This window comes from Dermacentor variabilis, chromosome 1 (genome assembly GCF_050947875.1).
Source record: "Dermacentor variabilis isolate Ectoservices chromosome 1, ASM5094787v1, whole genome shotgun sequence".
NCBI lineage: Eukaryota > Metazoa > Arthropoda > Arachnida > Ixodida > Ixodidae > Dermacentor > Dermacentor variabilis.
Window position 1 is genome coordinate 125,016,527 of NC_134568.1, and position 71,800 is coordinate 125,088,326.

General features: G+C 42.4%; 4 protein-coding genes across 10 annotated transcripts; 3 read left to right on the top strand and 1 right to left on the bottom strand.

Annotated features, from left to right (window-relative positions):
- The first annotated feature begins 12,590 nt into the window (after nt 1-12,590).
- On the top strand, nt 12,591-16,011 carry LOC142584263 (uncharacterized). Its single transcript, XM_075694408.1, has 3 exons — nt 12,591-12,683; nt 13,252-13,311; nt 13,369-16,011. The coding sequence occupies exon 3, from the start codon at nt 13,590-13,592 to the stop codon at nt 14,349-14,351; it is 762 nt and encodes a 253-aa protein (XP_075550523.1). The 5' UTR covers nt 12,591-12,683; nt 13,252-13,311; nt 13,369-13,589; the 3' UTR covers nt 14,352-16,011.
- On the bottom strand, nt 15,734-19,421 carry LOC142584252 (uncharacterized). The gene is made up of 3 exons (XM_075694401.1): nt 19,113-19,421; nt 18,499-18,572; nt 15,734-17,889 (listed from the first exon to the last, which is right to left on the bottom strand). Exons 1-3 carry the CDS (start codon nt 19,404-19,406, stop codon nt 16,794-16,796), a joined length of 1,464 nt encoding a protein of 487 aa, XP_075550516.1. The 5' UTR covers nt 19,407-19,421; the 3' UTR covers nt 15,734-16,793.
- Nucleotides 19,422-25,206: 5,785 nt separating this feature from the next.
- Nucleotides 25,207-47,868, top strand: LOC142584290 (uncharacterized). 6 transcript variants are annotated; one of them, XM_075694442.1, is made up of 4 exons: nt 25,207-25,474; nt 43,814-44,164; nt 46,880-46,920; nt 47,824-47,868. In XM_075694442.1, exons 1-3 carry the CDS (start codon nt 25,310-25,312, stop codon nt 46,880-46,882), a joined length of 519 nt encoding a protein of 172 aa, XP_075550557.1. In that variant the 5' UTR covers nt 25,207-25,309; the 3' UTR covers nt 46,883-46,920; nt 47,824-47,868. The 6 variants fall into 6 exon arrangements, 4 of the variants coding, with proteins under 4 accessions (XP_075550557.1, XP_075550549.1, XP_075550564.1 ...); XM_075694434.1 differs by lacking the exon at nt 47,824-47,868 and having other exon boundaries at nt 46,880-47,577; XM_075694456.1 differs by lacking the exons at nt 25,207-25,474; nt 47,824-47,868 and adding an exon at nt 39,742-39,858 and having other exon boundaries at nt 46,880-47,577.
- Nucleotides 47,869-59,606: 11,738 nt separating this feature from the next.
- LOC142584319 (uncharacterized) lies at nt 59,607-69,383 on the top strand. 2 transcript variants are annotated; one of them, XM_075694472.1, is made up of 3 exons: nt 59,607-59,659; nt 63,614-65,435; nt 69,046-69,383. In XM_075694472.1, the coding sequence occupies exons 2-3, from the start codon at nt 64,986-64,988 to the stop codon at nt 69,319-69,321; spliced, it is 726 nt and encodes a 241-aa protein (XP_075550587.1). In that variant the 5' UTR covers nt 59,607-59,659; nt 63,614-64,985; the 3' UTR covers nt 69,322-69,383. The 2 variants fall into 2 exon arrangements, with proteins under 2 accessions (XP_075550587.1, XP_075550594.1); XM_075694479.1 differs by lacking the exon at nt 59,607-59,659 and having other exon boundaries at nt 61,805-65,435.
- The last annotated feature ends 2,417 nt before the right edge of the window (nt 69,384-71,800 follow it).

Here is a 71,800-nt window from a genome sequence, read left to right on the forward strand (position 1 = left end):
CCTCATCCATCTTACGTGCATTTCCTCTTGTCAAACACTGTGCTCACTATCCTTTCAAGCATACTATCACTTGTTAGTAGGCATTGACATTCGTGACCTGAAAGTAGAAGGCACACAACATTAAAAAAAAAAAAGCCAAGCAAGGTAGATTGCGTTTATTTGTTTCGGACAAGACAAGCCCCAAGGAGTGCTAACCTCCAGTGTTGAGTTACTGGTCCACATTCTTTTCATAATCAGAATCCTTGGTAAATTCGTTATGAAGATACAAGGTTCTATATAGTATAGTGACATACAGACAGTGTAGGATTGATTGTGAATAATACGAATGACGCGATTTTGGATATCCTCGTGAGATCCCTTGTAGTTTGAAATGCACATTGTCTCTTATACTCCTCAAAATTCTTGTAAGAGATTATGTAGAATATTCTTCCAGGATATAATGTCTGGTGCTTGTGAAACTATGTGGAAGTGGTTTAAGCTCATTTCTGCTGCCCGCTTTCCTAAAGATTGGCACTAACTTGATCTAGACCATTGCGTAGGCACAGATGACAAAAAGCAGCCTTGCAGAATGTTTTGAATACCTCGAGTTGACAAGAGAAGAAGCCATGATGTTAAGTGTTCATCATTCCTTAAGAGAGCAAAGCTGCTTTATGCGTCAAGAACATGAATTGACAGTTACTTTCTCCGTCTTCATGGAGATTCTGCCATCAGCGTCGTAACTGGAGTAGTCAAACTTAAATATGGGTTTTTCACATTGGTAATATAGCAGTCGGTAATAAGAACTGAACTTGTAAAGCAGTTAAACAGCTCAGTTGCCTTTTGGTCTGAGGAGGATATGATGTCCACGCAAAGAAGCGTACCTCTTTGCCTGTACTCATGCAGTTGCTAATATTTTTTTATGTTGTATTTCAGTAACTGGCTCATCATTACCCACGGGTCCTGCCACCTGCAATGTAAGTGATATAGGACAGGTAATTGGCGTAACCTGGGCGTGGGCAAGAAACAGTTTAGGGAGTCAACCCCCCTCCTCCGAATATTTCTGACGAACCCCTCAGCTTTCCCACGGAACAGAAAGATTCAGGAGGTGGACTCCAAAAGGAGGACATGGATGAAAGGGAAAGCTTGAATGTGAAAACCAGAGGAGGGGCTAGTGGCGGTCTGGAGGGGTTTGTCATGTCACCGTACCTAGAACTTAAGCTTATCTAGTTTCCTCCCAACCGCTATCGTTTCCTCCCAACCGCTCCAAAACGCTAACTGAAATATAGGAATGTTAGTGGCACCGCGTCACATCCTGCTGTGCCAATGGATCGGCAGAACAGTGAACCTCGGTAGCACAGCATGCCAGCATAGCAGACGCAAGGCGGGCTGGTGGGACCGCATAAAGGAGCGTTACAGAGGAAAGGTGAATACATGTTCAGCTTGAAAGAATATTTTCCGATCCAATCCAATGTTTGAACCTAAATGTCACAAAGCTTGTTTGAGTTGGCGAAGTAGCTGTAGTGAAGGACACGCACACAGCCTCAATGCCTGTCAAATGCCTCTTTATGTCAAAGTGTGTGTTGGTGAGGATTTTATGCACGGAGGAATATGATAGATATGTAAATACATTAAGGCTTCTGTGCCCCATGCGTCTCAGTGGCGTATGTCCATTCTGGGGGATTGGCAAAGAATGGGCAACATACCCCATGGCATATATTTAGTGACCCAAGTTGTCTACCTGGCAAAGAAAGCATCTGCAGCAAGGAAGAAAGCGGCAAAGAAAGCTGTCATTTAAAACTGATTGTTTTTCTTAATGGTTAATATCGTTTTACAGTTCCTGCTCCATGTACGCCAAAATCCAAACACATGTTTTGCAGGCTACCATGAGCGGGAAATCCACTGCTGATGGACCCACCCTGGAGCCTACAGTCTATCTCTTCTCGGGCAGGAAGGGCACAGTGATGCAAGTCTTTGTCTCTTCCGCCATGGTGGAAGCCAGAGAGGGGCAGACTATCCGGGAAGTGACGGTCACTGTGGACTGCTTCTACAGGGACGGCAGGACGGTCCTGAGCAAACTCAGCCAAGTTCTCCAGAAGAAGGACATCGTCAACATCGACTACAGTCGAAGCTCGATACATGAAACAGCTGGATGATCGCGAAATAGTTTATTATAGGCAGAATTCGATATATAAATACATGTCAAAAATGCGTAAAGAACTTGTACAAATCAATTAATGAACTAACTTACATGAATAGAGGTAGGGGATTTTCAGCTGGAAATAGCATTTCAGTCGGAACCTTTCGATGGACAGCTAGAAATCAAATTTTCCAGATGGAAATTGACTTTGCTCCTGCCCAAAACAATATTTTCAAATTGTGTTTCTGGGTGGTAATAGCACTTTCTCTACTGGGGCTCCCCATAACTGGCTGGAAATAATTTTCCAGCTGGAAACAGAACCTACTGCAGCTATGTGACCAGACATTCCAAGGTGAAAATGCCAGGTATGGCTGGCATATTTAATATAACCGTTTCGTCTGTCTTTACGAATGAACCTAACCGTAGTGAAACAGCAGTTTTCTGTTGGTTTAGTTGAAATGCCACCTATAATTAAGCATTAGTTTCTCAGGTATCCTGTCCTTAATTGAAAAAATGAAGTTGTCATCTTCTACTGGTACGGAAAAAATAAATTCCAAGCTCTTAAAAAACACTAGGCACATATCTGCCGAATTTTTACTATTGCTGTTTTCCCAGTAACTCTCCTCAGGAATTCTCACTTACGATTGTAAGTGTGGGAAGGTCATTCCAGTTCACAAAGCAGGCAACAGAGACTGTCCGCTAAATTACCGCCCCGTATCTCTAACCAGTGTGTGCTGCAAACTCGTGGAGCATATCATGCATATCATATACTCTCAGATCATGCAGTTCCTTGATCTTAACAGCTTTTTTAATCCCTCTCAACATGGATTTCGAGAAGGCGCCTCATGCGAATCCCAACCAGCCCTTTTTCTTCACGACTTGCATGCTAACCCCAACACTAACCTACAAACAGATGCTATTTTTCTTGACTTCGCCAAGGCTTTTGACAAAATACTACACAAGCGTCTACTAATGAAGCTCTCCCAACTAAACCTGCCACCCGACATTCTAAACTAGATTGCCGAATTTCTGACTAACCACTCTGTTTGTTTCCCTTAACAATGTCAAGTCTTAACTCACTCCTTGTAATGTCCGGTGTGCTGCAGAGATCTGTCCTCGGCTGCTTTTATTTCTAATATATATCAACGACTTGCCTAACAATTCATTATGTAAGATCCGCATGTTCACTGACGACTGCAAAATAACTAACACATCTCACCAGATAGCCCTACAGAATGATCTTAATAATGTGTTCGAATGGTGCAACCGCTGGCTAATGACGCTTAATCCTAACAAATGTAAATTAGTTTCCTTCCACCGTCCCAAAAACCCGCTTCGATTTACTTTTGAAATTGCTAACATACCAGTTGAAACGAGTGAATCCTATACATACCTTGGTGTAACACTAACCCCTGATCTTTCCTGGCACACCCATGTCACGAATATCATTTCATCGGCTAACCGATCATTAGGATTTCTAAAACGTCATCTGCGTCACTCACCCTACCACGTAAGACTTTTGGCTTACCAATCGCTAATTCAGCCCAAACTTGAGTACGCATCACCAATCTGGAGCCCTCACCAAATTTATTTGATCAATGCTATCGAAGCAGTGCAAAATCGTGCTGCTCGCTTCATTAATTCTTCTTATTCATACAATATCAGCGTGTCATCCCTTAAATATGAATCTGGTCTGCCCACTCTTTGGTTTCTCCGCAGGATCGCCACACTATCACTTTACCACAAGTTTTATCACAGTTCTTTCAGCCATCAACCTCACATCGCTCCTGCCACGCGCACTTCCCCCCACACGAGCCATCCGCTTCAAGTCACCCGATCCCGTTCTGGCACCACAACTTTTACTGCATCATTTTTTTGCCGTGCAGCTTCAGAATGGAATGGCCTTCCCCACGACATTGTTTCAATCACCTGTGCATCACGATTTATTCAAAGTGTATCCATGTACCTGTCTTGTTAATAAGCTGTGGAATTAGTAACATCTCTGTACAACCCACCCCTTATGTAACACCCCCTTGTTGGGTCTTTAAGGAAATAAAGTGCAGTGAAGTGAAGGCCTTCTGAGCTAAATGGGGAACATATGAAAGTCAGTTGAGAAAAGTTGTTTCCATTTGCAAGAACTGATACAGCAACTTGGAAATGTCCCATCACATTGAATGTTAGCTTTAGCATGGGAACTATATCGTGCCATCAGATTGTCCTACCGTCAAGATTCCCGCCTGCACACCGAGAACACCTCTGCGGGTCCTGCATAAACCTTTGTTTATACATTGCAGATGCCTAGAATTATAATAAAGTCATCTGTTCCTTCCATTGGCCTCAAGAAACTTACCCTGACTGTGCCCGTGTATAATGATGGGTCTGCCAAACCATATTCATCCTACGTATTGTAACGGATGGGATGAGTTTATTTACAAGGTGATAGATGGTTAACGTAGAGCAAGGGACAAAATAGTCATCCATGGCCAACAAACAGTGGCCAGCTCCTCGCGCGCCCCTCTACTTTCTCTTCCTTCGGCTGTGCCGCGCAGCGTGACAATATGATCATTCCTCGGCATTTTCAACTAGACCATAGGTCAACGTCAATTACCGGAGAAGTTGTTGACATCCAGGAGGGACTTAGATTTTTCTCCAAGGGTCCTCCTCGTGCATCGATGATGATGCTCTGCCATTCTAAGCAGGCTCTTCAAACCATTGGCTGCATCCTCACACGGGGCCCATATTATTCATTAGCTCTTTAAATAGCAGAACATCTCGATCATGCAAATATAAATGGCCACAATATCACCTTTCAGAGGAGACACGCACACAGAGCTGTGATTAGGAATGAATAAGCAGCAACTGAAGCGAAAACTGCTTTAACCCTTTCAGGGTCAATGACGTAAAGATACGCCGCCATGAAGAAGTTCAAAATGGTGAAGAGGCAGACAAAACCGTCTTCTTTTCTTTCAAGCTTTACTTTGGTTGGCGTAGTGGCCCGGGCTTTCTCTACCTTTTCACCATGAACCATCTGGACCAGACGGATGTACATAAATATCATTGTAAGAGCAAGAACATTAGAGACATCAAATTTTTAATTCTTATAAGTTTATTTATTTATTTATTTATTTATAGTACCCTCAGAATGAGTATACATTAATTATAGAGGGGAGAGGCTACATAAAGGAGGTAAAAAAATGATACACAGAAAAGGCACAGTATGTGTAACAATAAAAAATTATGCTAGCTCACTAATTTACACAACAAATAATAGTGGTAGTTCACCATAGAAATCTCATGATACACTTCAATATACAAGGTGGGAATACATAGGTCAATAGGTCAATACATAGTTAATTTGCAAAAATAGTACTTATACAATTACAAGCCACATGATATATTGAAAGCAAGTTTCATGATTTACATGTAGTTAACTAAAGCATTTCTAAATTGAACAGGATTACTTATAGAAACCATAGATGCTGGCAGACCGTTCTATTCGTTGCATGTCTTGGGTAAAAATGATTGCGAATGTGTTAGAGTCAGGCACATGTACCTTATGCGTATGATCTCTACGGGAGGAGATGAATGGTGCTGTATTAATCCATGCCGACCGAAGCGCAACATTCTAGTAGTAAATCTTATGGAATAAGCGTAGGCGTGATTGTTGCCTACAGGTTAATAGCGAAGGTAGGTTCAGAGTAGTCTTCATTTGTGTTACACTTGTCGTTTGATGGTAATTAGGAAGTATAAACCGAGCGGAGCGATTCTGGACACATTCAAGGCAGGTAATTGAGATGGCATGATGTGGGTCCCACACTGATGATGCATATACCAACTGTGGACGGAAATATGTCGTGTATAACAAATGTTTGAGTGATAATGTACGAACAAGAAGTTTCTGTGAAGATATCCATGTGTGCGATTAGCTTTGCTCGTTATAAAGACTATATGGTACTTCCAGGATAAGTTCTAGGTTATATGGACGTCCAAATATTTGTAATTTCTTACGCTCTCCAAAGGGATGTTATCAACTATATAGGCAGGACAAGCTTCATTAGTACGGGATATTCGCATTGATTTACATTTCTTGACATTGGGCTGCATGTGCCATATTATAGTCCAGTTATGCAGTGTGTTTAGATTGTCCTGAAGAGATGAAATATTAGTGTCATTAGTAATTTTACTATATATTACGCAGTCACCTGCAAAAAGAGAAATTTTAGACTAAATGTTTTCAGGTAGATCGTTAACGCAGATTGAAAACAACAGCGGCTCAAGCACAGACTGTTGTGGAACACCAAATTTCACGGGTGTCAGGGTTGAATTAACTTCATTAGCGCTTACAAATTGCATGCAAATTGCATGCAAAGTCGACAACGGTCGGAAAGTGAGCAGCATCACAGAGAATGGCCCTGTGTACATATCGCCTGATTAAAAGATTAGTTGTCCATGAATGTGTTGACAGAGGTGGGCAGGCCTGTTCTATTTGCTGCTAGCTTCCGGTATAAAATATTTCAGAACAAATTGGAGTGACCAAAGAAAATGTGTTCTTTGTGCATGGTTATGTAGGCAAGATGATGTGCTTACTGGATCAGAAAGTAGGCATTCTTTTTAACGAACTTTTTAAGCCATAAATTTAGTGCAAAGGCAGTCAAGGTATTTTTCAGCTATAGCAAAAAAAAGAAATATATGGAAGTGATCATCAAGAAAAGTGAAAAGGGTATCTAGCACAAATCAGTTATTTTATACTCGCATGTCGCACTGAAAAAATTCAAGCGTAATTGAAGTGAACGGTCTCGCATATTATGGTGGTTTGTAAAACAGTCGGACTTCAATATATGCGATCACGTTTGGATTGTTTAGCTCAGGCTGGGTATGTCGCGAAATTGTGGCAACAGGCTACAAGCGGTAATGAGAAAATCATGACTGGGGTGCCGCACCAAAGAGGTACATTCCAACTACAAACAAACAAGGGTTCTGGAAAGGGGTAATTTAAGACGAAGATGCCCTTGACAAATTTCGCCATAAATGTTTAAGTATACAGTTAGCATTAGTGACAATGTTATCAACATGCATCTCACAGGAGAGGTTATTAGTTATGTGGACTGAAAAACATTTATATGGTTCAACTTGTTACAGAAGACGGCTTTCATTACAGTAGTGACAATCATTAGTTTGCCTAGCATTTCTCGATACCCACATTTGTTAATTTACGTTCTTTAGTGCACAGTTTCATTTGCTGTATGTTGTACCGGCTTATTTCTGTAGCAAGTTCATTTAGAAGCTGCTTTTTTCAGCACTAGAAGAAACCGTACTGCAAGTTACACAGTCATCAGCAAACAGTCTAATAGATGATGGGATGACGTGAGGCAAGTAATTTGTATATAGATATGAAATAGTCGAGGACCGACTACAGGCCATTGTGGGACACCAGATACAAATGTAATGAGCAAAGAATGACAGTTATTGGTTGATGCATAGTGTCTTGTGTTAGACAAAATGTTTTCTGTCGAGGCAATAATATGTTACTGTTTATGTATAATTTTTGTAATTCCAAGCAAAGATGTGGTTGCACAATGAAATAAAATGCTTTATGGAGTTCTAGAAATGTGGAATTGGTGTAAAGTCCATTGTTAACACGAGAAAAGAGATTGCGAGGTAAAGAAGTAGTTACTTAAGTTGTGCGTCACATGAGAATGTGTTGCAGTAACCATGTTGATGAAGCCTGAAAAAAAGATTGCTTTCCAAAAATTTTGCCAATTGTGAGTAGATATTAAACATATTCAAACTGCTTTCAAGGGATAAATTGGTCAGAGATATGTGCGTGTAATTGTGTGGGACTGTGGATTTTGGTTTTAAACAATGGCACATACCACCTTGCCCAGCTTCCAATCTGCTGGTATGCAGCCAGAAGCAGATGATTGAGAAAGAAGTTCAGTTGGGAAAGCGCTGAATACATTTCCAATTTTACCATAATTAAGTGCTTCACGATGAAGGTTACCTTCACGTACCCACTAAGATTCATCATGCCAAGGGGATTAATTAATACAGGATCCATAGAGATTCATGGGATATTGATGTAGAAGCAGTCTGCACAATGGACTTGGAAAATACATCATTAAATGCATACAACATTATTAGCTGGGAAAGGTGTTCTTGTTGTCATAGTTCAGTACATGATATGGACATTGCTTTGTCAGCGCCAAGGACACTACAAAATATTTTATGGTCAGTTACCACTAGGAGGATTGTTTGCTATATATGTCAAGAAAGACATGCTTTGCTTTCTTTGTTGCACTTCCAAACAGAAAGGCAGCATGCCACTAGGCTGACCCAACATTCAAGTTGTTGCCAGCCTTGACATCTAGAGAACAAATGCTTCTATTTACTAAAAAGTTGGTTTAACATTGTTTTAAAGCAAGTTAATCAGTGTGGGCAACAAATTGGGATGTATTATTTGTTAATGAGATTAGTCACATCGTCTTTGAAAAGAGCCCAACTAGCCTACATAGAGCGTGAGAAAAAAGTTGGCATGTGGTTTTCACAGAAGCAACTTGAGTTTGCAATCGATGGAGGCAAATTGTGCCTTTCTGTAGTCCCTAATGATTAATTTCTGGTGAAGGGTTCAGCGAGAAGTGCTTCCTGTAAGAGTAAAATTTATGATGGTAGCTCATTTTTAGACGTGGAAGCAAGCTTAGCAGTATAACTAGATCCAGAGCAGGGGGTCAAAACAAGGTCAAGCACGGTGGCTTTTGACAGAGTGCATCAGTGTGGCTGTGTATTGATTTGCACTAGATTGAAGCCAGAACATGCATACAAGAAGGAAGTGCATTCACATGAAGAAAAGGCTTCAATGAGAAAACCTGGAATATACTGCATCTTTGTTACTAAACCCAACATTGCGCAGGATGCAGAGGTGTAGAATTGTGTAAAGGGCTGTGATCGTAAGTAGGTATACGGTTGTCCCCGATTTGTAGAAAGAAGGGAAAAATTTGAAAACAGGCCAACGTGGTAGGAGCTAAGAAAACAAGAAAATTCTGTCCAGTGCCCGTGAAACAGATATGAGGCTTAACGAAAATAATTTCAGAGGCTGCTGTTGAAGTTGGGGGTAAGGCACCGAGTCAAGGAACGGGCAAGTTCTCCCAAGCAACAGGAGCTCAGAAATGACAGTACGAATCTCAGACACCAGTAATCACACTAAGCTGACTGAAGTAATATCAAAACTAGTAAAATGGAAAAGAATTAGTTACATACAATTAAGTTTATAATATTTTACAAATTGAGAAAGCACTAAAAGAAAATCAGAAGCATGGCTAATGTTTTTTTTTTGTGCTTTCTGGAAACCTTTATATTGCTTCTCAAAACCACAGTCGGCACAATCCTTTGGGTGCGCTTTTCAAAGGCTGGTTGTCTGGCTCTAGAATAGCTGTCTCTTCTAATGCCTACTAACGTATGTTGAGCCATGATTAAGGTTAATGGCCTTCAAGATTGGTGCACATGCCTGATGTAGACCTCCGAAGCCACGCGAGGTAATGCCCAGTGGTTTTGCCAGCCGCATGTGGCACTCACGAGCAACACTACTGAAGAGGAGAAAAGGGAAAGGGTTTAGCAGCTGGTTTTCTGCTCGCGCGGCACCCACATCTAGTAAAGGAAGGAATGGATCTAGATGTTTAAGGTTAAACGTGAAAAAATAAGGCGTTTCAGGACTCAGAAGAATATAGTGAAAAATATAGTGAGATAGTGAAAAAGCATTTGGTTCGCTAGAGAAAACTGCAGCCATCAAGGCAGTGGGTCAAGAAGTAGAAGCACACTTGAGTAAATTAGGTGAGAGAGAACCTCTTTGTTGGAAGGCAGAGGTTTACGCCAGCATGCCTTTGACCATTCAGCATATAAAGTAATATCTGCACATTCCACAGCCACCAGAAGTCTTCCCAAGAAATACAGAAAAGATGGTTTTAATAAGGGTGTAAGGGAATCCCTCTCTTATTTGTTACTCTCACTGCATGCTTGCAGGAGTATTCATAATGCTTAGGTTTGGAGGAATAGGTGTAAGGAGCAATCAGCCCTATAATTTTAAACCTACAGCTTACAAATGATATGTCTTGTTCACTAACACTGGAGATAATTAATCTACAACAAATTATTGAAATTTCAACCAGGAAAGTCTAAGGGCAGGTTTTAAAATCTATAGTCGCCAGGCTGAAATACTGTTCACTAGCCTGGCAAGCAAAAACAAGTTTAATTGTCATTAGCAATCATCTTTGTGACACTGTGCATGAGTATGTTTATATCTCTTGGCCGAATGGTTACAGGGGACCATGAAATTCGGATGGAAAAAAAATGGGTGGACTTTATATACAGAATTATTGATAAAGCTTTCTGTACTTAACAGTAATATCTATATCAGAAGTATGTTTAATTATCATTTACTAAGGTGGTACATATGGAGCTGAAAATACACTGAGCACAATAATGCATAGGAATACGGTTCTCGTGGTATGGTTTCGTGGCAGGGTAATATTTAACACTTATCTCAAGGCTCAAGTGTGCAGCTTTTGCCAAAGGACTGAAGCCTAATTGTGTCTGACATGACTGTGCATTGGGGCGCTTTAATATGGGAGTGCATGCACCTTTTACTCCAGTGTAGCCACATATAGACTGGGTGAGAAGAAGCATTGTTATAGCATTAAATTTGTGTTAATGGTCATTTAAATGTTTAAATTCCTTGGAATCCCTTGAACAGATGGCAGCAGCATATTTTAGTGATGCGCTGAAACAGCCATAGCATCTAGTGTAGCCACTTCACACTTGCTCCCCATGACAGACACCGTCAAGTCATGATGAACACCAGCCTCTACTTTTACCTTTGAAAATGGGTAACCGCTGTGTCGTGCGAATGCTATAGCTTATCGGGGTGAAACGTTCAAAAGGATGAAGTCGTGTCTGACAGGTCGAATAATACGAAAAGCAGATAACTGACGGTCTGCTAGAATAACAGATTGATTACCAATGGAGAAAGGACAACAAAGTTAAGCACGACTGATTTGAGCTGAAGGGGACGGAGTGTAAGGCATTCCACTGCAGCTCAAAGGAGCTGGTGACTGCTGAACAGGTTCAAGAGGATTAGAGCTGCAAATACATAAAATTTTGGGCTTGTTGCAAAGCAGATTCAAGATCATTACCCAGAGGTTAATTTATTCGTCAAACCAATGAAGGTTTTGTGAAGCAACCCTGAAGCACGTTATGCAAGTGCAAACAATTAAGTTCCAGACGGGGATGCAGCCTCGGACCGAACGCGCTGGAAGCAAGGCTACGTTGCTCAGTACTGCTCTCAAAGACCAACCCTGGGCCGTCCAGCGGGCCATGGAAGCAGCCAGAGCTCCCATGGTCCTAGAATCCCATGGCCAGAGAGAATCCAAATTGAAGCTCATTCCAGATACATGGCTCTCCTCGACAGAATAGTAGCGAGCGCAGTATTTTCACGAAAGAAAACGCAAGCAACACAGATGAGAATTATCGCTGTGGGACAGACTTTCTTTAAAAGTGTAGGCACGTGTAAGTGTCTACGTATGTGTCTGTAGTTTCCGCCGGAGGACATCGCCTCCTATTCGCGCTTTCCAGAAACGCTAGCGCCGCCGCGCGGATCTTTTCGGAAGCCGGGAGGGGGTGATGGATTTCTCGCTCACGCGGTTTCTGCAGCTGCGTTGGCGTACTTGTGCTCTTCGTTATGGAAGAAAACAGTCGACGAGCGAAGAGCAACCGCATGTGCAGTGTGCCGCAATGCACAAATCGTGCAATTTCCGGAAAAGTGAGCCTGCACCACTTTCCAAAAGATAAAAAACGGAGGAAGTTGTGGGCGATCAAGCTCCGCATCGGGAAGCAAGTGAGCGAAGAAATGGTCGTATGTAGCGATCATTTTAACAAAGACGACTTCTTTTGGGGCCACCTTGGTGAGTAATTGACTGTTGCGATGCTCTCAATGATTTCATTTTATTCTTGTGGTGAGCTGATTGTGAAATTTTGCCTTAAAGACGGGTTGAAGCCCTTACGAAAGCGGCTGAAAAGAAACGCCGTGCCTTCGCAAAAGATCCCTATGCGCTCCCACGAAGCAAGTGTGAGGCCTAGGGTTCCCCGAAGAAAGCCCCCCACAGATTCTCAAGGGAAGTTTAAGTACGCAAGTGTCACCGTTTATTAAATGTTCTGCCTGCACTCGCGCTGTTTCGGTAAATATTCCTCGACGGTGCCTGACGCTGCGTAGTGAGCATTTCACACTAGCGAACGTATTCTGCATCTGTTCTTAGTCGTTCTGTGTGAAAATCAAACAGGCGGTCAATGTGCAAGGCGTTCGCTACTTTTTTTGGCTGTAGTGAAAGTTGTGTACCGATCGGAGGTACTGCGCAAGCGTTTGTGATCTTGTATTTGTTTTGCTTGGTCTTAAAGCATCTCTTCTATTGACCTAACAATGTTGCAGGAAACGAGGGCCAACAGGACGACGTATCTGAAGTCGTCATTAATGAAGATTGCGCATGCGAGCTTCCTGATAATTTGGAAGAAAGTGAATACAATGGTGAGAATTTTTTTTCCGACCTTCGCACCCAAGTTTTGATGATGCATAGGCGTTACCGCATGTTTAAGTTTGCCGTTTCACCAAACAAGGCGAGTCCGGTTGTGCAACTGCAAAGGGCAATATATCGAGAGTGGTATCGCCGAAAGATTTTGGGCACCTAGATAAATACACGTTCTACTATTAAGAGACTAAGGCTTTTCTAATGTCACCTTAGGCAAGTAACCTACTGGAGTGACTCTGATGCAATAGTGTTCTGTGTGTGTGAATGTGTTTTTTTCTATGATCTTTCTCACTTTTTGTGCTTTTCTTTGTAATATTTCGGCACCCCCCTTACCCTTTCACCTGTGCACCAGGTTAGCAAAGTGGATGTTTACCTTCCAGGTAACCTCCCTGCCAACCTCCCCGCCTTTCGCATCTGATACTTTCTCTCTCTGCTCTTGAATTTTAGAGCAAAGGCAAGCCAGTGCAATGCATCTTGTTTTATTTTGCCGTAGGACTGAATACACCGTGTTGTAGGACACTTCACATGGTTTTATGAAGGATTTAGTTCACCATCATTGTATTGCAGACCCACCTGTGCAGGATTGGCTTCCCCCCCTTTCAAGCTCTTGCTCACGAACAACAGCAGGTAACTTTTTGCTTAAAACTGTACCAATTTCGCTCTAAATTTTTTCTTGCGTTACAGAACGAGACGCTGCAAGGGCACTTGTTGAACTTCAAGAGCTGGGCCACACACCTGAGCTAAACAAATCCGTTCAAGTGAACTCACTGGACTTCACACAAAAATTTAGGATTTCGGACGTGCTTCTTTCTGATGCTCACCTAAACACTTTGACTGGCGTACCTTCTCATGCACTTCTAAACAAGATTGTTTCACTCGTAGAGAAGTATGAGGCGGCAAATAGGATGGAAGCTTCTGTGAGGGACAGAGTTATTTTGGTGTTCATAGTTCTGAAACAGGCTATGTCATTTTCCTGTCTCAGTGTACTTTTTCAATGCAGCATTTCGTCCATACACAGATATTTTGTGCACACACTGCCTCTTGCTGCTGCAGTGCTGAAAGCTGCCATTGAGTGGCCTTCAAAGGAGGAAATTTTAAACAATATGCCTTCGCACTTTAAACAGTATCCGAGAGTGCGAGGTGTTGTAGATTGCACAGAAATCCCAGTTGAAAGATCTCGCTGTGTGAAATGTCAGCTACTGACATATTCACAATACAAGTCGACTTACACTGTAAAATTTCTCATATGTGTAAGTCCAGCTGGCACAATAACATTCATCAGTGAAGCATTTGGTGGACGAGCCTCAGACAAAGCCATTACAGCTGAGTGTGCAATACTGGAGAAGTTCGAGTCATTCACAGATGACATTATGGTCGATAGGGGTTTTTTCATTGATGACTTGTGCACTGCCCGTGCAATTGGCGTAATTCGGCCACCTTTTGCTAAAAAGGACTGCCAGTTTGACCGCAATGATGCCCTTAGGACAGCTGATATTGCTAGGGCACGGGTTCATGTAGAACGAGCAATACAACGAGTTAAAATATTTAAGCTCTTCAACTCAACTCTGTCCTGGGAAATGCTGCCTTATATCAATGAGCTGTTCACAGTTGCGTGTGGGCTAACTAACTTGTGCGCACCAATACTGGCTGATGATAAATTTCAGTAAGCACGCTTGCAAAGCTGACACAATTCATCCTCATCATTGCAATCCTATTTTATGTCCACTGCAGGACGAAGGTCTATCCCTGCGACTTTTCAATTATCCCTGTCCTGTGCCAGCCGATTTCAACTAGTGCCTGCGAATTTCTTAATTTCATCACCCCAGCTATACTTCTCCCGTACTCGACTGAGCTTCCTTTCTCTTCGCACCCATTCTGCAACCCTAATGGTCTACCGGTTTTCTAACCTACGCATTACATGATGTGCCCAGCTCAAATTTTTCTAATAATGTCAATAAGTATATTCGGTATCTTTGTTTGCTCTCTGATCCACACCACTATCTTCCTGTCTCTTAACTATATGCCTAACATTCTTCGTTCCATCGCTCTTTGCGCGTTCCTCAACTTGTTCGCAAGCTTCTTTGTCAGTCTTCACGTTTCTGCCCATATGTTAGCACCGGTAGAATGCGCTGATTGTATACCTTTCTTTTTAATGATAATGGTAAGCTTCCAGCCAGGATCTGGCATGTGCTCCAACCCATTTGTATTCTTTTGCTGCTTTTACTATAACTTCGAGATTGCTGGTGCCATTACCCTGCTTATCTTTTAGTGCATACATCTTGGTTTGACCTACGCCAAGCTTCCTTCACCGATTTCATGCTGCGTCCATCTTTTACGGCTTTTTTCAGTCTTTATCGCGTTATAATTTCGAATCAATTATTTTCGCCTTGTTGATCAGTTTTGACAGTTTCGCAAATTCTATCTTATCTCTTGAGTTGGACACTTTCATTCTTTGTCGCTTCTTTATTAGGTCCTTTGTTACTTGGGAGAGCTTGCCTACTGGTTGCCTTGGTGCCTTGCCTCCCACTTCAATTGCTGCCTCTGAAGCCATCCTCGTAACGGTTTCATTCATTAGCTCTATGTCATCTTCATCTCTGTTCTAAGGCTGCATATTTGTTTGCAACTACCAGCCTGAATTGGTCTGCTTTTACCCTTACTGCATCTAGATTGGCTTGTTTCTTCTTGACCAATTTTAATCTTTCCCTGTTCAAATTGAGGTGAATCCTAGCCCTCACTAACCTATCAGTGTTGATCAGACACATATTGCTATGGTTAACGGAACACAAACTGGCGAATGTTAATGTTACTTTAACAGAACAATCTCTTTTGGTGTATTTTCCACTTAATTTGTGCGACATCATCAGCTGTTCAATTATACATACTGTCTATAGTATGCGCTGTTGGGTCAAATAGGCGTGATGGTTATTTTTTTTTTATTTTTTCATCACTTTGTCGTGTACATTGCAATGTGTGACTAAGTACAGCTGTGAACTTGTGGGCATTGCAACCACAAAGACGTGAAGAATGTGAACCGAGAGCAGGTGGCAAATATACGAGCATGCGAGAGCCTCGCATGTGGCATACATTTATTTGCAGACAACCTATACAAATGGAAGTGATGTGTACACATTCAGTTAAGAGACATATGAAAGTTGAGAGGAGGGCGAATATCAACATTTTCTAACAAATAGTAAATATTGAATATCACATAGCAAAACGCAGACACACATTTACAGGAGGAATGTTTATTGTGGTATGTTTATAGGTGTGATACGTGTACTGACAAGTAAAAAAAAAAAGCAGCCAAGTATATCAGGTACAAAGGACCAGTTATAAACACAGAAGCACTAATTTTCAAGTAAAAAACTACTTGTATTCGCTCAAGTACTTTAGAGTGACTGCAAACAAGCTCTTCAGGAATTATGAGCTGCTGTGTGACTAGCTTTTCGAAGAATGCAAAATAAATAGTTGCTTAAAAAAAGGATCAACAGCTTTCTTCTCTTTTTTGCAACATGTGCACTGTAGACACTTGTAAAGGTGTCATTTGCAGAGAAAACATCACAGGTTGTAGAGTAAAAAATGAAACTCCATGACTAGACATCCAAAAGCACTAAATGACAGAATACAAGCAAAATTTGCAGCTGGCCATTTATGCATATGCTGCAAAACCTAGAACCAAACTTGAACTCCTCATTTTGCTTCTTCGATGCTTCAAAAACTCTTGCCATTTCAGTTCTCACAATTTGCTATACTTTCCTTAGCAGACATTGAACAGTAAATATAATTAACAATTGCTTAATTGCTGCTACATATATTGCAATTCACGGCGGCCGCATTTCGATGGAAGCGAAATGCGAAAGCACCCGTGTACTTAGATTTTCGTGCACGTTAAAGAACCCCAGGTGGTTGAAATTTCCGGAGTCCTCCACTACGGCGTGCCTCGTAATCAGAAAGTGGTTTTGACACGTAAAACCCCATAATTTAATTTTTTAATATATTGCAATTCGTAAATATTACAAAGTACTGAATAGCTTTTCTTCTAAGTATCCCCCCTCCCACTGAATGGAAGTGATCAACAACGAAAAAAACCTATGAACACCAACATACTTTCAAGCCTTGCTAATCTGCACAAGCTTAGGTAGTACCCTTTTGAAGTAGACATACTGCAGCCTGTCTACAAGTGCCTGAATATGCTCGGTGTCTCTCGGCACATGAATGACAAGGCTCTCAACTTTCGAATATACTATAAAATGACACAGATTCATGTTAAGGAGGAGCATGCCCAGTTGAACCTGGGAATAATACTTGTGAGCACGTCTCAATGCATAATTTTCTCCATCACACACAATAAATGCCAGCTTCTTAGCATTTACAAGGTCTTGTATGCTAGAGTGCTTGCCTAGAACAGGACACTTCACTTCCAGCAAGATGTTCGTTCCCCTCTGCTCACTTATTCCATCCGGGCTGTAGCCAAGCCAAGGAACATCTGGAATGACGACGAGTCCCAGCTTGCTCACGCTTTCGTTATGAGTCTTCTCGTACTCTTCAAGTGCAAGAGGCTCGTTGTCTTTTCCATACATTGTGGCTTCATTTCCCTTGAAAGGCTCCCTGCAGTACAGCCTGTCCAGCTTTGCTTCCCAACTGCGTGTACCTCTTTCTTCAAACGTGTAGAGTTCTCTGCAGATGCTTCCAGTAATTCTTTTTTTTCTTTCGCTGTGCCACAGAGTGGATGACTGATCAGTTGTCTCGCGGCATATTTCCCTAGCTTTGGCATAGGAGAGGCACACATTTTGAAGATAGAAACTCTTTTCATTTTCATTGAGATGTTCAAGAGTAAACCTTTTCAGTACTGTTTTTTCACCATCTAGCACCGATTCAAAAAATGAAAATTTTGTGTGCTCTCTCAAGTAGCAACCTTGTGTGAAAATTGTGTCGATGGCGCGGACTATGTTCAAATTGCTAGTGAAAGGGATTGACTTTCTTGCACGAGTTTTGTGTTTTGCCAGTGCAGAATTTGGTACTGCATCGATAAGTTCTTTCCTAATCAGGGCTTGAACATCTTCAGGGACACTTATTGGTTGAAGCTGCTCGACGTGGCAAAACAAACTAATTGGCCTTGGTTTGTAGATGCTGGCGGCACTGGCACGTCCCCACTGTTGTTGCACATCCGTGCATGACAATGCATCCAGGGAAGTGGCACTTGTCCTGTACATCAAAATAAACATACCTTGCTGAAATACTCTGTGTATTGGCTTTTTTCTGCATCTTTCATATGATTCAAGAAAATGTTTCCTAACAGTGTCGCGATGGGGCTAGTTGGAATTCTATGATGCAACTTGGTAGTGCGGAAAAAAAAATGAGACAGACGGGAACCATTTCAGTTTTGAGTTAGCGCTTGTGTACATTGGTTCCATTTTGTTTCATCCTTTGTTTCCGTGTTAGTAAGTTACATCAACAATATTTTACAGCAGATTCAGAATCAAAATCCTACAGTAAACAAATAAAAAAGCCCAGAACGTTTAAAACATTTCTGGGCATTCTGTGGTTATTAATACAGCCTGTGCCCACCTGAAGTGACTGAAGCAACACATACTCAATTGATTGCTGTGTGCATGTTCTTGAAACTCTGTTCCTAGTGCAACAACAAGCCCCAGATGGCATTGAAAAGGCATCATTGCCACTGACTTCTATGTTCGCCTTTTACAATGTGGCTCTTAGTTCGACATAAGGTAAACATATTCACTGTCACTTGATGCACATTACAGGCAAGCCAACTAATGAAAATAAATAAACACATGATGTATAAAGTTTTACCTGTTCAAATATATCAAAGTGGCAAACAAATGTTTGCATTGACCAGAGAGACCGGCCTTGCACGTGCATTCTCCCTGAAAACAATCAAACCAATGTTAAGCACGCAAACGACCTTAAAACCGCGCTAATTATTTACAGGGCAAATGCGTAGGCTCCCACATGCACATTGAATTCTGGAAGCCGAAAACAACACATTGGTGCTTTTATGACACTAGAACGACGAAATTGCGCGTTTAAGCCCGAGAAGTAAGTAAAAAAATAATTGCATTTAACGCGTTGCACTTTGGCGAAATCGCCGTACAGCACGCGAAAACGCTAATCATGCTGGAAACGGGGCGCGCTGGCACACCTCATTGTCTCGCTCATAGCTTCTAAATCGGCACTACTGAAATGTTTCCGTGTTACCTGGCATTTTTAACAAGCATTCCACAAATAAGCCATTGCAGGGAGCCATGAATGCACATAACGTCATCAATGCACACAACGTTTATATTATGCAGCGGCATGAGGGGTACTGCGCTTTGTTTACATCCGAGCGCCACCAATTAACTGCTTGGTGTCAATTCTCGTACATCACGTATATCTTTAAAAAAAACGTAAGGTGAAATACTGACCTTTACGGCGCCGGTTTCATTGCAGACTTGAACTTTTATAGTATGCGGGGGGCCTCTCACGGCGCTTGTCTGCAGGCATAGTGACTCGACCTCGACAGCCGCGCTTGTCGTCGCTCGTATACCGCAGCATATTATATGGCCAGCGTTAAACGCAGCCTCTCCTTCTACAACACATCTCTGCGTTTCCTTTGCAAGATCAAGGATCGCGCTTAGAGATACTAGAGGCCCGTGAGCCGCCTGCACCTGTAGACGCGCACGCTTTCGTGTCGGCTCCATCACCTCTATCCCCGCCATATTGAAACGTTCTCCGCGCCCCCTATAGTCGCTGGAAAGTGCGAATTGGAAAACCGACTCCTCTTGGTAAAACGAAAAGGCTTAGGCTTTGAAACCGAACCTGTACGCGCAGTAAAGAACCAATCAGCATCGTCGCTTTGCCATATCAATGCCTCATGCACGCGCACGCACGCACGCGCTACGGTCAGAGCCAGGGCTCACGCATTCCTTGCTGTAGTCGGCGTAGTGTTCGAACAGTGTTTCAGGGCTGTGTGCGCCGCGATGAGCTGTCATTTCTTGGTAAGCTGATCTTTTATTTCACTCGACTCTTGTACTTAGAGTGGTGCAGCTCTCAGCGTTAAAAATTCATCTAGTAAGTTCTAGCTGCTATTACCGCAAAACTAGAAGCAGTGACAGTTTTCATTGTGTTCCTTCCGTGATCGATCGCCGTTGCCACGCTGAAGTAGGCTGTGGGTGATCGCCGTTGGATGGGATTTTCGTCGCACCGGAAGTGCGATTTCCGTCGTTTGCGACGAAAATCGCAATCGCAGCGCCGACCCTCCAATTTTCGGCTTCGACAAACCGGTTGGTCGCACAGTGGTAACAGTGGTGTCAAGGCGTAAAATGTCGGCGAAACGTTTTACTCGCTCTTGGACGTGGCATGAATGCTCCGAAGGGTTTTGGAAGGCATTCCAAGACGCCTAGCTACTGGCGCTAAATCGTCACCGCGTTGGGGCCTGCGCGATAACAAATGCTTCCGAAAGCGAGGGTGACGTGGCGTCGCGGCAATGTCTTCTCTCACGCAACACCTGGTGCGCTGATGCAGCAGCAGATGTCCCCTGCCCGTTCTGCTCTGCCGAGGCGCACTCGTGATGTGGTGTCTTGGCCAATGGAAATTTAGGTACTGTTTGAACACAATGTCGCGTTAAAGGCCCCTTATTGCAAAAATTCCGGGGTCGGCATCGCATATTGTTTCGCAAAAAAATCATTCCGAAGCACAACCACGCGGGCCTTCCACGTGGCACAGAGGACTGTTACTGAACTGAGTGAATTCCTCAAAGTAAGATGCGTCAGAAAAATCGTAAAGTACGACCGAACCACAACTACAGATATGATAGCATTGGATTGTAATTTGAATATGCCAGAAAATATATTTATGTTGCATGGTAACTCAACCACAAACCCCTATTCCAGCGTTTCTACCATTCATATAGCGTGGTGTGGCCCGCTTGGTTCCTTGCAACAACATCCAGATGGCACTCACCTCGATGCACCCACAAGAAATCTGTGGTTGCCGAGAGGTGTGACAAGCAGTTAAGACTCTTTGAATGCTATCGCATTCCACCCTTAAAGGCGAAGCTTAAGTGCCCTCTGCTTGCCCACATGACAGACGAAGGGGTTTTTCAGTATGTAGGTCATTTGCTGCTTTCGAATCGGAAAGAAAAAGAAAAGAAAAAAAAAACGCATGTATGCATGCATTATATCGTAGGGAAACTCTAATTGGAACTTGAATTGCTTCTATGAAATTATCTTACCTAATCCCCATTGGATTCTTTTAGGATCATAGCAAGTGCCTGGTTCAAATGTATTTGTTTGTGAAGTTATGTAGATATAGTTTCCCCGTGTGAAAGCTTCCAACTCCCTGCATTCGGCCTTTGGTACTCTTTCTTGAGACGTACCCCAATTTATAGCAGAAGGTTACGAGCGTCATCTCGTCTAATATCCCATCGGGTTCTTCCCTGCATGATCATTTCATGTCTCCTCTCCGCGACTCCCCTATGTGTGTAATGTGGCTGTGTGTTCAATGGATGTATTTTTCTGAGTAAAGTGTGCTTTAGAATGGAGCAAATAGGGTACATTATGCAGATAGAATTCTTGTAATTGTTTTATGCTGTACATTGACTTCCCGGTACAGACTACCGGGTACAAGCTTTTTTTATGTTCTAGAGAATTTTTACTAATCAACTGTGGTAGATAACATACATGGTTACATTGCACTCAGTTTTACACAGACAATATTAAGTGAAGGACAGGACGTGGACAGACGTAGCGCAAGTTGCGCTACGTCCGTCCATGTTCCGTCCTTCACTTAATATCGTCTGTGTAAAACTGAGCGCAATATAACCATGAACGTTCACCAACTAGCCCCCTCCATTGCTTTACTAAGTGGATAACATAATTTCTAGTCCTTGAGCTGGACTGCTCAGAGAAATTACTTGCATGAGTAATCAAAATGTATAATCAGTGAAGAAAAGTTCACTAATTAGGTTTTTATCTCATTACTTCAAGACACCCGTATTTCAATTTACGAATTGTAGCTAGAGAGCTTGAAAAGCGTATCCACCTGAAATGAAACATATGGGCGTCCCATTTATTTTTGTGCTTCAGTGCATGAATGGCATTTTCTTTGAAAGGTTATACAACAGTGCATTTTTTACTGCAAGTGTGATGGCACATAAACCAGTGCCATCCTCGGAATTATGATCTAGCGGATATGCCTTGCAAGCTGGCTACGATTCGGCAATTGCAATAAACTGTAATGTAATTAGTTGAAAGCTTAAATTAAGGATGGTGTTTAATTGGTCACTTATGCATATCAACGTTTCGTGCAAGTAATGTACACCTCGAGTAATCCAGTTCAGCTTGAGTAATCGAACTGGAATTATGCAATTGCCACAGGTGTCGTTGCCACAGCGAAAAGTACCATATGCATAACATTTTTCTGCCTTCTTCATTTCAAGCAGGCAACAAGTCATACTTTTCTGGCATTTTCATTTCTTATTACTTTATTAGTTTTTGTACCGTCTCAGTAGTGATTTCCCGCCATTTTTACAATATTCCACCTATCTTAACTTGCCTTTCTCTCTATTTCTTAGCGCTGCAGGGTTTTTTTTTTTTTTCGGTCACGAGACACTTGAGGTGTCCATAGAAAAGTGAGGAAGTTGGAATGTCTGCGGCGTTTTTATTTCGCCTTTGGTCCTCCTCTGTCAATACAATAAATCGAGACTACTACGGTCTGCATTTTGCTTTCAATTGTTTTTAATCTTTCAATGACAAAAAGAAATGAATGAAAAAGCTGTTTGGAGCACTATAATTTCCCTGTCTAAATTTTATAGCGATGCTATTTTATTGCTTTATTTGATAATTGCTGGCCACGTGGCAACTGTATGGTGCTAGATTTCCTTCAACATGCTACAAATCATTATTTACCATGTACTTTTTTGATGCAACCAGTTCATACATTGCCGCAAGGATTAAAGCCCTCCTTTATGTAGTGCGTCCAGGCCTTTAACGTGAAAATAAACGAAATGAAATGAAAACATGCGTCAAATGCAGCAGAAAAAAAACTAGAGTGTAGGAACAATGAGACATCAAGAAGATCAATCAGTCAGTCCATCAAGTTTATTTGACACGAGATTGTCATCATCCATCCTGTCTAACTATCCATCCTAGCTGTCACGAAATGTAGCTTGACTTCCTGGCATACGTAGGTTCCTTTACATGGTCACGAAAATAAGGGAGGAAGGGGGTCACAAACTTCCGACCCATTTTTCAGTTAGCCTCGTATGTACAATTGTTGCGAGTCATACAGTGACCGTGTTCCCAAAAGCTGGATGAGCAGCGCATGTGTCATTCTTTCTGCTTTACTCTGCACTTCTCCACATTTGACACTGGGAGCTAGGTCCGGCTTCTGCTGTTGCTCGTCTCAAAACATACTGCGACCTTAACTCCTCTATTAGCTCCTCTTTTAGCCCCTCTGTTATCACATGAAGCTTTTGATGAGATTATCAATTGCTGCTTTGATCTCCACACCCACCTGTGAACCAGTGAGATCACCTGACCATACCCCCTCAATTTCGTATGGGAAGGAACCCTTGTAACCACACTCTACGCCGAGAAGCAGTGTTTCGTTTGGCTTGCAGTTTAGATTAATTGCATTAAACCTTTGTATACATTATGATTCCTTGTGAATCCGAGAAATATGGGCCTCATATACTGCGATTGTGAACACTAACTACTAATAAAGCAAATAATAAATAAATAAGTAAATCTAAACAAATGCGAGACAAGATCTTGCAGTGCCCCTTTAAGGCTCACCAACCACTCAATAAATTCTTCTGACTGTGATAACTATAGCTGCAGGATATGAAACTTTTAAAGAATTTACTACCTATTGGATAATCTGGATGCATAACCTTTATTATTGGCATTGGTTGCATGATTGTAAAAAATTCTTCCTGCTGCAGTGCACACCTGAAAGCTCCTGCCAGCTGCGGAAGAAACGGAGAAGGCAAGAGATGGAAGAGCAAGGCGACGAGAACATGGTAAAAGCGGGAGCCAAATTTTCAGCGAGACAAGTGGACAAGTCCACTTGTCGAAACGTTGGCTCCCGCTTTTACATTGTTCTCGTTTTGCTTCTGCCAGCTGCTATGTCCTCGCAAGATGATGACCCTGCAGGGCACTATCTTGGAGCACCGCAAAGTCGTGAGAGTGGACAAAGGTGTGCCTCTCCCATGGCTCCAAGGCATCCTTTCACAACTTCCAGCATCAGTCCGGAGCCTGTTCGGTGCAATAACTGAAACCATACGGTTGGTCGCAAGACTTTTTGCTGCGCGATAGTTGTAGGCTCGCACAACTGAGTTTACATGTCCACACAACCTCGGGCATCTACCAAGAACAGTGCAGCAAAGAGCCACAATCCGGCTGACATGAAACACCTTAAGACGACTGATGCACCCATTGAGCTCTGCGATGTCACGGGCACCGTCTCGAAATTGTTAATGCTTTATGGATTTGTTGATTTGGTACACCCACTTCGAGCTAGTGTCTTTATTTTTTTTTTTGACGAGAGGTTCTTCGAAAACATTGGCACCATGATGTATCAAAATTGGGGCTCAAGCTAGGCGATGCAGTCATATTAGATTCCGTAAAAAGTCAGCTAGGCCACAGTGCCAAGTATCAGGCCACTCATATGGAACTGGTAAGAAAAATGGCTCATACGAGCAACCCCGCACCGAAGCAGGCAGCGTACCAACAAGGTAGCGACGGCATCGAAAATCGACTTCCTGGATACAATCCAAGCCACACATATCTAATATTTGGTGAAGACATTAAAGAGTGTGCCTACTTGTCTATTGATAACGTTGACATCTCCCTGCTTCAGCCGAAAAAGAGCCTGAATGACCTGTTTAGCGTTTGGGACAAGGTGACAAGGTTCACTTTGATGCCCAGTGAAATCCAAAGCCGACCAGCTACGCCAAGTGGTGGGCCACCGTCAACAAATTGCAAAGTGTCGAACTTTCCCATGCCAACGACAGCAGAGACAAGGCTTTTGTATTCAACAACAACATCGCCAAGCTTCTGCTTGACCCAAAGGTCTGGGTCTGGTATCCGCTGTTGAACCCAACGTCATGGTCCTTGTGCCAGACACAGTGGCATATTGCAACGGAAGGAAGATCAGGTCATTCAGTGAGTTGTTGAAGGACAGTGCTGTACTAGAAGATTTAGATTTGGTTGTAGACGACGTCGAAGTGGAACACGACATGTGGGTAGCGACACTAATGTAGACTGCTGAACGACCCGAGCACCCGCCAGTCGAGCAGAGCGAAAGCGCGTTTCACAACGCCCTCGCTCTCCCCATGAGCGAAATGATAACTGGCACTCATGACCTAGAAGCGGGAGACCTCGACATCCTCAACATGCCTACCATGTTCTGCTCCGCAGCTGACATTGACCATTCGGTCATGGTTTACCTGCAGAGCAAGAGAATACTCAAGGCCGTGAACGACAACAGCACACTGTGCGAAGTGCAAGAGCCGGAGGGATGCAGGAACGTGCAGTTCATATTCTGCAGAAACCATGTGCCCCACATAGGTCATTTAAAGAATATCCTCCGAGAAAACTACATCATTCGTATTGACTACATGGTCGGTACGGTTGGCGGCGGGAGGAGGTGTGCTACCGCCTCATGTGGCAGGAAGGGCTTCAAACGTGCACCAAACAAGTCTCGCAGAGTTTGGCCTGCTGCTGAAGGCCAGTACGGCACAGCAAGACATCCCTGCAGCGCCGAGCAAACTTGGCGAACTAGCGTAAGTTGTGGAACGGTTTAATGGTTTATTCAAACTGCATTTCTGTCTCCATTTTGAGTAATCCAAAGTGAATCTAGTCAAGTTGCACAAACCACGACTGAATGCCAAGCGCAAGAGAGCATATGTCACACATAGCAGGCGAACACTATGAAGGCTGCAGTGACTTTACTGCTCTAATTGGGAGTATGAAATAGTTCCTAACATACGAAAGAGAATGTACAGTATCTCTTAATTCAATGTAACATCAGGCGTCATAATTTTATGTTGCAATATATGATGTCACTATGTGACATGGGAGGCATCAAAAACCGGAACCTCTTTAGCACCGGACATACGAAGTGGCACGTTTCTGCGACCAGTGGCCACAGCCCACAATTTGTGCTTACGCTTGCAACCAAACATAGTATGAGACATGTTAGAAGCACAAGGGTGCACTGATAACCTTATGGCCACATCTTGCAGTTGTGATGTGAAGTAGGTTATTTCATAGAAAGTATCACAAATGAATATGTTACTCGAAAAAAACACTGAGTGAAATTCTTATAGCTGCACTACTTGCATGGCAGCCACAGTGTTGCCTGCTAAGTGTGAATGCAGCATAGCGAACAAACACATTTCGTTTCTGTCATTAGCATCTGACATGAAAATGCCTAGACTTGCCTCCACAGGTTGTAACTGTGTCCTTCACACCATGTATATACAGGTGACGTGTCTGGATGAACTCTAGTCATCAGACATCTTTAGCTGTGTTGTATGAGGCCTGTGGGGTAGCTCCTCTGGTGGTGGGTGCATTAATACAACCCTAACGTTTTGTTGTCTTTTCTCCTGTATTTAAACATCTTTCACCGAAATCTGTGTGGTTAATCTGGAGGTCAGCTGTGAATCTGAGAGACAGAATTTATTTGAGTGAAACAATTGGGAAGAGAGAAATATCTCCATACCAGTTTGAAAATGAGAGTCCTTATGTTGTGATGACAATTCAGCTTCTTTCTCGGAAGCCAAATCGACCTCGAGATATCATGACTCAGATTTTTGAAACATGGATAGAGGCTTTTCTTGTGTGGTATTACTTTTTGGCAGAGCCCCTTTCCCTTTTTTGTATTAAAGTGTCCAATTGATCAGCACAGCATGCCCACAGGCATAGAATGAATTAAATGGAATGAATAAAGTTGCATCTTTACATATAACTGACTGCACACAACCAAAAACAGCTAGCTGCAACGCATATTTTTTTTATTCGGGGCATGGCTGTGCACGGTGAACCACAGTCTCGCGGCAATGGACAAGAAGGGCCAAGCAGTGTTCCAAACTGCAACCTTGACGACGTCCAGAAATAGGGAAGTAGCAGTCTGCCTCCAGGACCCAGTTGCTCCAAATGGCCGTTGGCAAATTCGCTTGGAAAGGGACAGGCTGACAAGGAAGATGGTGAACATGGCTTACATTTTCACGTGTGACATATTGTAGCAGTGCATAAAAAGAATGTATGCTCTCTGGGGCTTTTATTGAGAGCGTTTTTGAGAGCGTTATTGAGAGCTTTTATTGAGAGCTTATTATAAGTGTTTTATTGAGGTACCAAGCTTCTTCTCGCACATGCTCACCATAATGACACGCCATCATGCCACCATCTAACAAAACACACCTGCATCAATATAAAATGCTTGTTCCAATGAAGAAATGTCCCTTGATATTCAGTACACAGTCCTGTTACTTCGTGTCTCCCCTTCATCTTCGTATATTACACTTTAATAACTGTGAATCAATACAAATCATTCCATTCACTATCCTCTGGTACTTATCTTGTCCGCAAGCAATAATCCTCATCCATCTTACATGCATTTCCTCTTGTCAAACACTGTGCTCACTATCCTTTCAAGCATACTATCACTTGTTAGTAGGCATTGACATTCGTGACCTGAAAGTAGAAGGCACACAACATTAAAAAAAAAAAAGCCAAGCAAGGTAGATTGCGTTTATTTGTTTCGGACAAGACAAGCCCCAAGGAGTGCTAACCTCCAGTGTTGAGTGACTGGTCCACATTCTTTTCATAATCAGAATCCTTGGTAAATTCGTTATGAAGATACAAGGTTCTATATAGTATAGTGACATACAGACAGTGTAGGATTGATTGTGAATAATACAAATGACGCGATTTTGGATATCCTCGTGAGATCCCTTGTAGTTTGAAATGCACATTGTCTCTTATACTCCTCAAAATTCTTGTAAGAGATTATGTAGAATATTCTTCCAGGATATAATGTCTGGTGCTTGTGGAACTATGTGGAAGTGGTTTAAGCTCATTTCTGCTGCCCGCTTTCGTAAAGATTGGCACTAACTTGATCTAGACCGTTGCGTAGGCACAGATGACAAAAAGCAGCCTTGCAGAATGTTTTGAATACCTCGAGTTGACAAGAGAAGAAGCCATCATTCCTTAAGAGAGCAAAGCTGCTTTATGCGACAAGAACATGAATTGACAGTTACTTTCTCCGTCTTCATGGAGATTCTGCCATCAGCGTCGTAACTGGAGTATGGGTTTTTCACATTGGTAACATAGCAGTCGGTAATAAGAACTGAACTTGTAAAGCAGTTAAACAGCTCAGTTGCCTTTTGGTCTGAGGAGGATATGGTGTCCACGCAAAGAAGCGTACCTCTTTGCCTGTACTCATGCAGTTGCTAATATTTTTTTATGTTGTATTTCAGTAACTGGCTCATCATTACCCACGGGTCCTGCCACCTGCAATGTAAGTGATATAGGACAGGTAATTGGCGTAACCTGGGCGTGGGCAAGAAACAGTTTAGGGAGTCAACCCCCCTCCTCCGAATATTTCTGACGAACCCCTCAGCTTTCCCACGGAACAGAAAGATTCAGGAGGTGGGCTCCAAAAGAAGGACATGGATGAAAGGGAAAGCTTGAATGTGAAAGCCAGAGGAGGGGCTAGTGGCGGTCTGGAGGGGTTTGTCATGTCACCGTACCTAGAACTTAAGCTTATCTAGTTTCCTCCCAACCGCTATCGTTTCCTCCCAACCGCTCCCAAACGCTAACTGAAATATAGGAATGTTAGTGGCGCCGCGTCACATCCTGCTGTGCCAATGGATCGGCAGAACAGTGAACCTCGGTAGCACAGCATGCCAGCATAGCAGAGGCAAGGCGGACTGGTGGGACCGCATAAAGGAGCGTTACAGAGGAAAGGTGAACATACATGTTCGGCTTGAAAGAATATTTTCCGATCCAATCCAATGTTTGAACCTAAATGTCACAAAGCTTGTTTGAGTTGGCGAAGTAGCTGTAGTGAAGGACACGCACACAGCCTCAATGCCTGTCAAATGCCTCTTTATGTCAAAGTGTGTGTTGGTGAGGATTTTATGCACGGAGGAATATGATAGCTATGTAAATAGATTAAGGCTTCTGTGCCCCATGCGTCTCAGTGGCGCATGTCCATTCTGGGGGATTGGCAAAGAATGGGCAACATACCCCATGGCATATATTTAGTGACCCAAGTTGTCTACCTGGCAAAGAAAGCATCTGCAGCAAGGAAGAAAGCGGCAAAGAAAGCTGTCATTTAAAACTGATTGTTTTTCTTAATGGTTAATATCGTTTTACAGTTCCTGCTCCATGTACACCAAAATCCAAACACATGTTTTGCAGGCTACCATGAGCGGGAAATCCACTGCTGATGGGCCCACCCTGGAGCCTACAGTCTATCTCTTCTCGGGCAGGAAGGGCACAGTGACGCAAGTCTTTGTCTCTTCCGCTATGGTGGAAGCCAGAGAGGGGCAGACTATCCGGGAAGTGACGGTCACTGTGGACTGCTTCTACAGGGACGGCAGGACGGTCCTGAGCAAACTCAGCCAAGTTCTCCAGAAGAAGGACATCGTCAACATCGACTACAGTCGAAGCTCGATACATGAAACAGCTGGATGATCGCGAAATAGTTTATTATAGGCAGAATTCGATATATAAATACATGTCAAAAATGCGTAAAGAACTTGTACAAATCAATTAATGAACTAACTTACATGAATAGAGGTAGGGGATCATAGAGTTTCTCACTACATTACCTAGAGGGAGATCTGGCGCTGCTGCGCTGTGGTATGCATGGGAATGCCGGTATGTTGTGACTTCGGATTGGCATCGTTCTCGTAGAGGCAGGACACCTTGAAGACGCGCTTGGCAAGTACCTTTCCGTCTTTCACAACGATTCATGTTCTACTAAAACAGCACGTAAAAAGCTGTTTTAGCTTTATTATTACCTGAAAACATGTTTTGTTTAACTACGAGAACTTGTTATTGTGTGTACGACTACATGTTACGTAAAAAGTATCAGCGGGCCGCTAAAATTGGAGGACAGACGACAAGGTTTGCGCTCGCTTTGAAACAGTTGGTCGTCTGTTCTTGCTTTTCTTCGCTTGGTCATGCATTGTGGGTGAGTAAAGATGTAATATGTGCGAATGGAAACATTTTATGAAGATTTTACTTTGAGAACGCGTTATTTGCGTAGCCATATCCACGTTTCAGACGAAGCCTCTTACAACACCAGCCAACACGAGCCTCGCAGACACATATACCGTCATTCCCATGACGGCACGGTGCCCCCTTAAGAAACTCCCATAGACGGTGGCGCCAGATTACCCTCTAGGTGTTATAATGAGAAACTCTATGTAGGGGATTTTCAGCTGGAAATAGCATTTCAGTCGGAACCTTTCGATGGACAGCTAGAAATCAAATTTTCCAGATGGAAATTGACTTTGCTCCTGCCCAAAACAATATTTTCAAATTGTGTTTCTGGGTGGTAATAGCACTTTCTCTACTGGGGCTCCCCATAACTGGCTGGAAATAATTTTCCAGCTGGAAACAGAACCTACTGCAGCTATGTGACCAGACATTCCAAGGTGAAAATGCCAGGTATGGCTGGCATATTTAATATAACCGTTTCGTCTGTCTTTACGAATGAACCTAACCGTAGTGAAACAGCAGTTTTCTGTTGGTTTAGTTGAAATGCCACCTATAATTAAGCATTAGTTTCTCAGGTATCCTGTCCTTAATTGAAAAAATGAACTTGTCATCTTCTACTGGTACGGAAAAAATAAATTCCAAGCTCTTAAAAAACACTAGGCACATATCCGCCGAATTTTTACTATTGCTGTTTTCCCAGTAACTCTCCTCAGGAATTCTCACTTACGATTGTAAGTGTGGGAAGGTCATTCCAGTTCACAAAGCAGGCAACAGAGACTGTCCGCTAAATTACCGCCCCGTATCTCTAACCAGTGTGTGCTGCAAACTCGTGGAGCATATCATGCATATCATATACTCTCAGATCATGCAGTTCCTTGATCTTAACAGCTTTTTTAATCCCTCTCAACATGGATTTCGAGAAGGCGCCTCATGCGAATCCCAACCAGCCCTTTTTCTTCACGACTTGCATGGTAACCCCAACACTAACCTACAAACAGATGCTATTTTTCTTGACTTCGCCAAGGCTTTTGACAAAATACTACACAAGCGTCTACTAATGAAGCTCTCCCAACTAAACCTGCCACCCGACATTCTAAACTAGATTGCCGAATTTCTGACTAACCACTCTGTTTGTTTCCCTTAACAATGTCAAGTCTTAACTCACTCCTTGTAATGTCCGGTGTGCTGCAGAGATCTGTCCTCGGCTGCTTTTATTTCTAATATATATCAACGACTTGCCTAACAATTCATTATGTAAGATCCGCATGTTCACTGACGACTGCAAAATAACTAACACATCTCACCAGATAGCCCTACAGAATGATCTTAATAATGTGTTCGAATGGTGTAACCGCTGGCTAATGATGCTTAATCCTAACAAATGTAAATTAGTTTCCTTCCACCGTCCCAAAAACCCGCTTCGATTTACTTTTGAAATTGCTAACATACCAGTTGAAACGAGTGAATCCTATACATACCTTGGTGTAACACTAACCCCTGATCTTTCCTGGCACACCCATGTCACGAATATCATTTCATCGGCTAACCGATCATTAGGATTTCTAAAACGTCATCTGCGTCACTCACCCTACCACGTAAGACTTTTGGCTTACCAATCGCTAATTCAGCCCAAACTTGAGTACGCATCACCAATCTGGAGCCCTCACCAAATTTATTTGATCAATGCTATCGAAGCAGTGCAAAATCGTGCTGCTCGCTTCATTAATTCTTCTTATTCATACGATATCAGCGTGTCATCCCTTAAATATGAATCTGGTCTGCCCACTCTTTGGTCTCTCCGCAGGATCGCCACACTATCACTTTACCACAAGTTTTATCACAGTTCTTTCAGCCATCAACCTCACATCGCTCCTGCCACGCGCACTTCCCCCCACACGAGCCATCCGCTTCAAGTCACCCGATCCCGTTCTGGCACCACAACATTTACTGCATCATTTTTTTGCCGTGCAGCTTCAGAATGGAATGGCCTTCCCCACGACATTGTTTCAATCACCTGCGCATCATGATTTATTCAAAGTGTATCCATGTACCTGTCTTGTTAATAAGCTGTGGAACTAGTAACATCTCTGTACAACCCACCCCTTATGTAACACCCCCTTGTGGGGTCTTTAAGGAAATAAAGTGAAGTGAAGTGAAGGCCTTCTGAGCTAAATGGGGAACATATGAAAGTCAGTTGAGAAAAGTTGTTTCCATTTGCAAGAACTGATACAGCAACTTGGAAATGTCCCATCACATTGAATGTTAGCTTTAGCATGGGAACTATATCGTGCCATCAGATTGTCCTACCGTCAAGATTCCCGCCTGCACACCGAGAACACCTCTGCGGGTCCTGCATAAACCTTTGTTTATACATTGCAGATGCCTAGAATTATAATAAAGTCATCTGTTCCTTCCATTGGCCTCAAGGAACTTACCCTGACTGTGCCCGTGTATAATGATGGGTCTGCCAAACCATATTCATCCTACGTATTGTAACGGATAGGATGAGTTTATTTACAAGGTGATAGATGGTTAACGTAGAGCAAGGGACAAAATAGTCATCCATGGCCAACAAACAGTGGCCAGCTCCTCGCGCGCCCCTCTACTTTCTCTTCCTTCGGCTGTGCCGCGCAGCGTGACAATATGATCATTCCTCGGCATTTTCAACTAGACCATAGGTCAACGTCAATTACCGGAGAAGTTGTTGCAATCCAGGAGGGACTTAGATTTTTCTCCAAGGGTCCTCCTCGTGCATCGATGATGATGCTCTGCCATTCTAAGCAGGCTCTTCAAACCATTGGCTGCATCCTCACACGGGGCCCATATTATTCATTAGCTCTTTAAATAGCAGAACATCTCGATCATGCAAATAGAAATGGCCACAATATCACCTTTCAGAGGAGACACGCACACAGAGCTGTGATTAGGAATGAATAAGCAGCAACTGAAGCGAAAACTGCTTTAACCCTTTCAGGGTCAATGACGTAAAGATACGCCGCCATGAAGAAGTTCAAAATGGTGAAGAGGCAGACAAAACCGTCTTCTTTTCTTTCAAGCTTTACTTTGGTTGGCGTAGTGGCCCGGGCTTTCTCTACCTTTTCACCATGAACCATCTGGACCAGACGGATGTACATAAATATCATTGTAAGAGCAAGAACATTAGAGACATCAAATTTTTAATTCTTATAAGTTTATTTATTTATTTATTTATTTATTTATAGTACCCTCAGAATGAGTATACATTAATTATAGAGGGGAGAGGCTACATAAAGGAGGTAAAAAAATGATACACAGAAAAGGCACAGTATGTGTAACAATAAAAAATTATGCTAGCTCACTAATTTACACAACAAATAATAGTGGTAGTTCACCATAGAAATCTCATGATACACTTCAATATACAAGGTGGGAATGATAGGTCAATACATAGTTAATTTGCAAAAATAGTACTTATACAATTGCAAGCCACATGATATATTGAAAGCAAGTTTCATGATTTACATGTAGTTAACTAAAGCATTTCTAAATTGAACAGGATTACTTATAGAAACCATAGATGCTGGCAGACCGTTCTATTCGTTGCATGTCTTGGGTAAAAATGATTGCGAATGTGTTAGAGTCAGGCACATGTACCTTATGCGTATGATCTCTACGGGAGGAGATGAATGGTGCTGTATTAATCCATGCCGACCGAAGCGCAACATTCTAGTAGTAAATCTTATGGAATAAGCGTAGGCGTGATTGTTGCCTACAGGTTAATAGCGAAGGTAGGTTCAGAGTGGTCTTCATTTGTGTTACACTTGCCGTTTGATGGTAATTAGGAAGTATAAACCGAGCGGAGCGATTCTGGACACATTCAAGGCAGGTAATTGAGATGGCATGATGTGGGTCCCACACTGATGATGCATATACCAACTGTGGACGGAAATATGTCGTGTATAACAAATGTTTGAGTGATAATGTACGAACAAGAAGTTTCTGTGAAGATATCCATGTGTGCGATTAGCTTTGCTCGTTATAAAGACTATATGGTACTTCCAGGATAAGTTCTAGGTTATATGGACGTCCAAATATTTGTAATTTCTTACGCTCTCGAAAGGGATGTTATCAACTATATAGGCAGGACAAGCTTCATTAGTACGGGATATTCGCATTGATTTACATTTCTTGACATTGGGCTGTATGTGCCATATTATAGTCCAGTTATGCAGTGTGTTTAGATTGTCCTGAAGAGATGAAATATTAGTGTCATTAGTAATTTTACTATATATTACGCAGTCACCTGCAAAAAGACAAATTTTAGACTAAATGTTATCAGGTAGATCGTTAACGCAGATTGAAAACAACAGCGGCTCAAGCACAGACTGTTGTGGAACACCAGATTTCACGGGTGTCAGGGTTGAATTAACTTCATTAGCGCTTACAAATTGCATGCAAATTGCATGCAAAGTCGACAACGGTCGGAAAGTGAGCAGCATCACAGAGAATGGCCCTGTGTACATATCGCCTGATTAAAAGATTAGTTGTCCATGAATGTGTTGACAGAGGTGGGCAGGCCTGTTCTATTTGCTGCTAGCTTCCGGTATAAAATATTTTTGAACAAATTGGAGTGACCAAAGAAAATATGTTCTTTTTGCATGGTTATGTAGGCAAGATGATGTGCTTACTGGATCAGAAAGTAGGCATTCTTTTTAACTAACTTTTGAAGCGATAAATTTAGTGCAAAGGCAGTCAAGGTATTTTTCAGCTATAGCAAAAAAAAGAAATATATGGAAGTGATCATCAAGAAAAGTGAAAAGGGTATCTAGCACAAATCAGTTATTTTATACTCGCATGTCGCACTGAAAAAATTCAAGCGCAATTGAAGTGAACGGTCTCGCATATTATGGTGGTTTGTAAAACAGTCGGACTTCAGTATATGCGATCACGTTTGGATTGTTTAGCTCAGGCTGGGTATGTCGCGAAATTGTGGCAACAGGCTACAAGAGGTAATGAGAAAATCATGACTGGGGTGCCGCACCAAAGAGGTACATTCCAACTACAAACAAACAAGGGTTCTGGAAAGGGGTAATTTAAGACGAAGGTGCCCTTGACAAATTTCGCCATAAATGTTTAAGTATACAGTTAGCATTAGTGACAATGTTATCAACATGCATCTCCCAGGAGAGGTTATTAGTTATGTGGACTGAAAAACATTTATATGGTTCAACTTGTTACAGAAGACGGCTTTCATTACAGTAGTGACAATCATTAGTTTGCCTAGGATTTCTCGATACCCACATTTGTTAATTTACATTCTTTTGTGCACAGTTTCATTTGCTGTATGTTGTACCGGCTTATTTCTGTAGCAAGTTCATTTAGAAGCTGCTTTTTTCAGCACTAGAAGAAACCGTACTGCAAGTTACACAGTCATCAGCAAACAGTCTAATAGATGATGGGATGACGTGAGGCAAGTAATTTGTATATAGATATGAAATAGTCGAGGACCGACTACAGGCCATTGTGGGACACCAGATACAAATGTAATGAGCAAAGAATGACAGTTATTGGTTGATGCATAGTGTCTTGTGTTAGACAAAATGTTTTCTGTCGAGGCAATAATATGTTACTGTTTATGTATAATTTTTGTAATTCCAAGCAAAGATGTGGTTGCACAATGAAATAAAATGCTTTATGGAGTTCTAGAAATGTGGAATTGGTGTAAAGTCCATTGTTAACACGAGAAAAGAGATTGCGAGGTAAAGAAGTAGTTACTTAAGTTGTGCGTCACATGAGAATGTGTTGCAGTAACCATGTTGATGAAGCCTGAAAAAAAGATTGCTTTCCAAAAATTTTGCCAATTGTGAGTAGATATTAAACATATTCAAACTGCTTTCAAGGGATAAATTGGTCAGAGATATGTGCGTGTAATTGTGTGGGACTGTGGATTTTGGTTTTAAACAATGGCACATACCACCTTGCCCAGCTTCCAATCTGCTGGTATGCAGCCAGAAGCAGATGATTGAGAAAGAAGTTCAGTTGGGAAAGCGCTGAATACATTTCCAATTTTACCATAATTAAATGCTTCACGATGAAGGTTACCTTCACGTACCCACTAAGATTCATCATGCCATGGGGATTAATTAATACAGGATCCATAGAGATTCATGGGATATTGATGTAGAAGCAGTCTGCACAATGGACTTGGAAAATACATCATTAAATGCATACAACATTATTAGCTGGGAAAGGTGTTCTTGTTGTCATAGTTCAGTACATGATATGGACATTGCTTTGTCAGCGCCAAGGACACTACAAAGTATTTTATGGTCAGTTACCACTAGGAGGATTGTTTGCTATATATGTCAAGAAAGACATGCTTTGCTTTCTTTGTTGCACTTCCAAACAGAAAGGCAGCATGCCACTAGGCTGACCCAACATTCAAGTTGTTGCCAGCCTTGACATCTAGAGAACAAATGCTTCTATTTACTAAAAAGTTGGTTTAACATTGTTTTAAAGCAAGTTAATCAGTGTGGGCAACAAATTGGGATGTACTATTTGTTAATGAGATTAGTCACTTCGTCTTTGAAAAGAGCCCAACTAGCCTACATAGAGCGTGATAAAAAAGTTGGCATGTGGTTTTCACAGAAGCAACTTGAGTTTGCAATCGATGGAGGCAAATTGTGCCTTTCTGTAGTCCCTAATGATTAATTTCTGGTGAAGGGTTCAGCGAGAAGTGCTTCCTGTAAGAGTAAAATTTATGATGGTAGCTCATTTTTAGACGTGGAAGCAAGCTTAGCAGTATAACTAGATCCAGAGCAGGGGGTCAAAACAAGGTCAAGCACGGTGGCTTTTGACAGAGTGCATCAGTGTGGCTGTGTATTGATTTGCACTAGATTGAAGCCAGAACATGCATACAAGAAGGAAGTGCATTCACATGAAGAAAAGGCTTCAATGAGAAAACCTGGAATATACTGCATCTTTGTTACTAAACCCAACATTGCGCAGGATGCAGAGGTGTAGAATTGTGTAAAGGGCTGTGATCGTAAGTAGGTATACGGTTGTCCCCGATTTGTAGAAAGAAGGGAAAAATTTGAAAACAGGCCAACGTGGTAGGAGCTAAGAAAACAAGAAAATTCTGTCCAGTGCCCGTGAAACAGATATGAGGCTTAACGAAAATAATTTCAGAGGCTGCTGTTGAAGTTGGGGGTAAGCCACCGAGTCAAGGAACGGGCAAGTTCTCCCAAGCAACAGGAGCTCAGAAATGACAGTACGAATCTCAGACACCAGTAATCACACTAAGCTGACTGAAGTACTATCAAAACTAGTAAAATGGAAAAGAATTAGTTACATACAATTAAGTTTATAATATTTTACAAATTGAGAAAGCACTAAAAGAAAATCAGAAGCATGGCTAATGTTTTTTTTTTGTGCTTTCTGGAAACCTTTATATTGCTTCTCAAAACCACAGTCGGCACAATCCTTTGGGTGCGCTTTTCAAAGGCTGGTTGTCTGGCTCTAGAATAGCTGTCTCTTCTAATGCCTACTAACGTATGTTGAGCCATGATTAAGGTTAGTGGCCTTCAAGATTGGTGCACATGCCTGATGTAGACCTCCGAAGCCACGCGAGGTAATGCCCAGTGGTTTTGCCAGCCGCATGTGGCACTCACGAGCAACACTACTGAAGAGGAGAAAAGGGAAAGGGTTTAGCAGCTGGTTTTCTGCTCGCGCGGCACCCACATCTAGTAAAGGAAGGAATGGATCTAGATGTTTAAGGTTAAACGTGAAAAAATAAGGCGTTTCAGGACTCAGAAGAATATAGTGAAAAATATAGTGAGATAGTGAAAAAGCATTTGGTTCGCTAGAGAAAACTGCAGCCATCAAGGCAGTGGGTCAAGAAGTAGAAGCACACTTGAGTAAATTAGGTGAGAGAGAACCTCTTTGTTGGAAGGCAGAGGTTTACGCCAGCATGCCTATGACCATTCAGCATGCATATAAAGTAATATCTGCACATTCCACAGCCACCAGAAGTCTTCCCAAGAAATACAGAAAAGATGGTTTTAATAAGGGTGTAAGGGAATCCCTCTCTTATTTGTTACTCTCACTGCATGCTTGCAGGAGTATTCATAATGCTTAGGTTTGGAGGAATAGGTGTAAGGAGCAATCAGCCCTATAATTTTAAACCTGCAGCTTTCAAATGATGTCTTGTTCACTAACACTGGAGATAATCTACAACAAATTATTGAAATTTCAACCAGGAAAGTCTAAGGGCAGGCTTTAAAATCTATAGTCGCCAGGCTGAAATACTGTTCACTAGCCTGGCAAGCAAAAACAAGTTTAATTGTCATTAGCAATCATCTTTTTGACACTGTGCATGAGTATGTTTATATCTCTTGGCCGAATGGTTACAGGGGACCATGAAATTCGGATGGAAAAAAAATGGGTGGACTGTATATACAGAATTATTGATAAAGCTTTCTGTACTTTACAGTAATATCTATATCAGAAGTATGTTTAATTATCATTTACTAAGGTGGTACATATGGAGCTGAAAATACACTGAGCACAATAATGCATAGGAATACGGTTCTCGTGGTATGGTTTCGTGGCAGGGTAATATTTAACACTTATCTCAAGGCTCAAGTGTGCAGCTTTTGTCAAAGGACTGAAGCCTAATTGTGTCTGACATGACTGTGCATTGGGGCGCTTTAATATGGGAGTGCATGCACCTTTTACTCCAGTGTAGCCACATATAGACTGGGTGAGAAGAAGCATTGTTATAGCATTAAATTTGTGTTAATTGTCATTTAAATGTTTAAATTCCTTGGAATCCCTTGAACAGATGGCAGCAGCATATTTTAGTGATGCGCTGAAACAGCCATAGCATCTAGAGTAGCCACTTCTCACTTGCTCCCCATGACAGACACCGTCAAGTCATGATGAACACCAGCCTCTACTTTTACCTTTGAAAATGGGTAACCGCTGTGTCGTGCGAATGCTATAGCTTATCGGGGTGAAACGTTCAAAAGGATGAAGTCGTGTCTGACAGGTCGAATAATACGAAAAGCAGATAACTGACGGTCTGCTAGAATAACAGATTGATTACCAATGGAGAAAGGACAACAAAGTTAAGCACGACTGATTTGAGCTGAAGGGGACGGAGTGTAAGGCATTCCACTGCAGCTCAAAGGAGCTGGTGACTGCTGAACAGGTTCAAGAGGATTAGAGCTGCAAATACATAAAATTTTGGGCTTGTGTCAAAGCAGATTCAAGATCATTACCCAGAGGTTAATTTATTCGTCAAACCAATGAACGTTTTGTGAAGCAACCCTGAAGCACGTTATGCAAGTGCAAACAATTAAGTTCCAGACGGGGATGCAGCCTCGGACCGAACGCGCTGGAAGCAAGGCTACGTTGCTCAGTACTGCCCTCAAAGACCAACCCTGGGCCGTCCAGCGGGCCATGGAAGCAGCCAGAGCTCCCATGGTCCTAGAATCCCATGGCCAGAGAGAATCCAAATTGAAGCTCATTCCAGATACATGGCTCTCCTCGACAGAATAGTAGCGAGCGCAGTATTTTCACGAAAGAAAACGCAAGCAACACAGATGAGAATTATCGCTGTGTGACAGACTTTCTTTAAAAGTGTAGGCACGGGTAAGTGTCTACGTATGTGTCTGTAGTTTCCGCCGGAGGACATCGCCTCCTATTGGAAAACCGACGCCTCTTGGTAAAACGAAAAGGCTTAGGCTTTGAAACCGAACCTGTACGCGCAGCAAAGAACCAATCAGCATCGTCGCTTTGCCATATCAATGCCTCATGCACGCGCACGGACGCACGCGCACGGACGCACGCGCTACGGTCAGAGCCAGGGCTCACGCATTCCTTGCTGTAGTCGGCGTAGTGTTCGAACAGTGTTTCAGGGCTGTGTGCGCCGCCGATGAGCTGTCATTTCTTGGTAAGCTGATCTTTTATTTCACTCGACTTTGTACTTAGAGTGGTGCAGCTCTCAGCGTTAAAAAATCATCTAGTAAGTTCTAGCTGCTATTACCGCAAAACTAGAAGCAGTGACAGTTTTGATTGTGTTCCTTCCGTGATCGATCGCCGTTGCCACGCTGAAGTAGGCTGTAGGTGATCGCCGTTGGATGGGATTTTCGTCGCACCGGAAGTGCGATTTCCGTCGTTTGCGACGAAAATCGCAATCGCAGCGCCGACCCTCCAATTTTCGGCTTCGACAAACCGGTTGGTCGCACAGTGGTAACAGTGGTGTCAAGGCGTAAAATGTCGGCGAAACGTTTTACTCGCTCTTGGACGTGGCATGAATGCTCCGAAGGGTTTTGGAAGGCATTCCAAGACGCCTAGCTACTGGCGCTAAATCGTCACCGCGTTGGGGCCTGCGCGATAACAAATGCTTCCGAAAGCGAGGGTGACGTGGCGTCGCGGCAATGTCTTCTCTCATCACGCAACACCTGGTGCGCTGATGCAGCAGCAGATGTCCCCTGCCCGTTCTGCTCTGCCGAGGCGCACTCGTGATGTGGTGTCTTGGCCAATGGGAATTTAGGTACTGTTTGAACACAATGTCGCGTTAAAGGCCCCTTATTGCAAAAATTCCGGGGTCGGCATCGGATATTGTTTCGCAAAAAAATCATTCCGAAGCACAACCACGCGGGCCTTCCACGTGGCACAGAGGACTGTTACTGAACTGAGTGAATTCCTCAAAGTAAGATGCGTCAGAAAAATCGTAAAGTACGACCGAACCACAACTACAGATATGATAGCATTGGATTGTAATTTGAATATGCCAGAAAATATATTTATGTTGCATGGTAACTCAACCACGAACCCCTATTCCAGCGTTTCTACCATTCATATAGCGTGGTGTGGCCCGCTTGGTTCCTTGCAACAACATCCAGATGGCACTCACCTCGATGCACCCACAAGAAAGGTGTGGTTGCTGAGAGGTGTGACAAGCAGTTAAGACTCTTTGAATGCTATCGCATTCCACCCTTAAAGGCGAAGCTTAAGTGCCCTCTGCTTGCCCACATGACAGATGAAGGGGTTTTTCAGTATGTAGGTCATTTGCTGCTTTCGAATCGGAAAGAAAAAGAAAAGAAAAAAAAACCGCATGTATGCATGCATTATATCGTAGGGCAACTCTAATTGGAACTTGAATTGCTTCTATGAAATTATCTTACCTAATCCCCATTGGATTCTTTTAGGATCATAGCAAGTGCCTGGTTCAAATGTATTTGTTTGTGAAGTTATGTAGATATAGTTTCCCCGTGTGAAAGCTTCCAACTCCCTGCATTCGGCCTTTGGTACTCTTTCTTGAGACGACGTACCCCAATTTATAGCAGAAGGTTACGAGCGTCATCTCGTCAATATCCGATCGGGTTCTTCCCTGCATGATCATTTCATGTCTCCTCTCCGCGACTCCCCTTTGTGTGTAATGTGGCTGTGTGTTAAATGGATGTATTTTTCTGAGTAAAGTGTGCTTTAGAATGGAGCAAATAGGGTACATTATGCAGATGGAATTCTTGTAATTGTTTTATGCTGTACATTGACTTCCCGGTACAGACTACCGGGTACAAGCTTTTTCTATGTTCTAGAGAATTTTTACTAATCAACTGTGGTAGATAACATACATGGTTATATTGCGCTCAGTTTTACACAGACAATATTAAGTGAAGGACAGGACGTGGACAGACGTAGCGCAAGTTGCGCTACGTCCGTCCATGTTCCGTCCTTCACTTAATATCGTCTGTGTAAAACTGAGCGCAATATAACCATGAACGTTCACCAACTAGCCCCCTTCATTGCTTTACTAAGTGGATAACATAATTTCTAGTCCTTGAGCTGGACTGCTCAGAGAAATTACTTGCATGAGTACTCAAAATGTATAATCAGTGAAGAAAAGTTCACTAATTAGGTTTTTATCTCATTACTTCAAGACACCCGTATTTCAATTTACGAATTGTAGCTAGAGAGCTTGAAAAGCGTATCCACCTGAAATGAAACATATGGGCGTCCCATTTATTTTTGTGCTTCAGTGCATGAATGGCATTTTCTTTGAAAGGTTATACAACAGTGCATTTTTTACTGCAAGTGTGATGGCACATAAACCAGTGCCATCCTCGGAATTATGATCTAGCGGATATGCCTTGCAAGCTGGCTACGATTCGGCAATTGCAATAAACTGTAATGTAATATTAGTTGAAAGCTTAAATTAAGGATGGTGTTTAATTGATCACTTATGCATATCAAGGTTTCGTGCAAGTAATGTACACCTCGAGTAATCCAGCTCAGCTTGAGTAATCGAACTGGAATTATGCAATTGCCACAGGTGTCGTTGCCACAGCGAAAAGTACCATATGCATAACAATTTTCTGCCTTCATTTCAAGCAGGCAACAAGTCATACTTTTCTGGCATTTTCATTTCTTATTACTTTATTAGTTTTTGTACCGTCTCAGTAGTGATTTCCCGCCATTTTTACAATATTCCACCTATCTTAACTTGCCTTTCTCTTTATTTCTTAGCGCTGCAGGTTTTTTTTTTTTTATTTCGGTCATGAGACACATGAGTTGTCCATAGAAAAGTGAAGAAGTTGGAATGTCTGCGGCATTTTTATTTCCCCTTTGGTCCTCCTCTGTCAATACAATAAATCGAGACTGCTACGGTCTGCATTTTGCTTTCAATTGTTTTCAAACTTTCAATGACAAAAAGAAATGAATGAAAAAGCTGTTTGAAGCACTATAATTTCCCTGTCTAAATTTTATAGCGATGCTATTTTATTGCTTTATTCGATAATTGCTGGCCACGTGGCAACTGTATGATGCTAGATTTCCTTCAACATGCTACAAATCATTATTTACCATGTAGTTTTTTGATGCAACCAGTTCATACATAGCCGCAAGGATTAAAGCCCTCCCTTATGTAATGCGTCCAGGCCTTTAACATGAAAACAAACGAAATGAAATGAAAACATGCGCCAAATGCAGCAGAAAAAAAAACTAGAGTGTAGGAACAATGAGACATCAAGAAGATCAATCAGTCAGTCCATCAAGTTTATTTGACACGAGATTGCCATCATCCATCCTGTCTAACTATCCATCCTAGCTGTCACGAAATGTAGCTTGACTTCCTGGCATACGTAGGTTCCTTTACATGGTCACGAAAATAAGGGAGGAAGGGGTTCACAAACTTCCGACCCATTTTTCAGTTAGCCTCGTATGTACAATTGTTGCGAGTCACACAGTGACCGTGTTCCCAAAAGCTGGATGAGCAGCGCATGTGTCATTCTTTCTGCTTTACTCTGCACTTCTCCACATTTGACACTGGGAGCTTGGTCCAGCTTCCGCTGCTGCTCATCTCAAAACATACCGCGACCTTAACTCCTCTATTAGCTCCTCTTTTAGCCCCTCTGTTATCACATGAAGCTTTTGATGAGATTATCAATTGCTGCTTTGATCTCCACACCCACCTGTGAACCAGTGAGATCACCTGACCATACCCCCTCAATTTCGTATGGGAAGGAACCCTTGTAACCACACTCTACGCCGAGAAGCAGTGTTTCGTTTGGCTTCCAGTTTAGATTAATTGCATTAAACCTTTGTATACATTATGATTCCTTGTGAATCCGAGAAATTTGGGCCTCATATACTGCGATTGTGAACACTATAACTACTAATAAAGCAAATAATAAATAAATAAGTAAATCTAAACAAATGCGAGACAAGATCTTGCAGTGCCCCTTTAAGGCTCACCAACCACTCAATAAATTCTTCTGACTGTGATAACTATAGCTGCAGGATATGAAACTTTTAAAGAATGTACTACCTATTGGATAATCTGGATGCATAACCTTTATTATTGGCATTGGTTGCATGATTGTAAAAAATTCTTCCTACTGCAGTGCACACCTGAAAGCTCCTGCCAGCTGCGGAAGAAACGGAGACGGCAAGAGATGGAAGAGCAAGGCGACGAGAACAAGGTAAAAGCGGGAGCCAAATTTTCAGCGAGACAAATGGACAAGTCCACTTGTCGAAACGTTGGCTCCCGCTTTTACATTTTACAAAACTACATCATTCGTATTGACTACATGGTCGGTACGGTTGGCGGCGGGAGGAGGTGTGCTACCGCCTCATGTGGCAGGAAGGGCTTCAAACGTGCACCAAACAAGTCTCGCAGAGTTTGGCCTGCTGCTGAAGGCCAGTACGGCACAACAAGACATCCCTGCAGCGCCGAGCAAACTTGGCGAACTAGCGTAAGTTGTGGAATGGTTTAATGGTTTATTCAAACTGCATTTCTGTCTCCATTTTGAGTAATCCAAAGTGAATCTAGTCAAGTTGCACAAACCACGACTGAATGCCAAGCGCAATAGAGCATATGTCACACATAGCAGGCGAACACTATGAAGGCTGCAGTGACTTTACTGCTCTAATTGGGAGTAAGAAATAGTTCCTAACATACGAAAGAGAATGTACAGTATCTCTTAATTCAATGTAACATCAGGCCTCATAATTTTATGTTGCAATATATGATGTCACTATGTGACATGGGAGGCATCAAAAACCGGAACCTCTTTAGCACCGGACATACGAAGTGGCACGTTTCTGCGACCAGTGGCCACAGCCCACAGTTTGTGCTTATGCTTGCAACCAAACATAGTATGAGACATGTTAGAAGCACAAGGGTGCACTGATAACCTTATGGCCACATCTTGCAGTTGTGATGTGAAGTAGGTTATTCCATAGAAAGTATCACAAATGAATATGTTACTCGAAAAAAACACTGAGTGAAATTCTTATAGCTGCACTACTTGCATGGCAGCCACAGTGTTGCCTGCTAAGTGTGAATGCAGCATAGCGAACAAACACATTTCGTTTCTGTCATTAGCATCTGACATGAAAATGCCTAGACTTGCCTCCACAGGTTGTACCTTTGTCCTTCACACCATGTATATACAGGTGACGTGTCTGGATGAACTCTAGTCATCAGACATCTTTAGCTGTGTTGTATGAGGCCTGTGGGGTAGCTCCTCTGGTGGTGGGTGCTGTAATACAACCCTAACGTTTTGTTGTCTTTTCTCCTGTATTTAAACATCTTTCACCGAAATCTGTGTGGTTAATCTGGAGGTCAGCTGTGAATCTGAGTGACAGAATTTATTTGAGTGAAACAATTGGGAAGAGAGAAATATCTCCATACCAGTTTGAAAATGAGAGTCCTTATGTTGCGATGACAATTCAGCTTCTTTCTCGGAAGCCAAATCGACCTCGAGATATCATGACTCAGATTTTTGAAACATGGATAGAGGCTTTTCTTGTGTGGTATTACTTTTTGGCAGAGCCCCTTTCCCTTTTTTGTATTAAAGTGTCCAATTGATCAGCACAGCATGCCCACAGTCATAGAATGAATTAAATGGAATGAATAAAGTTGCATCTTTACATATAACTGACTGCACACAAGCAAAAACAGCTAGCTGCAACGCATATTTTTTTTATTCGGGGCATGGCTGTGCACGGTGAACCACAGTCTCGCGGCAATGGACAAGAAGGGCCAGGCAGTGTTCCAAACTGCAACCTTGACGACGTCCAGAAATAGGGAAGTAGCAGTCTGCCTCCAGGACCCAGTTGCTCCAAATGGCCGTTGGCAAATTCGCTTGGAAAGGGACAGGCTGACAAGGAAGATGGTGAGCATGGCTTACATTTTCACGTGTGACATATTGTAGCAGTGCATAAAAAGAATGTATGCTCTCTGGGGCTTTTATTGCGAGCGTTATTGAGAGCTTTTATTGAGAGCTTATTATAAGTGTTTTATTGAGGTACCAAGCTTCTTCTCGCACATGCTCACCATAATGACACGCCATCATGCCACCATCTAACAAAACACACCTGCATCAATATAAAATGCTTGTTCCAATGAAGAAATGTCCCTTGATATTCAGTATTCAGTCCTGTTACTTCGTGTCTCCCCTTCATCTTCGTATATTACACTTTAATAACTGTGAATCAATACAAATCATTCCATTCACTATCCTCTGGTACTTATCTTGTCCGCAAGCAATAATCCTCATCCATCTTACGTGCATTTCCTCTTGTCAAACACTGTGCTCACTATCCTTTCAAGCATACTATCACTTGTTAGTAGGCATTGACATTCGTGACCTGAAAGTAGAAGGCAAACAACATTAAAAAAAAAAAAGCCAAGCAAGGTAGATTGCGTTTATTTGTTTCGGACAAGACAAGCCCCAAGGAGTGCTAACCTCCAGTGTTGAGTTACTGGTCCACATTCTTTTCATAATCAGAATCCTTGGTAAATTCGTTATGAAGATACAAGGTTCTATATAGTATAGTGACATACAGACAGTGTAGGATTGATTGTGAATAATACAAATGACGCGATTTTGGATATCCTCGTGAGATCCCTTGTAGTTTGAAATGCACATTGTCTCTTATACTCCTCAAAATTCTTGTAAGAGATTATGTAGAATATTCTTCCAGGATATAATGTCTGGTGCTTGTGAAACTATGTGGAAGTGGTTTAAGCTCATTTCTGCTGCCCGCTTTCCTAAAGATTGGCACTAACTTGATCTAGACCATTGCGTAGGCACAGATGACAAAAAGCAGCCTTGCAGAATGTTTTGAATACCTCGAGTTGACAAGAGAAGAAGCCATGATGTTAAGTGTTCATCATTCCTTAAGAGAGCAAAGCTGCTTTATGCGTCAAGAACATGAATTGACAGTTACTTTCTCCGTCTTCATGGAGATTCTGCCATCAGCGTCGTAACTGGAGTAGTCAAACTTAAATATGGGTTTTTCACATTGGTAATATAGCAGTCGGTAATAAGAACTGAACTTGTAAAGCAGTTAAACAGCTCAGTTGCCTTTTGGTCTGAGGAGGATATGGTGTCCACGCAAAGAAGCGTACCTCTTTGCCTGTACTCATGCAGTTGCTAATATTTTTTTATGTTGTATTTCAGTAACTGGCTCATCATTACCCACGGGTCCTGCCACCTGCAATGTAAGTGATATAGGACAGGTAATTGGCGTAACCTGGGCGTGGGCAAGAAACAGTTTAGGGAGTCAACCCCCCTCCTCCGAATATTTCTGACGAACCCCTCAGCTTTCCCACGGAACAGAAAGATTCAGGAGGTGGACTCCAAAAGGAGGACATGGATGAAAGGGAAAGCTTGAATGTGAAAACCAGAGGAGGGGCTAGTGGCGGTCTGGAGGGGTTTGTCATGTCACCGTACCTAGAACTTAAGCTTATCTAGTTTCCTCCCAACCGCTATCGTTTCCTCCCAACCGCTCCCAAACGCTAACTGAAATATAGGAATGTTAGTGGCACCGCGTCACATCCTGCTGTGCCAATGGATCGGCAGAACAGTGAACCTCGGTAGCACAGCATGCCAGCATAGCAGACGCAAGGCGGGCTGGTGGGACCGCATAAAGGAGCGTTACAGAGGAAAGGTGAATACATGTTCGGCTTGAAAGAATATTTTCCGATCCAATCCAATGTTTGAACCTAAATGTCACAAAGCTTGTTTGAGTTGGCGAAGTAGCTGTAGTGAAGGACACGCACACAGCCTCAATGCCTGTCAAATGCCTCTTTATGTCAAAGTGTGTGTTGGTGAGGATTTTATGCACGGAGGAATATGATAGATATGTAAATACATTAAGGCTTCTGTGCCCCATGCGTCTCAGTGGCGTATGTCCATTCTGGGGGATTGGCAAAGAATGGGCAACATACCCCATGGCATATATTTAGTGACCCAAGTTGTCTACCTGGCAAAGAAAGCATCTGCAGCAAGGAAGAAAGCGGCAAAGAAAGCTGTCATTTAAAACTGATTGTTTTTCTTAATGGTTAATATCGTTTTACAGTTCCTGCTCCATGTACGCCAAAATCCAAACACATGTTTTGCAGGCTACCATGAGCGGGAAATCCACTGCTGATGGACCCACCCTGGAGCCTACAGTCTATCTCTTCTCGGGCAGGAAGGGCACAGTGATGCAAGTCTTTGTCTCTTCCGCCATGGTGGAAGCCAGAGAGGGGCAGACTATCCGGGAAGTGACGGTCACTGTGGACTGCTTCTACAGGGACGGCAGGACGGTCCTGAGCAAACTCAGCCAAGTTCTCCAGAAGAAGGACATCGTCAACATCGACTACAGTCGAAGCTCGATACATGAAACAGCTGGATGATCGCGAAATAGTTTATTATAGGCAGAATTCGATATATAAATACATGTCAAAAATGCGTAAAGAACTTGTACAAATCAATTAATGAACTAACTTACATGAATAGAGGTAGGGGATTTTCAGCTGGAAATAGCATTTCAGTCGGAACCTTTCGATGGACAGCTAGAAATCAAATTTTCCAGATGGAAATTGACTTTGCTCCTGCCCAAAACAATATTTTCAAATTGTGTTTCTGGGTGGTAATAGCACTTTCTCTACTGGGGCTCCCCATAACTGGCTGGAAATAATTTTCCAGCTGGAAACAGAACCTACTGCAGCTATGTGACCAGACATTCCAAGGTGAAAATGCCAGGTATGGCTGGCATATTTAATATAACCGTTTCGTCTGTCTTTACGAATGAACCTAACCGTAGTGAAACAGCAGTTTTCTGTTGGTTTAGTTGAAATGCCACCTATAATTAAGCATTAGTTTCTCAGGTATCCTGTCCTTAATTGAAAAAATGAAGTTGTCATCTTCTACTGGTACGGAAAAAATAAATTCCAAGCTCTTAAAAAACACTAGGCACATATCTGCCGAATTTTTACTATTGCTGTTTTCCCAGTAACTCTCCTCAGGAATTCTCACTTACGATTGTAAGTGTGGGAAGGTCATTCCAGTTCACAAAGCAGGCAACAGAGACTGTCCGCTAAATTACCGCCCCGTATCTCTAACCAGTGTGTGCTGCAAACTCGTGGAGCATATCATGCATATCATATACTCTCAGATCATGCAGTTCCTTGATCTTAACAGCTTTTTTAATCCCTCTCAACATGGATTTCGAGAAGGCGCCTCATGCGAATCCCAACCAGCCCTTTTTCTTCACGACTTGCATGCTAACCCCAACACTAACCTACAAACAGATGCTATTTTTCTTGACTTCGCCAAGGCTTTTGACAAAATACTACACAAGCGTCTACTAATGAAGCTCTCCCAACTAAACCTGCCACCCGACATTCTAAACTAGATTGCCGAATTTCTGACTAACCACTCGTTTTGTTTCCCTTAACAATGTCAAGTCTTAACTCACTTCTTGTAATGTCCGGTGTGCTGCAGAGATCTGTCCTCGGCCCGCTTTTATTTCTAATATATATCAACGACTTGCCTAACAATTCATTATGTAAGATCCGCATGTTCACTGACGACTGCAAAATAACTAACACATCTCACCAGATAGCCCTACAGAATGATCTTAATAATGTGTTCGAATGGTGTAACCGCTGGCTAATGACGCTTAATCCTAACAAATGTAAATTAGTTTCCTTCCACCGTCCCAAAAACCCGCTTCGATTTACTTTTGAAATTGCTAACATACCAGTTGAAACGAGTGAATCCTATACATACCTTGGTGTAACACTAACCCCTGATCTTTCCTGGCACACCCATGTCACGAATATCATTTCATCGGCTAACCGATCATTAGGATTTCTAAAACGTCATCTGCGTCACTCACCCTACCACGTAAGACTTTTGGCTTACCAATCGCTAATTCAGCCCAAACTTGAGTACGCATCACCAATCTGGAGCCCTCACCAAATTTATTTGATCAATGCTATCGAAGCAGTGCAAAATCGTGCTGCTCGCTTCATTAATTCTTCTTATTCATACAATATCAGCGTGTCATCCCTTAAATATGAATCTGGTCTGCCCACTCTTTGGTCTCTCCGCAGGATCGCCACACTATCACTTTACCACAAGTTTTATCACAGTTCTTTCAGCCATCAACCTCACATCGCTCCTGCCACGCGCACTTCCCCCCACACGAGCCATCCGCTTCAAGTCACCCGATCCCGTTCTGGCACCACAACTTTTACTGCATCATTTTTTTGCCGTGCAGCTTCAGAATGGTATGGCCTTCCCCACGACATTGTTTCAATCACCTGTGCATCACGATTTATTCAAAGTGTATCCATGTACCTGTCTTGTTAATAAGCTGTGGAATTAGTAACATCTCTGTACAACCCACCCCTTATGTAACACCCCCTTGTTGGGTCTTTAAGGAAATAAAGTGAAGTGAAGTGAAGGCCTTCTGAGCTAAATGGGGAACATATGAAAGTCAGTTGAGAAAAGTTGTTTCCATTTGCAAGAACTGATACAGCAACTTGGAAATGTCCCATCACATTGAATGTTAGCTTTAGCATGGGAACTATATCGTGCCATCAGATTGTCCTACCGTCAAGATTCCCGCCTGCACACCGAGAAAACCTCTGCGGGTCCTGCATAAACCTTTGTTTATACATTGCAGATGCCTAGAATTATAATAAAGTCATCTGTTCCTTCCATTGGCCTCAAGAAACTTACCCTGACTGTGCCCGTGTATAATGATGGGTCTGCCAAACCATATTCATCCTACGTATTGTAACGGATGGGATGAGTTTATTTACAAGGTGATAGATGGTTAGCGTAGAGCAAGGGACAAAATAGTCATCCATGGCCTTCGGCTGTGCCGCGCAGCGTGACAATATGATCATTGCTCGGCATTTTCAACTAGACCATAGGTCAACGTCAATTACCGGAGAAGTTGTTGCAATCCAGGCGGGACTTAGATTTTTCTCCAAGGGTCCTCCTCGTGCATCGATGATGATGCTCTGCCATTCTAAGCAGGCTCTTCAAACCATTGGCTGCATCCTCACACGGGGCCCATATTATTCATTAGCTCTTTAAATAGCAGAACATCTCGATCATGCAAATAGAAATGGCCACAATATCACCTTTCAGAGGAGACACGCACACAGAGCTGTGATTAGGAATGAATAAGCAGCAACTGAAGCGAAAACTGCTTTAACCCTTTCAGGGTCAATGACGTAAAGATACGCCGCCATGAAGAAGTTCAAAATGGTGAAGAGGCAGACAAAACCGTCTTCTTTTCTTTCAAGCTTTACTTTGGTTGGCGTAGTGGCCCGGGCTTTCTCTACCTTTTCACCATGAACCATCTGTACCAGACGGATGTACATAAATATCATTGTAAGAGCAAGAACATTAGAGACATCAAATTTTTAATTCTTATAAGTTTATTTATTTATTTATTTATTTATAGTACCCTCAGAATGAGTATACATTAATTATAGAGGGGAGAGGCTACATAAAGGAGGTAAAAAAATGATACACAGAAAAGGCACAGTATGTGTAACAATAAAAAATTATGCTAGCTCACTAATTTACACAACAAATAATAGTGGTAGTTCACCATAGAAATCTCATGATACACTTCAATATACAAGGTGGGAATGATAGGTCAATACATAGTTAATTTGCAAAAATAGTACTTATACAATTACAAGCCACATGATATATTGAAAGCAAGTTTCATGATTTACATGTAGTTAACTAAAGCATTTCTAAATTGAACAGGATTACTTATAGAAACCATAGATGCTGGCAGACCGTTCTATTCGTTGCATGTTTTGGGTAAAAATGATTGCGAATGTGTTAGAGTCAGGCACGTGTACCTTATGCGTATGATCTCTACGGGAGGAGATGAATCATCATCATCATCATCAGCCTGGTTACGCCCACTGCAGGGCAAAGGCCTCTCCCATACTTCTCCAACAACCCCGGTCATGTACTAATTGTGGCCATGCCGTCCCTGCAAACTTCTTAATCTCATCCGCCCACCTAACTTTCTGCCGCCCCCTGCTACGCTTCCCTTCCCTTGGTATCCAGTCCGTAACCCTTAATGACCATCGGTTATCTTCCCTCCTCATTACATGTCCTGCCCATGCCCATTTCTTTTTCTTGATTTCAACTAAGATGTCGTTAACTCGCGTTTGTTCCCTCACCCAATCTGCTCTTTTCTTATCCCTTAACGTTACACCTATCATTCTTCTTTCCATAGCTCGTTGTGTCGTCCTCAATTTGAGTAGAACCCTTTTCGTAAGCCTCCAGGTTTCTGCCCCGTAGGTGAGTACTGGTAAGACACAGCTATTATATACTTTTCTCTTGAGGGATAACGGCAACCTGCTGTTCATGATTTGGGAATGCCTGCCAAACGCATTCCAGCCCATTCTTATTCTTCTGATTATTTCCGTCTCATGATCCGGATCCGCCGTCACTACCTGCCCTAAGTAGATGTATTCCCTTACGACTTCCAGTGCCTCGCTGCCTATTGTAAATTGCTGTTCTCTCCCGAGACTGTTAAGCATTACTTTAGTTTTCTGCATATTAATTTTTAGACCCACTCTTCTGCTTTGCCTCTCCAGGTCAGTGAGCATGCATTGCAATTGGTCCCCTGAGTTACTAAGCAAGGCAATATCATCAGCGAATCGCAAGTTACTAAGGTATTCTCCATTAACTTTTATCCCCAATTCTTCCCAATCCAGGTCTCTGAATACCTCCTGTAAACACGTTGTGAATAGCATTGGAGATATCGTATCTCCCTGCCTGACGCCTTTCTTTATTGAGATTTTGTTGCTTGCTTTATGGAGGACTACGGTGGCTGTGGAGCCGCTATAGATATCTTCCAGTATTTTTATATATGGCTCATCTACACCCTGATTCCGTAATGCCTCCATGACTGCTGAGGTTTCGACTGAATCAAACGCTTTCTCGTAGTCAATGAAAGCTATATATAAGGGTTGGTTATATTCTGCACATTTCTCTATCACTTGATTGATAGTGTGAATATGGTCTATTGTTGAGTAGCCTTTACGGAATCCTGTCTGGTCCTTTGGTTGACAGAAGTCTAAGGTGTTCCTGATTCTATTTGCAATTACCTTAGTAAATACTTTGTAGGCAACGGACAGTAAGCTGATCGGTCTATAATTTTTCAAGTCTTTGGCGTCCCCTTTCTTATGGATTAGGATTATGTTAGCGTTCTTCCAAGATTCTGGTACGCTCGAGGTCATGAGGCATTGCGTATACAGGGTGGCCAGTTTCTCTAGAACAATCTGTCCACCATCCTTCAACAAATCTGCTGTTACCTGATCCTCCCCAGCTGCCTTCCCCCTTTGCATATCTCCTAAGGCTTTCTTTACTTCTTCCGGCGTTACCTTTGGGATTTCGAATTCCTCTAGACTATTTTCTCTTCCATTATCGTCGTGGGTGCCACTGGTACTGTATAAATCTCTATAGAACTCCTCAGCCACTTGAACTATCTCATCCATATTAGTAATGATATTGCCGGCTTTGTCTCTTAACGCATACATCTGATTCTTGCCAATTCCTAGTTTCTTCTTCACTGTTTTTAGGCTTCCTCCGCTCCTGAGAGCATGTTCAATTCTATCCATATTATACTTCCTGATACTTCCTGGAGATGAATGGTGCTGTATTAATCCATGCCGACCGAAGCGCAACATTCTAGTAGTAAATCTTATGGAATAAGCGTAGGCGTGATTGTTGCCTACAGGTTAATAGCGAAGGTAGGTTCAGAGTAGTCTTCATTTGTGTTACACTTGCCGTACGATGGTAATTAGCAAGTATAAACCGAGCGGAGCGATTCTGGACACATTCAAGGCAGGTAATTGAGATGGCAAGATGTGGGTCCCACACTGATGATGCATATACCAACTGTGGACGGAAATATGTCGTGTATAACAAATGTTTGAGTGATAATGTACGAACAAGAAGTTTCTGTGAAGATATCCATGTGTGCGATTAGCTTTGCTCGTTATAAAGACTATATGGTACTTCCAGGATAAGTTCTAGGTTATATGGACGTCCAAATATTTGTAATTTCTTACGCTCTCCAAAGGGATGTTATCAACTATATAGGCAGGACAAGCTTCAATAGTACGGGATATTCGCATTGATTTACATTTCTTGACATTGGGCTGCATGTGCCATATTATAATCCAGTTATGCAGTGTGTTTAGATTGTCCTGAAGAGATGAAATATTAGTGTCATTAGTAATTTTACTATATATTACGCAGTCACCTGCAAAAAGACAAATTTTAGACTAAATGTTATCAGGTAGATCGTTAACGCAGATTGAAAACAGCAGCGGCTCAAGCACATATGTTGTGGAACACCAGATTTCACGGGTGTCAGGGTTGAGTTAACTTCATTAGCGCTTACAAATTGCATGCAAATTGCATGCAAAGTCGACAACGGTCTGAAAGTGAGCAGCATCACAGAGAATGGCCCTGTGTACATATCGCCTGATTAAAAGATTAGTTGTCCATGAATGTGTTGACAGAGGTGGGCAGGCCTGTTCTATTTGCTGCTAGCTTCCGGTATAAAATATTTGAGAACAAATTGGAGTGACCAAAGAAAATATGTTCTTTTTGCATGATTATGTAGGCAAGATGATGTGCTTACTGGATCAGAAAGTAGGCATTCTTTTTAACTAACTTTTGAAGCGATAAATTTAGTGCAAAGGCAGTCAAGGTATTTTTCAGCTATAGCAAAAAAAAGAAATGTATGGAAGTGATCATCAAGAAAAGTGAAAAGGGTATCTAGCACAAATCAGTTATTTTATACTCGCATGTCGCACTGAAAAAATTCAAGCGTAATTGAAGTGAACGGTCTCGCATATTATGGTGGTTTGTAAAACAGTCGGACTTCAATATATGCGATCACGTTTGGATTGTTTAGCTCAGGCTGGGTATGTCGCGAAATTGTGGCAACAGGCTACAAGAGGTAATGAGAAAATCATGACTGGGGTGCCGCACCAAAGAGGTACATTCCAACTACAAACAAACAAGGGTTCTGGAAAGGGGTAATTTAAGACGAAGATGCCCTTGACAAATTTCGCCATAAATGTTTAAGTATACAGTTAGCATTAGTGACAATGTTATCAACATGCATCTCACAGGAGAGGTTATTAGTTATGTGGACTGAAAAACATTTATATGGTTCAACTTGTTACAGAATACTGCTTTCATTACACTAGTGACAATCATTAGTTTGCCTAGCATTTCTCGATATCCACATTTGTTAATTTACATTCTTTAGTGCACAGTTTCATTTGCTGTATGTTGTACCGGCTTATTTCTGTAGCAAGTTCATTTAGAAGCTGCTTTTTTCAGCACTAGAAGAAACCGTACTGCAAGTTACACAGTCATCAGCAAACAGTCTAATAGATGATGGGATGACGTGAGGCAAGTAATTTGTATATAGATATGAAATAGTCGAGGACCGACTACAGGCCATTGCGGGACACCAAAAACAAATGTAATGAACAAAGAATGACAGTTATTGGTTGATGCATAGCGTCTTGTGTTAGACAAAATGTTTTCTGTCGAGGCAGTAATATGTTAGTGTTTATGTATAAATTTGTAATTCCAAGCAAAGATGTGGTTGCACAATGAAATAAAATGCTTTATGGAGTTCTAGAAATGTGGAATCGGTGTAAAGTCCATTGTTAACAAGAGAAAAGAGATTGCGAGGTAAAGAAGTAGTTACTTAGGTTGTGCGTCAGATGAGAATGTGTTGCAGTAACCATGTTCATGAAGCCTGAAAAAAAGATTGCTTTCCAAAAATTTTGCCAATTGTGAGTAGATATTAAACATATTCAAACTGCTTTCAAGGGATAAATTTGTCAGAGATATGTGCGTGTAATTGTGTGGGACTGTGGATTTTGGTTTTAAACAATGGCACATACCACCTTGCCCAGCTTCCAATCTGCTGGTATGCAGCCAGAAGCAGATGATTGAGAAAGAAGTTCAGTTGGGAAAGCGCTGAATACATTTCCAATTTTACCATAATTAAGTGCTTCACGATGAAGGTTACCTTCACGTACCCACTAAGATTCATCATGCCAAGGGGATCAATTAATACAGGATCCATAGAGATTCATGGGATATTGATGTAGAAGCAGTCTGCACAATGGACTTGGAAAATACATCATTAAATGCATACAACATTATTAGCTGGGAAAGGTGTTCTTGTTGTCATAGTTCAGTACATGATATGGACATTGCTTTGTCAGCGCCAAGGACACTACAAAGTATTTTATGGTCAGTTACCACTAGGAGGATTGTTTGCTATATATGTCAAGAAAGACATGCTTTGCTTTCTTTGTTGCACTTCCAAACAGAAAGGCAGCATGCCACTAGGCTGACCCAACATTCAAGTTGTTGCCAGCCTTGACATCTAGAGAACAAATGCTTCTATTTACTAAAAAGTTGGTTTAACATTGTTTTAAAGCAAGTTAATCAGTGTGGGCAACAAATTGGGATGTACTATTTGTTAATGAGATTAGTCACTTCGTCTTTGAAAAGAGCCCAACTAGCCTACATAGAGCGTGAGAAAAAAGTTGGCATGTGGTTTTCACAGAAGCAACTTGAGTTTGCAATCGATGGAGGCAAATTGTGCCTTTCTGTAGTCCCTAATGATTAATTTCTGGTGAAGGGTTCAGCGAGAAGTGCTTCCTGTAAGAGTAAAATTTATGATGGTAGCTCATTTTTAGACGTGGAAGCAAGCTTAGCAGTATAACTAGATCCAGAGCAGGGGGTCAAAACAAGGTCAAGCACGGTGGATTTTGACAGAGTGCATCAGTGTGGCTGTGTATTGATTTGCACTAGATTGAAGCCAGAACATGCATACAAGAAGGAAGTGCATTCACATGAAGAAAAGGCTTCAATGAGAAAACCTGGAATATACTGCATCTTTATTACTAAACCCAACATTGCGCAGGATGCAGAGGTGTAGAATTGTGTAAAGGGCTGTGATCGTAAGTAGGTATACGGTTGTCCCCGATTTGTAGAAAGAAGGGAAAAATTTGAAAACAGGCCAACGTGGTAGGAGCTAAGAAAACAAGAAAATTCTGTCCAGTGCCCGTGAAACAGATATGAGGCTTAACGAAAATAATTTCAGAGGCTGCTGTTGAAGTTGGGGGTAAGCCACCGAGTCAAGGAACGGGCAAGTTCTCCCAAGCAACAGGAGCTCAGAAATGACAGTACGAATCTCAGACACCAGTAATCACACTAAGCTGACTGAAGTACTATCAAAACTAGTAAAATGGAAAAGAATTAGTTACATACAATTAAGTTTATAATATTTTACAAATTGAGAAAGCACTAAAAGAAAATCAGAAGCATGGCTAATGTTTTTTTTTTTTTGTGCTTTCTGGAAACCTTTATATTGCTTAATTCTCAAAACCACAGTCGGCACAATCCTTTGGGTGCGCTTTTCAAAGGCTGGTTGTCTGGCTCTAGAATAGCTGTCTCTTCTAATGCCTACTAACGTATGTTGAGCCATGATTAAGGTTAGTGGCCTTCAAGATTGGTGCACATGCCTGATGTAGACCTCCGAAGCCACGCGAGGTAATGCCCAGTGGTTTTGCCAGCCGCATGTGGCACTCACGAGCAACACTACTGAAGAGGAGAAAAGGGAAAGGGTTTAGCAGCTGGTTTTCTGCTCGCGCGGCACCCACATCTAGTAAAGGAAGGAATGGATCTAGATGTTTAAGGTTAAACGTGAAAAAATAAGGCGTTTCAGGACTCAGAAGAATATAGTGAAAAATATAGTGAGATAGTGAAAAAGCATTTGGTTCGCTAGAGAAAACTGCAGCCATCAAGGCAGTGGGTCAAGAAGTAGAAGCATACTTGAGTAAATTAGGTGAGAGAGAACCTCTTTGTTGGAAGGCAGAGGTTTACGCCAGCATGCCTATGACCATTCAGCATATAAAGTAATATCTGCACATTCCACAGCCACCAGAAGTCTTCCCAAGAAATACAGAAAAGATGGATTTAATAAGGGTGTAAGGGAATCCCTCTCTTATTTGTTACTCTCACTGCATGCTTGCAGGAGTATTCATAATGCTTAGGTTTGGAGGAATAGGTGTAAGGAGCAATCAGCCCTATAATTTTAAACCTGCAGCTTTCAAATGATGTCTTGTTCACTAACACTGGAGATAATCTACAACAAATTATTGAAACTTCAACCAGGAAAGTCTAAGGGCAGGCTTTAAAATCTATAGTCGCCAGGCTGAAATACTGTTCACTAGCCTGGCAAGGAAAAACAAGTTTAATTGTCATTAGCAATCATCTTTGTGACACTGTGCATGAGTATGTTTATATCTCTTGGCCGAATGGTTACAGGGGACCATGAAATTCAGATGGAAAAAAAATGGGTGGACTGCATATACAGAATTATTGATAAAGCTTTCTGTACTTAACAGTAATATCTATATCAGAAGTATGTTTAATTATCATTTACTAAGGTGGTACATATGGAGCTGAAAATACACTGAGCACAATAATGCATAGGAATACGGTTCTCGTGGTATGGTTTCGTGGCAGGGTAATATTTAACACTTATCTCAAGGCTCAAGTGTGCAGCTTTTGCCAAAGGACTGAAGCCTAATTGTGTCTGACATGACTGTGCATTGGGGCGCTTTAATATGGGAGTGCATGCACCTTTTACTCCAGTGTAGCCACATATAGACTGGGTGAGAAGAAGCATTGTTATAGCATTAAATTTGTGTTAATGGTCATTTAAATGTTTAAATTCCTTGGAATCCCTTGAACAGATGGCAGCAGCATATTTTAGTGATGCGCTGAAACAGCCATAGCATCTAGAGTAGCCACTTCTCACTTGCTCCCCATGACAGACACCGTCAAGTCATGATGAACACCAGCCTCTACTTTTACCTTTCAAAAATGGGTAACCGCTGTGTCGTGCGAATGCTATAGCTTATCGGGGTGAAACGTTCAAAAGGATGAAGTCGTGTATGACAGGTCGAATAATACGAAAAGCAGATAACTGACGGTCTGCTAGAATAACAGATTGATTACCAATGGAGAAAGGACAACCAAGTTAAGCACGACTGATTTGAGCTGAAGGGGACGGAGTGTAAGGCATTCCACAGCAGCTCAAAGGAGCTGGTGACTGCTGAACAGGTTCAAGAGGATTAGAGCTGCAAATACATAAAATTTTGGGCTTGTTGCAAAGCAGATTCAAGATCATTACCCAGAGGTTAATTTATTCGTCAAACCAATGAACGTTTTGTGAAGCAACCCTGAAGCACGTTATGCAAGTGCAAACAATTAAGTTCCAGACGGGGATGCAGCCTCGGACCGAACGCGCTGGAAGCAAGGCTACGTTGCTCAGTACTGCCCTCAAAGACCAACCCTGGGCCGTCCAGCGGGCCATGGAAGCAGCCAGAGCTCCCATGGTCCTAGAATCCCATGGCCAGAGAGAATCCAAATTGAAGCTCATTCCAGATACATGGCTCTCCTCGACAGAATAGTAGCGAGCGCAGTATTTTCACGAAAGAAAACGCAAGCAACACAGATGAGAATTATCGCTGTGGGACAGACTTTCTTTAAAAGTGTAGGCACGTGTAAGTGTCTACGTATGTGTCTGTAGTTTCCGCCGGAGGACATCGCCTCCTATTGGAAAACCGACGCCTCTTGGTAAAACGAAAAGGCTTAGGCTTTGAAACCGAACCTGTACGCGCAGCAAAGAACCAATCAGCATCGTCGCTTTGCCATATCAATGCCTCATGCACGCGCACGGACGCACGCGCACGGACGCACGCGCTACGGTCAGAGCCAGGGCTCACGCATTCCTTGCTGTAGTCGGCGTTGTGTTCGAACAGTGTTTCAGGGCTGTGTGCGCCGCCGATGAGCTGTCATTTCTTGGTAAGCTGATCTTTTATTTCACTCGACTCTTGTACTTAGAGTGGTGCAGCTCTCAGCGTTAAAAAATCATCTAGTAAGTTCTAGCTGCTATTACCGCAAAACTAGAAGCAGTGACAGTTTTGATTGTGTTCCTTCCGTGATCGATCGCCGTTGCCACGCTGAAGTAGGCTGTAGGTGATCGCCGTTGGATGGGATTTTCGTCGCACCGGAAGTGCGATTTCCGTCGTTTGCGACGAAAATCGCAATCGCAGCGCCGACCCTCCAATTTTCGGCTTCGACAAACCGGTTGGTCGCACAGTGGTAACAGTGGTGTCAAGGCGTAAAATGTCGGCGAAACGTTTTACTCGCTCTTGGACGTGGCATGAATGCTCCGAAGGGTTTTGGAAGGCATTCCAAGACGCCTAGCTACTGGCGCTAAATCGTCACCGCGTTGGGGCCTGCGCGATAACAAATGCTTCCGAAAGCGAGGGTGACGTGGCGTCGCGGCAATGTCTTCTCTCACGCAACACCTGGTGCGCTGATGCAGCAGCAGATGTCCCCTGCCCGTTCTGCTCTGCCGAGGCGCACTCGTGATGTGGTGTCTTGGCCAATGGAAATTTAGGTACTGTTTGAACACAATGTCGCGTTAAAGGCCCCTTATTGCAAAAATTCCGGGGTCGGCATCGCATATTGTTTCGCAAAAAAATCATTCCGAAGCACAACCACGCGGGCCTTCCACGTGGCACAGAGGACTGTTACTGAACTGAGTGAATTCCTCAAAGTAAGATGCGTCAGGAAAATCGTAAAGTACGACCGAACCACAACTACAGATATGATAGCATTGGATTGTAATTTGAATATGCCAGAAAATATATTTATGTTGCATGGTAACTCAACCACAAACCCCTATTCCAGCGTTTCTACCATTCATATAGCGTGGTGTGGCCCGCTTGGTTCCTTGCAACAACATCCAGATGGCACTCACCTCGATGCACCCACAAGAAAGCTGTGGTTGCCGAGAGGTGTGACAAGCAGTTAAGAATCTTTGAATGCTATCGCATTCCACCCTTAAAGGCGAAGCTTAAGTGCCCTCTGCTTGCCCACATGACAGACGAAGGGGTTTTTCAGTATGTAGGTCATTTGCTGCTTTCGAATCGGAAAGAAAAAGAAAAGAAAAAAAAAACCGCATGTATGCATGCGTTATATCGTAGGGCAACCCTAATTGGAACTTGAATTGCTTCTATGAAATTATCTTACCTAATCCCCATTGGATTCTTTTAGGATCATAGCAAGTGCCTGGTTCAAATGTATTTGTTTGTGAAGTTATGTAGATATAGTTTCCCCGTGTGAAAGCTTCCAACTCCCTGCATTCGGCCTTTGGTACTCTTTCTTGAGACGTACCCCAATTTATAGCAGAAGGTTACGAGCGTCATCTCGTCTAATATCCCATCGGGTTCTTCCCTGCATGATCATTTCATGTCTCCTCTCCGCGACTCCCCTATGTGTGTAATGTGGCTGTGTGTTAAATGGATGTATTTTTCTGAGTAAAGTGTGCTTTAGAATGGAGCAAATAGGGTACATTATGCAGATAGAATTCTTGTAATTGTTTTATGCTGTACATTGACTTCCCGGTACAGACTACCGGGTACAAGCTTTTTTTATGTTCTAGAGAATTTTTACTAATCAACTGTGGTAGATAACATACATGGTTACATTGCGCTCAGTTTTACACAGACAATATTAAGTGAAGGACAGGACGTGGACAGACGTAGCGCAAGTTGCGCTACGTCCGTCCATGTTCCGTCCTTCACTTAATATCGTCTGTGTAAAACTGAGCGCAATATAACCATGAACGTTCACCAACTAGCCCCCTTCATTGCTTTACTAAGTGGATAACATAATTTCTAGTCCTTGAGCTGGACTGCTCAGAGAAATTACTTGCATGAGTACTCAAAATGTATAATCAGTGAAGAAAAGTTCACTAATTAGGTTTTTATCTCATTACTTCAAGACACCCGTATTTCAATTTACGAATTGTAGCTAGAGAGCTTGAAAAGCGTATCCACCTGAAATGAAACATATGGGCGTCCCATTTATTTTTGTGCTTCAGTGCATGAATGGCATTTTCTTTGAAAGGTTATACAACAGTGCATATTTTACTGCAAGTGTGATGGCACATAAACCAGTGCCATCCTCGGAATTATGATCTAGCGGATATGCCTTGCAAGCTGGCTACGATTCGGCAATTGCAATAAACTGTAATGTAATATTAGTTGAAAGCTTAAATTAAGGATGGTGTTTAATTGATCACTTATGCATATCAACGTTTCGTGCAAGTAATGTACACCTCGAGTAATCCAGCTCAGCTTGAGTAATCGAACTGGAATTATGCAATTGCCACAGGTGTCGTTGCCACAGCGAAAAGTACCATATGCATAACTTTTTTCTGCCTTCTTCATTTCAAGCAGGCAACAAGTCATACTTTTCTGGCATTTTCATTTCTTATTACTTTATTAGTTTTTGTACCGTCTCAGTAGTGATTTCCCGCCTTTTTTTACAATATTCCACCTATCTTAACTTGCCTTTCTCTCTATTTCTTAGCGCTGCAGGTTTTTTTTTTTTTATTTCGGTCACGAGACACTTGAGTTGTCCATAGAAAAGTGAAGAAGTTGGAATGTCTGCGGCATTTTTATTTCCCCTTTGGTCCTCCTCTGTCAATACAATAAATCGAGACTACTACGGTCTGCATTTTGCTTTCAATTGTTTTTAAACTTTCAATGACAAAAAGAAATGAATGAAAAAGCTGTTTGAAGCACTATAATTTCCCTGTCTAAATTTTATAGCGATGCTATTTTATTGCTTTATTCGATAATTGCTGGCCACGTGGCAACTGTATGGTGCTAGATTTCCTTCAACATGCTACAAATCATTATTTACCATGTACTTTTTTGATGCAACCAGTTCATACATAGCCGCAAGGATTAAAGCCCTCCCTTATGTAATGCGTCCAGGCCTTTAACATGAAAACAAACGAAATGAAATGAAAACATGCGCCAAATGCAGCAGAAAAAAAAACTTGAGTGTAGGAACAATGAGACATCAAGAAGATCAATCAGTCAGTCCATCAAGTTTATTTGACACGAGATTGCCATCATCCATCCTGTCTAACTATCCATCCTAGCTGTCACGAAATGTAGCTTGACTTCCTGGCATACGTAGGTTCCTTTACATGGTCACGAAAATAAGGGAGGAAGGGGGTCACAAACTGCTGACCCATTTTTCAGTTAGCCTCGTATGTACAATTGTTGCGAGTCACACAGTGACCGTGTTCCCTAAAGCTGGATGAGCAGCACATGTGTCATTCTTTCTGCTTTACTCTGCACTTCTCCACATTTGACACTGGGAGCTAGGTCCGGCTTCTGCTGTTGCTCGTCTCAAAACATACTGCGACCTTAACTCCTCTATTAGCTCCTCTTTTAGCCCCCCTGTTATCATATGAAGCTTTTGATGAGATTATCAATTGCTGCTTTGATCTCCACACCCACCTGTGAACAAGTGAGATCACCTGACCATACCTCCTCAATTTCGTATGGGAAGGAACCCTTGTAACCACACTCTACGCCGAGAAGCAGTGTTTCGTTTGGCTTGCACTTTAGATTAATCGCATTAAAACTTTGTATACATTATGATTCCTTGTGAATCCGAGAAATTTGGGCCTCATATACTGCGATTGTGAACACCAACTACTAATAAAGCAAATAATAAATAAATAAGTAAGTCTAAACAAATGTGAGACAAGATCTTGCAGTGCCCCTTTAAGGCTCACCAACCACTCAATAAATTCTTCTGACTGTGATAACTATAGCTGCAGGATATGAAACTTTTAAAAAATGTACTACCTATTGGATAATCTGGATGCATAACCTTTATTATTGGCATTGGTTGCATGATTGTAAAAAATTCTTCCTGCTGCAGTGCACACCTGAAAGCTCCTGCCAGCTGAGGAAGAAACGGAGAAGGCAAGAGATGGAAGAGCAAGGCGACGAGAACAAGGTAAAAGCGGGAGCCAAATTTTCAGCGAGACAAGTGGACAAGTCCACTTGTCGAAACGTTGGCTCCCGCTTTTACATTGTTCTCGTTTTGCTTCTGCCAGCTGCTATGTCCTCGCATCTTGGAGCACCGCAAAGTCGTGCGAGTGGACAAAGGTGTGCCTCTCCCATGGCTCCAAGGCATCCTTTCAAAACTTCCTGCATCAGTCCGAAGCCTGTTCGGTGCAATAACTGAAACCATACGGTTGGTCGCAAGACTTTTTGCTGCACGATAGTTGTAGGCTCGGACAACTGAGTTTACATGTCCACACAACCTCGGGTATCTACCAAGAACAGTGCAGCAAAGAGCCACAATCCGGCTGACAAGAAACACCTCAAGACGACTGATGCACCCATTGAGCTCTGCGATGTTACGAGCACCGTCTCGAAATTGTTAATGCTTTATGGATTTGTTGATTCGGTACACCCACTTTGAGCTATTGTCTTTTTTTTTTCTTTTCTTTTTTTTTTGGTTGACGAGAGGTTCTTCGAAAACATTGGCACCATGACCTATCAAAATGGGGCCTCAAGCTAGGCGATGCAGTCATATTAGATTCTGTAAAAAGTCAGCTAGGCCACAGTGCCAAGTATCAGGCCACTCATATGGAACTGGTAAGAAAAATGGCTCATACGAGCAACCCCGCACCGAAGCAGGCAGCGTACCAACAAGGTAGCGACGGCATCGAAAATTGACTTCCTAGATACAATCCAAGCCACACATATCTATTATTTGGTGAAGACATTAAAGAATGTGCCTACTTGTCTATTGATAACGTTGACATCTCCCTGCTTCAGCCGAAAAAGAGCCTGAATGACCTGTTTAGCGTTGGGGACAAGGTTCACTTTGATTCCCAGCGAAATCCAAAGCCGACCAGCTACGCCAAGTGGTGGGCCACCGTCAACAAATTGCAAAGTGTCGAACTTTCCCATGCCAACGACAGCAGAGACAAGGCTTTTGTATTCAACAACATCGCCAAGCTTCTGCTTGACCCAAAGGTCTGGGTCTGGTATCCGCTGTTGAACCCAACGTCATGGTCCTTGTGCCAGACACAGTGGCATATTGCAACGGAAGGAAGATCAGGTCATTCAGTGAGTTGTTGAAGGACAGTGCTGTACTAGAAGATTTAGATTAGGTTGTAGACGACGTCGAAGTGGAACACGACATGTGGGTAGCGACACTAATGTAGACTGCTGAACGACCCGAGCACCCACCAGTCGAGCAGAGCGAAAGCGCGTTTCACAATGCCCTCGCTCTCCCCATGAGCGAAATGATAACTGGCACTCATGACCTAGAAGCGGGAGACCTCGACATCCTCAACATGCCTACCATGTTCTGCTCCGCAGCTGACATTGACCATTCGGTCATGGTTTACCTGCAGAGCAAGAGAATACTCAAGGCCGTGAACGACAGCAGCACACTGTGCGAAATGCAGGAGCCGGAGGGATGCAGGAACGTGCAGTTCATATTCTGCAGAAACCATGTGCCCCACATAGGTCATTTAAAGAATATCCTCCGAGAAAACTACATCATTCGTATTGACTACATGGTCGGTACGGTTGGCGGCGGGAGGAGGTGTGCTACCGCCTCGTGTGGCAGGAAGGGCTTCAAACGTGCACCAAACAAGTCTCGCAGAGTTTGGCCTGCTGCTGAAGGCCAGTACGGCACAGCAAGACATCCCTGCAGCGCCGAGCAAACTTGGCGAACTAGCGTAAGTTGTGGAACGGTTTAATGGTTTATTCAAACTGTCTTTCTGTCTCCATTTTGAGTAATCCAAAGTGAATCTAGTCAAGTTGCACAAACCACGACTGAATGCCAAGCGCAACAGAGCATATGTCACACATAGCAGGCGAACACTATGAAGGCTGCAGTGACTTTACTGCTCTAATTGGGAGTAAGAAATAGTTCCTAACATACGAAAGAGAATGTACAGTATCTCTTAATTCAATGTAACATCAGGCCTCATACTTTTATGTTGCAATATATGATGTCACTATGTGACATGGGAGGCATCAAAAACCGGAACCTCTTTAGCACCGGACATACGAAGTGGCACGTTTCTGCGACCAGTGGCCACAGCCCACAGTTTGTGCTTACGCTTGCAACCAAACCTAGTATGAGACATGTTAGAAGCACAAGGGTGCACTGATAACCTTATGGCCACATCTTGCAGTTGTGATGTGAAGTAGGTTATTCCATAGAAAGTATCACAAATGAATATGTTACTCGAAAAAAACACTGAGTGAAATTCTTATAGCTGCACTACTTGCATGGCAGCCACAGTGTTGCCTGCTAAGTGTGAATGCAGCATAGCGAACAAACACATTTCGTTTCTGTCATTAGCATCTGACATGAAAATGCCTAGACTTGCCTCCACAGGTTGTACCTTTGTCCTTCACACCATGTGTATACAGGTGACGTGTCTGGATGAACTCTAGTCATCAGACATCTTTAGCTGTGTTGTATGAAGCCTGTGGGGTAGCTCCTCTGGTGGTGGGTGCTGTAATACAACCCTAACGTTTTGTTGTCTTTTTCTCCTGTATTTAAACATCTTTCACCGAAATCTGTGTGGTTAATCTGGAGGTCAGCTGTGAATCTGAGAGACAGAATTTATTTGAGTGAAACAATTGGGAAGAGAGAAATATCTCCATACCAGTTTGAAAATGAGAGTCCTTATGTTGCGATGACAATTCAGCTTCTTTCTCGGAAGCCAAATCGACCTCGAGATATCATGACTCAGATTTTTGAAACATGGATAGAGGCTTTTCTTGTGTGGTATTACTTTTTGGCAGAGCCCCTTTCCCTTTCTTATATTAAAGTGTCCAATTGATCAGCACAGCATGCCCACAGGCATAGAATGAATTAAATGGAATGAATAAAGTTGCATCTTTACATATAACTGACTGCACACAACCAAAAACAGCTAGCTGCAACGCATATTTTTTTTATTCGGGGCATGGCTGTGCACGGTGAACCACAGTCTCGCGGCAATGGACAAGAAGGGCGAAGCAGTATTCCAAACTGCAAACTTGACGACGTCCAGAAATAGGGAAGTAGCAGTCTGCCTCCAGGACCCAGTTGCTCCAAATGGCCATTGGCAAATTCGCTTGGAAAGGGACAGGCTGACAAGGAAGATGGTGAACATGGCGTAAATTTTCACATGTGGCATATTGTAGCAGTGCATAAAAAGAATGTATGCTCTCTGGGGCTTTTATTGAGAGCGTTATTGAGAGCTTTTATTGAGAGCTTATTATAAGCGTTTTATTGAGGTACCAAGCTTCTTCTCGCACATGCTCACCATAATGACACGCCATCATGCCACCATCTAACAAAACACACCTGCATCAATATAAAATGCTTGTTCCAATGAAGAAATGTCCCTTGATATTCAGTATTCAGTCCTGTTACTTCGTGTCTCCCCTTCATCTTCGTATATTACACTTTAATAACTGTGAATCAATACAAATCATTCCATTCACTATCCTCTGGTACTTATCTTGTCTGCAAGCAATAATCCTCATCCATCTTACATGCATTTCCTCTTGTCAAACACTGTGCTCACTATCCTTTCAAGCATACTATCACTTGTTAGTAGGCATTGACATTCGTGACCTGAAAGTAGAAGGCACACAACATTAAAAAAAACAAAGCCATGCAAGGTAGATTGCGTTTATTTGTTTCGGACAAGACAAGCCCCAAGGAGTGCTAACCTCCAGTGTTGAGTGACTGGTCCACATTCTTTTCATAATCAGAATCCTTGGTAAATTCGTTATGAAGATACAAGGTTCTATATAGTATAGTGACATACAGACAGTGTAGGATTGATTGTGAATAATACGAATGACGCGATTTTGGATATCCTCGTGAGATCCCTTGTAGTTTGAAATGCACATTGTCTCTTATACTCCTCAAAATTCTTGTAAGAGATTATGTAGAATATTCTTCCAGGATATAATGTCTGGTGCTTGTGGAACTATGTGGAAGTGGTTTAAGCTCATTTCTGCTGCCCGCTTTCGTAAAGATTGGCACTAACTTGATCTAGACCATTGCGTAGGCACAGATGACAAAAAGCAGCCTTGCAGAATGTTTTGAATACCTCGAGTTGACAAGAGAAGAAGCCATCATTCCTTAAGAGAGCAAAGCTGCTTTATGCGACAAGAACATGAATTGACAGTTACTTTCTCCGTCTTCATGGAGATTCTGCCATCAGCGTCGTAACTGGAGTATGGGTTTTTCACATTGGTAACATAGCAGTCGGTAATAAGAACTGAACTTGTAAAGCAGTTAAACAGCTCAGTTGCCTTTTGGTCTGAGGAGGATATGGTGTCCACGCAAAGAAGCGTACCTCTTTGCCTGTACTCATGCAGTTGCTAATATTTTTTTATGTTGTATTTCAGTAACTGGCTCATCATTACCCACGGGTCCTGCCACCTGCAATGTAAGTGATATAGGACAGGTAATTGGCGTAACCTGGGCGTGGGCAAGAAACAGTTTAGGGAGTCAACCCCCCTCCTCCGAATATTTCTGACGAACCCCTCAGCTTTCCCACGGAACAGAAAGATTCAGGAGGTGGGCTCCAAAAGAAGGACATGGATGAAAGGGAAAGCTTGAATGTGAAAGCCAGAGGAGGGGCTAGTGGCGGTCTGGAGGGGTTTGTCATGTCACCGTACCTAGAACTTAAGCTTATCTAGTTTCCTCCCAACCGCTCCCAAACGCTAACTGAAATATAGGAATGTTAGTGGCGCCGCGTCACATCCTGCTGTGCCAATGGATCGGCAGAACAGTGAACCTCGGTAGCACAGCATGCCAGCATAGCAGAGGCAAGGCGGACTGGTGGGACCGCATAAAGGAGCGTTACAGAGGAAAGGTGAACATACATGTTCGGCTTGAAAGAATATTTTCCGATCCAATCCAATGTTTGAACCTAAATGTCACAAAGCTTGTTTGAGTTGGCGAAGTAGCTGTAGTGAAGGACACGCACACAGCCTCAATGCCTGTCAAATGCCTCTTTATGTCAGTGTGTGTTGGTGAGGATTTTATGCACGGAGGAATATGATAGCTATGTAAATAGATTAAGGCTTCTGTGCCCCATGCGTCTCAGTGGCGCATGTCCATTCTGGGGGATTGGCAAAGAATGGGCAACATACCCCATGGCATATATTTAGTGACCCAAGTTGTCTACCTGGCAAAGAAAGCATCTGCAGCAAGGAAGAAAGCGGCAAAGAAAGCTGTCATTTAAAACTGATTGTTTTTCTTAATGGTTAATATCGTTTTACAGTTCCTGCTCCATGTACACCAAAATCCAAACACATGTTTTGCAGGCTACCATGAGCGGGAAATCCACTGCTGATGGGCCCACCCTGGAGCCTACAGTCTATCTCTTCTCGGGCAGGAAGGGCACAGTGACGCAAGTCTTTGTCTCTTCCGCCATGGTGGAAGCCAGAGAGGGGCAGACTATCCGGGAAGTGACGGTCACTGTGGACTGCTTCTACAGGGACGGCAGGACGGTCCTGAGCAAACTCAGCCAAGTTCTCCAGAAGAAGGACATCGTCAACATCGACTACAGTCGAAGCTCGATACATGAAACAGCTGGATGATCGCGAAATAGTTTATTATAGGCAGAATTCGATATATAAATACATGTCAAAAATGCGTAAAAAACTTGTACAAATCAATTAATGAACTAACTTACATGAATAGAGGTAGGGGATTTTCAGCTGGAAATAGCATTTCAGTCGGAACCTTTCGATGGACAGCTAGAAATCAAATTTTCCAGATGGAAATTGACTTTTGCTCCTGCCCAAAACAATATTTTCAAATTGTGTTTCTGGGTGGTAATAGCACTTTCTCTACTGGGGCTCCCCATAACTGGCTGGAAATAATTTTCCAGCTGGAAACAGAACCTACTGCAGCTATGTGACCAGACATTCCAAGGTGAAAATGCCAGGTATGGCTGGCATATTTAATATAACCGTTTCGTCTGTCTTTACGAATGAACCTAACCGTAGTGAAACAGCAGTTTTCTGTTGGTTTAGTTGAAATGCCACCTATAATTAAGCATTAGTTTCTCAGGTATCCTGTCCTTAATTGAAAAAATGAAGTTGTCATCTTCTACTGGTACGGAAAAAATAAATTCCAAGCTCTTAAAAAACACTAGGCACATATCCGCCGAATTTTTACTATTGCTGTTTTCCCAGTAACTCTCCTCAGGAATTCTCACTTACGATTGTAAGTGTGGGAAGGTCATTCCAGTTCACAAAGCAGGCAACAGAGACTGTCCGCTAAACTACCGCCCCGTATCTCTAACCAGTGTGTGCTGCAAACTCGTGGAGCATATCATGCATATCATATACTCTCAGATCATGCAGTTCCTTGATCTTAACAGCTTTTTTAATCCCTCTCAACATGGATTTCGAGAAGGCGCCTCATGCGAATCCCAACCAGCCCTTTTTCTTCACGACTTGCATGCTAACCCCAACACTAACCTACAAACAGATGCTATTTTTCTTGACTTCGCCAAGGCTTTTGACAAAATACTACACAAGCGTCTACTAATGAAGCTCTCCCAACTAAACCTGCCACCCAACATTCTAAACTAGATTGCCGAATTTCTGACTAACCACTCTGTTTGTTTCCCTTAACAATGTCAAGTCTTAACTCACTCCTTGTAATGTCCGGTGTGCTGCAGAGATCTGTCCTCGGCCCGCTTTTATTTCTAATATATATCAACGACTTGCCTAACAATTCATTATGTAAGATCCGCATGTTCACTGACGACTGCAAAATAACTAACACATCTCACCAGATAGCCCTACAGAATGATCTTAATAATGTGTTCGAATGGTGTAACCGCTGGCTAATGACGCTTAATCCTAACAAATGTAAATTAGTTTCCTTCCACCGTCCCAAAAACCCGCTTCGATTTACTTTTGAAATTGCTAACATACCAGTTGAAACGAGTGAATCCTATACATACCTTGGTATAACACTAACCCCTGATCTTTTTTGGCACACCCATGTCACGAATATCATTTCATCGGCTAACCGATCATTAGGATTTCTAAAACGTCATCTGCGTCACTCACCCTACCACGTAAGACTTTTGGCTTACCAATCGCTAATTCAGCCCAAACTTGAGTACGCATCACCAATCTGGAGCCCTCACCAAATTTATTTGATCAATGGATCCAGGAGGGACTTAGATTTTTCTCCAAGGGTCCTCCTCGTGCATCGATGATGATGCTCTGCCATTCTAAGCAGGCTCTTCAAACCATTGGCTGCATCCTCACACGGGGCCCATATTATTCATTAGCTCTTTAAATAGCAGAACATCTCGATCATGCAAATATAAATGGCCACAATATCACCTTTCAGAGGAGACACGCACACAGAGCTGTGATTAGGAATGAATAAGCAGCAACTGAAGCGAAAACTGCTTTAACCCTTTCAGGGTCAATGACGTAAAGATACGCCGCCATGAAGAAGTTCAAAATGGTGAAGAGGCAGACAAAACCGTCTTCTTTTCTTTCAAGCTTTACTTTGGTTGGCGTAGTGGCCCGGGCTTTCTCTACCTTTTCACCATGAACCATCTGGACCAGACGGATGTACATAAATATCATTGTAAGAGCAAGAACATTAGAGACATCAAATTTTTAATTCTTATAAGTTTATTTATTTATTTATTTATTTATTTATAGTACCCTCAGAATGAGTATACATTAATTATAGAGGGGAGAGGCTACATAAAGGAGGTAAAAAAATGATACACAGAAAAGGCACAGTATGTGTAACAATAAAAAATTATGCTAGCTCACTAATTTACACAACAAATAATAGTGGTAGTTCACCATAGAAATCTCATGATACACTTCAATATACTAGGTGGGAATGATAGGTCAATACATAGTTAATTTGCAAAAATAGTACTTATACAATTACAAGCCACATGATATATTGAAAGCAAGTTTCATGATTTACATGTAGTTAACTAAAGCATTTCTAAATTGAACAGGATTACTTATAGAAACCATAGATGCTGGCAGACCGTTCTATTCGTTGCATGTTTTGGGTAAAAAT

What these genes read in the sequence shown, in the direction of transcription:
- LOC142584319 (XM_075694472.1), top strand. Translation starts at nt 64,986, where the DNA reads ATGAGCGAAATGATAACTGGCACTCATGACCTAGAAGCGGGAGACCTC. An exon ending in AGCAAACTTGGCGAACTAGC is followed by an intron (nt 65,436 to 69,045) that starts GTAAGTTGTGGA and finishes CATGTTTTGCAG; the next exon opens with GCTACCATGAGCGGGAAATC.
- LOC142584263 (XM_075694408.1), top strand. Translation starts at nt 13,590, where the DNA reads ATGGAAGCTTCTGTGAGGGACAGAGTTATTTTGGTGTTCATAGTTCTG.
- LOC142584290 (XM_075694442.1), top strand. Translation starts at nt 25,310, where the DNA reads ATGGTCGGTACGGTTGGCGGCGGGAGGAGGTGTGCTACCGCCTCATGT. An exon ending in AGCAAACTTGGCGAACTAGC is followed by an intron (nt 25,475 to 43,813) that starts GTAAGTTGTGGA and finishes TTCCTACTGCAG; the next exon opens with TGCACACCTGAAAGCTCCTG.
- LOC142584252 (XM_075694401.1), bottom strand. Translation starts at nt 19,406, where the DNA reads ATGGCGGGGATAGAGGTGATGGAGCCGACACGAAAGCGTGCGCGTCTA. An exon ending in ATGAAACCGGCGCCGTAAAG is followed by an intron (nt 18,573 to 19,112) that starts GTCAGTATTTCA and finishes GATTGTTTTCAG; the next exon opens with GGAGAATGCACGTGCAAGGC. An exon ending in ACTTTGATATATTTGAACAG is followed by an intron (nt 17,890 to 18,498) that starts GTAAAACTTTAT and finishes TTTGATGTACAG; the next exon opens with GACAAGTGCCACTTCCCTGG.